Source organism: Malania oleifera, chromosome 10 (genome assembly GCF_029873635.1).
Source record: "Malania oleifera isolate guangnan ecotype guangnan chromosome 10, ASM2987363v1, whole genome shotgun sequence".
In the NCBI taxonomy this organism is placed as follows: Eukaryota; Viridiplantae; Streptophyta; class Magnoliopsida; order Santalales; family Ximeniaceae; genus Malania; species Malania oleifera.
In genome coordinates this window covers 7,619,721-7,691,809 of record NC_080426.1, presented here as the reverse complement: position 1 = coordinate 7,691,809, position 72,089 = coordinate 7,619,721, and the positions used below count along the sequence as shown (strand labels likewise).

Genomic DNA, 72,089 nt, shown 5'->3' with positions numbered 1-72,089 from the left:
AGAGCATATCTCAACTTCTTTCTCCAAAAACAAATCAGGGCAAGTTCGAGCTACTGAGATGGAAAACCAAAAGGCTAGGACAATGACAGGTTCTGGGTCTTCTTCCTGTGGAGCTTGCAAGTTCTTGAGGAGAAAGTGTGCGAATGATTGCGTGTTTGCTCCTTGCTTCTCTTATGAACAAGCTTCCAGCCATTTTGCAGCAGTGCACAAGGTGTTTGGCGCCAGCAATGTGTCAAAACTACTGTTGCGCCTTCCGGTGCAAAGCAGACGCGAAGCTGCAGTTACCATTTCCTATGAAGCACTGGCACGGATCCGGGATCCTATCCGTGGTTGTGTAGCGCATATCTTTGCCCTCCAACAGCAGGTTCCGTTTATATAACCACATCTTAAAGCTCTATTTTTTTTTCTTCTTCTTAAATTAGTGGACTTGAAATTTTATGAGTATTATAACTTTATGAACATAATATTGGACGTTTTAGATTTGAAATTTTGCGGATATAAAATTGTGCTGAAGCTTCCAAATTCAATATCCCTGCTTTATACATTCACAGAAGCAATTCCCAAATCTGAATGCGTTTTTCCCCTTCATTGCAGGTGGCCAATCTGCAAGAAGAGATAGGAATTCTTGGGAACCACATGGCAAATCCTGCACTCAATGTCATCGCAAATGACGTGCCAAACAATGAGTTTCAACAATTTCATATGCAAGATGACTGTATGCACCAACATGACATAATGCATAGCAATAATAATAATAATTTTCGAACAGGAAATAATGCGAGCGTCGACCTGGTTTTCAATAGCCAAACAAATCCACAGCTTCAGTTAGTACCTGGACACTGGGAGAACCTAACCTCTGTTTGGGATTCTGACGCAAACCCATTGGGGGGAGTCCCAGGAGGAATTGGAAATTTGGACCAAGCAGCAGAGATCTTTGCACAATATTAATTGTTCATCGGTTGGACAAACCAGGCAGGGAGTTTTGGTTTGGTTTTCTTTATAGTAAGTAAATTTTTGACTAGGGATTTAATTATTCGGCTCTACATCTGTTGGAAACAATTTTGCATGGCTAGTACACCTGATTTTGCAATTCATGTTGGCCTCTGGTGATAGCTGGGATGGAATTTGGGTTTGGACTTTTGAATTTGATGATTTTGAGACTTGCAATGTATACCCTTAAAAATAATAGTTCATGCATGTATATATATGAGTACGGTTTCTAAGGTCTAAAATACTAGAGGTTTACGTAATGCTTTTATGTTTATTATTATTTTTTTGAAAGTGAGATTTTGAACATGCCTAGTTTGGATATACATGTGTAGATTTGAAAAAAAAAAAAAAATAAACATAATTTTATATTATGTTTTACTCAAATTCAAAATCAAAATCCCAATCCCATAGGTAAGAGACATTTGAGTTGCTATATTTTTCATTAGTCTGAAAAAATATCTCATTCTCATGTTTGTTTAGACTTCCAATAATACAATATTTTATGGCCGAAATCTTTTATATTTTGGAGACGGATCCTAACAAAAGACCATTCCATCCTCTCCCTTTTCATGAGTAAGATTTGTTCAAATTCCCATGAGAATTTTTTGGACTTAATTGCTTTCATTATTTTGACTAGTTTAACCCACCATAATATGGTAATATTACACGTAATAACCATATTTATGATAAGGAATTATTAAAACAATAAAAATGTAAATCATGAAAACTTTTTAAAAAATAATATTTATATATCACAATAATATAACATGATATTTGATATTTCATTTTATATTACCCTCCATTATTTTGGTTGATTAAATTATTATATGTTGAATTTTTTTATTTAAAATGGTTGAAAATTTTAAGACATGAATAAAATTTGATGGATATTTTCAATGGATTTTTGGTGTAGCCTTTGGAATATCACTTAGGATTTTTATATTAAACCAAATATTAGTATAGGCATTTTGTCTACACATTTAGAAACCTTATAATATAAACTAAATAAAAATATTCTCATGCAATTGGCGTACTATTTCAAGAATGAAATTCTCAAAAAATATCATTTCATATAAATATTTTTTATTTTACTAATCCAAAAACAGTCCTCAAGGAAGGGATGGTATCTTAGTGCGAAATTCAAAACCTATACCTACCATACACAAAAGCTCCATTAAAAAATAAGAAAAAAATGTACTGCTTTCATATTAAAACAAATATGTTTAATATTACTTTCTATAAAAAGAAAATGTAATGAAAAATAAATAAATATATATTTTTTATTTCCTTTTTTTTCTAATAAAAAAAGAAGACTAGTACCTAAATTGGTAGCCAAGTAGATTTTATTAGTCTACGTCCCATACTATTTATTCTCTGATTCTATGTTATTACTTTTATGTTATTAAGCTATGAAATACGAAACTTATATAAATATGTTTCATTGTTTCATAATTTCTCAGTTTAGATTGAGTTTTTATTCAATAAAATGGTGATTAGTAACAATTCTCCCATTAGGAACAAAAAACCATTAAAACATTAAACATGTACGTACAGCACGTCACGAGTTTAGCATGTGAGGAATTGATACACTACCTTTGCTATGTAGTTAGCCCAAGCCTACTTAAGATTCAATGAACAAAACAATATTAATAAAATAAAATTTTGATGAAGTATTATAAATATTTTTTTAAATAGGAGAAAATATTTGGTGTTTTTTAGGTACATTAATATCATTATCTCAATTTTTAGTATTTGTTAATGATTACAAAAATATTATGTACCAATGGGCACTACATGCTTTATGATATTGTTGATATCATCTAACTATTGAAAAAAAATTTAAATACTCATTTTGTATCATGTCATTTGTTGACTCTTTGAGTCTAATCTATGTTTTGATGCTGACAAACACAAGTGTTTTTTATGTGTGTTTAAGTGTTGAACATTTATAAGATCAAGATAACGTGGAAGTTAAGACAAGACTTAAAACTCAAATCTGACGTATTCCATGATGTCCAAGAGCAAAGGAGAAAAAAAAAGACATAATATTTATTTTGTAATGACATTTATATTTATAATTTGGTCTATAATAATGCATTATATGTATGATATGGATAAAAACTCAATAATGACCATAGACAAACCATAGGGAGTCATAGGACCTTGGGTTAGCTCAATGACCATAGATTGACCGTAGGTCCCAAAATATCATATTAAAGTCCCCTATAACTTAGAAAAAAGAATTATATGAGAAGGGATGACTTTAAATAGAAATCTAGACTTAAATGCACAAGTTTAGTGTGTCGGTCGACCAAACCCGAACACACATAAACCTTCGATCAACCGAACCTCGCCAAGGTCAATAGTTGACTACTTGGTCGATCGAACCCAAACATACATAGACTTCTGGTCAACTGAACCTTCTCAGGGTAAAAGGTTTAACTATTTGGTCAACCAATTGATAAATAAATTTCAACGCTCTAGTCAACTGAATTGACACATGGGGAATTCTTAATGCCTTGGTCGACCGAATCCATGAATCTGGTCAATTGAACTTGACCTGGTCAACTGAACCTCAGAGGGTTCAGAATCATTTTTAAACGGTCGACCGAACCTGTAGTTCAAAAATACCTCGGTCGACCGAATTTAGTGAGATGGTCGACCGAACCTCTCGGGTTGGTCAATTTTTTACCGCAGGTAAATAAGGTTAATTTTAATTAAGCATCATTAATCTTTTTTCAAAATACCCAATGTGTCCCCAATAGCTATAATTTTTCCTAACTCTATAAATATCCCTTCATTTGTCAAAAATTAGTAACTTTGATTAGCCTAACTTTTCTCTAAAATCTTTTTTATAATCAAAGTTCTCCCACATACTCTTTTACTTGAAAAATCATTTTGGGGTCAAATTTTTCACTCTCCAAACTCTATTTCATTTATTTTTGCAAATAATTTTTAAGAGAGTATTATATTTGGGCATTTGTTTTTGTATTTATAGTACAAATATCTTTGAACTTAACTCTTAGATTTTTCAAATATTTTTCATTTGCATAAATATTTATTGGAGAACATAATACTCATTTTTCCATATAATTTATTTGTGCAAAAATTATTTGAAAACAAAACCCTAGGTCCTCCTACTTAGTACTGAAAATATTTTTTGGAGAAATATTTTATTAGAGTTCAAATCTTTGATGCATTTTATCATATATGTCTTTTGAATGAAATATTTGTTTTACAAACTTTCTTTATTGAACATTATTGCATATCAGATGAGAGTGCATTTGAACTTAAATGCGTAGATTTCTACTTGTATTTTTTAGAAACATTTTCATGCACAAAAATATTCTTATTGTACTAGTTGGATTTAGTTAGGAATTGAACTGAGAAGTCTCAGTCTCGTAAATGAAATCAATTCGGTTCAGTCCGAAAATTGAATTAGGGAGTCTTAGCTCCGTAAGTGAGACCAGTTTGATCTAGTCCGAAAATTGAACTGAGGTTTTCCTTGCCCTGTAAGAAGAGGATGTAAACGGCTTCTACTCTACCAGTTTAAGTAAGCATGGATAGTGTAATCCTTAGGGGATATGTTCAAGGCGAGGACGTAGGCAGTATTGACCGAACCTCGTTAACAAATCTGTGTGTCATTTTTGCTCTCTATCTTATTTAGAGTTCAAATTCAATAATTTGAGTAGATGACAAGAACTATTTGCAAACATGCAAGATTTGATTCCAACGCTTTTATTCAAAAAATCAATGAGCCGTATTGATCTCAATGTAATAAATCAATGGGTTTTAATCCAGCCGGTACCTAGTGAATTACTCGCATTCTCCTTTATTTAATGTAATGAATCAATACGTTATAATCCACGAATTCCCCTCCGATAACCAACGCGCGCCGGAGAGAGATAATCGGCGGAATGAGCAATTGAGTGAAGAGGAAACGGTGGGGCTGACGATATGGAGGCTTCCGGGAGGTGGGTTTGCGGTGGGGAGGTTCTCTGGGGGAAGAAGAGGCAGGGAGAGAGAGTTCCCAATGGTGTACACAGTGGTGGATGGAGTTTCAACAATGGCAGTGTTCCGAGGGAGACAAGAAACGATGGGACCTGGAAGAAGGAGTGGTGGCTTGCTCCAGGCTCTTCGCGGGTTTGGAGGTTCTCGTAACAAATATTATGAGAAGTCGAGATTAGTGTCTTTAAAAATCAGAAATATTTTAATGTATATAGTTACTCTGTATATTTATAAAAGGACCAGTTGGAAAAATTGAAAAGTAGAAAAAGAACTGGTTAGTATGTACTGCTATATATATATTAAAAGACTTCATTGTGCTCTCAAAATCTCCAAAATTCAATTTCAATTTTTTTAGTTTTTTGAATTTTTTTAATTATCTTATTAATTTCTGATTGATTGATTTTCTAATTCCTACACTTTTATTGGAAAATGTAATTACTTATTTAGTAAATATACTAAAGCAAGATGTTATAGCATCATTCCTCTAGAGTTAAAATACTAATTTATATTTACATTAATTAGTATATTAAAGTAAGACATTATTTCCCAATTTTCTTAGATTTTTGAATTTTTTAATTACATTATTAATTTCTATTTGGTTGATTTTCTAACTCCTATGCTTCTATTGGCTAATTCACTTATTCAATTTTGTATAGATCTACATTAATTAATAACATGTAAGATGTTATCACACCATTTCTCTAAAGTCAGAATCCTAACTTATATTTACATTAATTAGTATATTAAAATAAGACATTATTGTATTTTATTGCACTTTTATGATATCATTTAATTCTATGGGTTATTTTGTAATGTTTAGTTCTATGAAAACATTCCAAACTTTCAATCTTAAAACTTTTAAATTTATGATAATTAAAAATCTTAAATTAAAATTTTATTGGATAATTTTTTTTTCTCCCCCATGATATTTGCTATTATTATTAACATGAAATTTGTAGAAAAATAAGTAAATAATTTATTTATAAAAATCTTTGTTGACCCATGAATCTTTCTTTATTCCACTATCTCCATTTGTGGAAAATTTCAATTTCTCTAAATTCTTAAACTTTTTACATTTTAAAATGAAATAAAAATATACAAAATGCTATTAATTATTATTAACATGGATTTTTAAAAATAAACAAATAATTTATATACAAAATTGATCCATAAATCTTACTTTATTTCACTATATCAATTTATGTCATATCCCACTCTTAATAAGAACTTTTTTCTCATTAATCTCTCCCCGGCTCTAATCTCTCTTTCTCTTATCCAAAATCCTCTCAACAATTATAAAATATTCAAATCTTCTCCCAAATTTTTCATCACCATATTTAATATGACAAACCTTCTTCCCTCTCTATTTAATACCGTGTTAACCCTATGGGTCACACTCGGTTTTGATAATGACAAATACTAGTAATTGATGACTATCTAGTTTGTGTGCAAGTTTATATTCGCAAATACTTTGATGACACATGAAGTAGAGCATGAAGACCCTGAAGATCATTTAAGTTGTAATTTGTTATTATTTATTTGGGTCTGTAATAGTAATATAAGAAATGTCTGTAATATTTAATGCATATCATGCATGTAGGAAATATAAGCTCAAAGGCCTTAGAACGACTCTAAGTCCTTACACATCACTTGAAAATCAAATGACCTTAGTCGACCGACGCCGGATTTTTTTGGTGTCCTAAAGAAGACCTATACTAACCTTAGGACTCCCTATACTTCATAAAAATATGCCCTATATTCTTAGCATTAATCATCATATGAATAGAGAAAAATTTATATGAGGAAAATGACCAAAATGCCCAAGGATGGCATGTTCGGTCGATCGAACTCCCACCAGGTCAACAGGTTGACCTCTTGGTCGACCGAGTAGAAGTATATAGGCAAGATCTGGTCGACCGAACCTCCTAGGTCAACAAGTTGACCACTCGATTGACCGATCAAGATTATATGGGCAACGCCCTGGTCGACCGAACTCCCACGTAGGAAATGCCAACCGCCCGATCGACCGAACCTCGTAGTTCAAATTGACCCGGTCAACCGAACCGCGTGGATTTGGAAAATAGCCTTTAAACCCCTTAAGTATGGTCGACCATCTTCATAATTCAAAATTCTCCCAATCGACCGAACCTAGCCACTTAGTCAACCGAACCTTAAGTTCGGCCAACCAGTGCTCTCGAGCTGGCGAGAATTATTGAGGTTAAAACACAGTTAAAAGTTATTAACCTCAGTTAAATTTTTTTCCAAAATGACAAATAGGTCTCTAACGGTTATAATTTTAGGGAATTCTATATATACCTCCTCATTTGTAAGGATTAGCATGAGATTAGGAAAAGTAATTAGGAAACTTTCTCTCAAATATTTTATACCCCTTTTGCTATATACTCAACATTCCAAGCAAATTTTTCACACTCTCTTTGATCTTCTTTGTAAAATCATAGTTGATAAAGAGAGCGTTTATTGTATCCTCTTCATTTGCATTATGGTTGCAACTTGAAGAGTGAATATATTTGTATGTTTTTATACATTATTTTAAAGTTAGTATACTCTCACATTTATTATTGTTGAAATTATATTTTAGAGAGTTAGCTTGAATTGATTTCAGATTATTTCATTGATAAATATTATCTTGGGATAACTCTTTTGAGCTTGTGAATCTTGCATTATTGTTGCAAGTATTCAAAGGCTTGTTCTTATGTTTTGTGACATAATTTTTTCAAACAAATTTGATTTCAAATATCTCGTGTTAAAATCTTGAGAAAATCATCTTAAATATATTTTGATTACATTCTCTGAAAATCTTTGAAACCCTATTTTTGGTTGATATATATTTACATATTGTTTCAAAGATAGATTGCAAATACACTCTCATACTTGAATTGCCTAGTGACATTATCTTGAAAGTTGTAGTATTATTTGCACTGAGCTTATAGTTCCTATATTATTGATGTGCATTGATTGATTAATTATACTGTACTTAGTGGTACATAATCTGCTTAGTGTAAGAAGCATATTTCCGTGTATGTAAAAGTTATATGTCACATTTGTTGTATTTTAGGCACGGTCTTGAAGAGGGAGACTAGCCCTGTTGAATAGACTAGCCATGTTGAATAGTCTCGAATTGGCTTAGATCCGGTTAGGAAAGTTAGGTGCACCATCCTAATAAGGTATAAATTGAGGTCAGCCCCGTCGATTGACTTGATTGTAATCAGTGCCGCTCCACCTGTTAAGTGAGCATTAGTGGAATTCTCGAGCTTGCGAGCTAGAGGCGGGGACCTAAGCACAGTTGGCTGAACCCCGATAACATATCGTGTGTGTACTTTATATTCTCAGCACTTTATTCTCCTGCACGTGTATGTTATAGCGCATGATTTAATTTTCACATATTATTTGCACATTTGGGTTTATGTGTATATAGAAAGACTTTAGGTTGTGAAATACTGCTGTTGAATTAACTAAACTTAGGAATAAATTTTAAATACCTAATTCAAACCTCCTCTTGTGAATACACCAAAGTTTAGCTAAATTTAGGAATAAATTTTAAATACCTAATTCACCCCCTCTTGGGAATACACCAAAGTTAACATACCCTCTCCCACCTCGCACTCATAACCAATCATAAATATCCATAACCATTCCCATTTCCCTTTCAACTCTCTTTCGAACCCTGTCTTTGTGTCGTGTAATCATTTTTAAGTTTGATAGTTGTTTGTCTTATGCATGTTCCTAAGAATAGTTAGAAACTACATAATACTTTAAATTTTTCTAACTTTTTGATTTTCTGTGCTCGCAAATCTTTCCTTAAGCTAGTTACCTTTTTTTTTTTGACAAATTAGTTGTCATAGATAATTTTGTCTACCTTTTATAGAATAATTGGGTAGCAAATAACTTTTTTTTTTTTCCTTTTAAAAGCATATATCATGTAATAGGAATATATTTTGAAATTCTCTCCTATTCTTGAAATTTAACTCAACAAATCTTTCATTCCTTTAATTTTTATAAGATTAAAAGGATTTAAGATGGTCAAAGAAAAAAAGATGATGATGTCAAAATTTTGATAGCTCTAAATAATCACTAATGTTTTTGTTAGTGTATATATTAAATTTAGTGGATGGGACATTTTTGTTTATAAAATTCGAAACATCTGACATTTTATTTTAGTGTATTTTTATTTTAATTTTTTATTTCAATTTACATACTATTTTGTTGGACTAATTGATTGCTTGGAAGTTAAGGTTTGATAAATTTGAATAATCTAATTTATGTATATTTTTAAAAAATTGTTGTAGATGTGAAATGTCCTAAAAAAAATGGGAGATGCTTAAAAATTTTTGATGACTCATGCTTTAGTTTATTATTAAAATCTCTTGGTTTTATTCACAAAACTAAAAATTTTGTATGTTTTTTTTTTTTCAAATAATCAAATTATTACAAAATTATGTTATTAATTTTTATAATATTACAACTGAAACTTAAGGTGTAATTCCAAGAGATGGGTAAATTGGGTATTTTAAAATTTTATTTGCAAAAGCTTTATCGATTTTAAAACTTATTTAACATGCATTCTAAATATTTTAATCACCATGTAAATTTTTTCAGCAAATAACTATACCAATGACAATATTCATAAATATAAAAGAACTTAAATTTATATATTTATATGTAATCAACTACACTCTATCAATAGTACTTGCGGAAAATCAATATTAATAAGAGTTTGCTTGATGACCAAATAATTTATATAATATTTTGATTGAATGATGAACAAACACAATACTATTTCCAGTAGCTAAATCACAATATTTATATTCGTAGCTACAACATATTTTGATCAAGAAGAGTATTCAAATCATTCACGGCATTCACAACATTCACAAATTGAAACAAACCCTTCACGACATACAAAATAGATATACTTTAATATAAATATGCTTAAAACGTAAATGAGATAAGGGAAAGAGTGACATCGGAATTTTTTACAAGGTTCAGCAACCGTGCCTACGTCCTTACCTCGAGCAACTTGTTATGAGGATTTTATTAATCCCTTCATTCAGTAGGTGGAGCACCTCTCTCCTTCAGTAGGCGAAGACACCTTTTTCCTTCAATAGGTAGAGACACCTTTCAAGTAAGAACATCCCTCTTACTTGTCAACGATTCACAACCAGAACCGTCAATTTACCATTTGTGCAAGTTTTGGTAACAATATATTTCAAATTGGAAAGATATTACGCTGTTCACAAAACATATCGCGCGCTTCGTTCGACTGAAGTGAGAGTTCGATCGCTCAAACCAATTAAAATTATGTACGTCCTTACCTCGTGCAACTTGTTATGAGGATTTTACTAATCCCTCCGTTTAGTAGGTGGAGCACCTCTCTCCTTTAGTAGGCGGAGACACCTTTCTCCTTCAATAGGTAGAGACACCTCTCAAGTAAGAACATCCCTCTTACTTGTCAACGATTCACAGCCAGAACCGTCAATTTACTGTTTGTGCAAGTTTTGGTAACAATATATTTCAAAATTGGAAAGATATTACGCTATTCACAAAACATATCGCGCACTTCGTTCGACTGAAGTGAGAGTTTAGTCACCTGAACCAATTAAAATTATGAATTTTGAAATAGGCGGTAGCCTTCGGTCAACTGAACTTTAGGTTCGGTTGCCTGAACCTGTTCGGTCGACTGAACTCTTAGTTCGATCGCCCGAACCAACACTATTTGGACTTTAACCATGACAGTAACCATTCGGTCGACTAAACCCTAGGTTTGGTCGCCCGAACTCTCTAACGCTAGATCAGTTGGTTCAGATTCCTGTATTTGGTCGATTGAGCATAAGCCTCAAGTGCCCGAACACCCTAAAATTCAATGTTCTTTATCTTTTTGATTCCAAAACTTATTTGTATCATTTTGAAATGATATTTGGACTTTGTAAAAATATTTTCTAAGTCATTAAAATAGGTCTCTAAGTCTAATAATTAATCTTAAGAGCTTCATAAACAAACACTAATTTGAGAAGTACTTATATGAAACTTATTTTGCAATACACTTGAAAAGCTATCTAAGTCCTTATGTCTTCAAGCTTGATCTTCATCCAAGCTTTTCTTTAGTAGCCATTCTTCATTTACTTGTATTTCTTATGACTTTGCATTTAAACATCGTTCATTGTGCTTATAAGCTGTTAAAATTGGAGAAGAATGATTTTCTGTATTGATATTGTTAATACAAGGATTACAAGGGTATATATACATAAGAGAATTGGAAAAAAATGGAAAACAAATATTGTGCTAAAATGGAAAGTGTATATATCTCTAATACTCCCCCTTAAGTTGGAGCATGGGGATCCGTAATGCCCAACTTGCGTAATAAAGTTTGGAAATGTTCAAAACCCAAAGCTTTGGTGAAGATATTGGCAAGCTCGTAACTTTTCACGAATAATATGACAATCGACTTTTATATGTTTGGTACGTTCGTGGAAAACAGGATTCTGGGCAATGTGAAGAGCCGCTTGGTTGTCACAATATAAGAACATAGGCTGAGAATGCGGTATGTCAAGATCATGTAGAAGAGTTTTGAGCCATGTAAGTTCACAGGTAGTAGAAGCAAGTGCCCGATACTCAGCTTCGACAGAGGAGTGAGAGACGGTAGTTTGTTTCTTAGTGCGCCAGGAAATGGGACTAGTGCCCAACTGAATTAAAAAACCAGTGGTGGAGCGGCGAGTGAGGGGACAACTAGCCCAATCCGAATCAGAATAAGCTGAGACTTGAAGAGTGTTGGCAGTAGGAAAAAATAAGCCATGACCTAGAGATGCCTTAATGTATCGAAGAACATGTACAGCAACATCATAATGCGGTTGTTTGGGCTGGTGCATAAATTGATTGAGAATGTTGATTGGAAATACAAGGTCAGGATGAGTGATGGTGAGACAAATCAAACGTCCAACGAGTCACCGAAACGAGCTTGGATCGGAGAGGAGAGCACCATCAGTATTATTGAGCTTCAGATTTTTTTCCATGGGAAAGTGGGCAGGACGAGCACCTAGATGACCGCTATCAGTGAGGATGTCAAGAGCATATTTGCGTTGGTTGAGAAAAATGATAGTGGGAGAGCGAGCAACTTCGAGACCAAGGAAATATTTCAATTTGTCAAGATCCTTGAGTTTGAATTTCTGAGCGAGCATGACTTTGAAAGTGCTAATAACGGAGAGATCATTGCCTACCATGAGAATGTCATCAACATAAACAAGTATAAGAGTAAAAGACTAACCCCGAGGGCAGGTGAAAAGAGAGTGATCGGCCTAAGATTGGGTGAAACCCGCAACAAGTAAAACAGAAGATAATTTAGAGAATTAATTGCGAGAAGCTTGCTTGAGGCCATAAAGGGATTTTTGAAGATGATAAACACGAGTCTACCCCTTTTGTAATAACTTGGGGGGGGGGGGGATTATATAAACCTCCTCATTGAGGTCACCATGGAGAAAAGCATTGTTGAAATCCAATTGAAGGAGATGCCAATTCCGAGCGGCCGCCACTACAAGAACACACCTGACAGTAATGAGTTTAGCAACAGGAGCAAAAGTATCATGATAATCCAAACCTTCCACCTGAGTGTAGCCCTTGGCCATCAAGTGAGCTTTGTGTCACTCTATGGATCCACCGACTCGGAGTTTTGTTTTGAACACCCATTTACAGCCAATTGGTTTTCTTTCCAAGGGGAAGGTGTTAAAGAACCCATGTATTATTGGTTTCTAAAGCTTGGATTTCAGAAGTCATGACATCACGCCAATGGGAGTGTAGCACATCCTGAGAATATGAGGTGGGTTCAGGATGTTGGGACATAATAGAAAGAAAGGCCAAATGTGGAGTAGAGAAACGATGGTAAGATAAAAAGGAGGAGAGACAATGAACCGTACCTGAGGGACATCTTGAAACCTGTGCAGCCATGGAGGACTTTGGTAAAGTAGGGCAGATATAATCAGCAAAGTGAGAGGGATGTGTGACAACTTGTTTGGGCCGTGAAGAGGTAGGTGGAGGGGGTGGTGGGGGGGGGGGTGGAAAGGAAGGGGGTGTCGGGGAGGGGACCAAGGGAGAAGGAGAGAGAGAGAGAGAGAGAGAGAGAGAGAGAGAGAGAGAGAGAGAGAGAGAGAGGAGGGGCTAGGGTTAGGTGTGGGTGGTGGAGAAGGTAAAGTGTAGGAAAGATGTATATCAGGAATAGGAAGAGGAAGGACTGGAGAAGATGTGGGAGTTGGAGAGACGAGATGATAGGGAAAAACATTTTCTTCAAAAGTGACATCATGGGAGATGAAAATTTTTTTGTTTTCAAGATTGTAGACACGATAAGCTTTATGATGAGTAGGATAACCTAAGAAAACACATCGAAAAGCACGAGGAGAAAATTTATCGCGATGTTGGCGAGTAGTTTGGGCATAGCACAAGCACCCAAACACTCGCAAGTATGTATACAAATGGGGTTTCTGAAAAAGAAGTTCTTAAGGGGACTTATGATTGAGGCTAGGTGAAGGAGTGTGATTAATTAAATAGGTGGCTGTTAGAATGCATTTGCCCCAAAAAGAAACGAGAAGATTGGCTTGAAAATGTAAACACCGAGCCACATTAAGAAGGTGACGATATTTACGCTTGGCAACACCATTTTGCTGTGGTGTATCCACACATGTGCGTCGTGAAAAATGCCTTGATCATGGAAAAAAGTTTGAAGTGGGGTGGATAGAAATTCTCGACCATTATTAGTGCAATTGAAATGATTTTTGACCATGGTAAAAAAATTTTTAAGGCAAGTGAAAGTATCAAATTTCATGCGCATAAGATAGACCCATGTAGCACGTGAGTAGTCATCCACAATTATTAAAAAATAATGTGCACCAGAGAGTGAAGTGGTAGGATAACCATCCCATATATCACAATAAATCCGATTAAAACAAAATGTGCTCTTATGTGGAGTCCAGGAAAAAGGTAAACGAGTGTGCTTTGCTCTAGCATAAACATCACAAGACAAATGAGGAGAAGAAATATTTAAGGTTTTCAGTATACATGAAATGGAAGGGTGACTGGGACGTTGATGCTAAAGAGTAGTGCCATAAACATGTTGAGAGTGGAAAACAGAAGTGGAGGGGGGTTTATAGTGGTAAAACCCATCACGTACTTCACTCGTTCCAATCAGCCTCCTCGTTGATAGGTCCTAAAAGAAACAAAAGGTGGGAAAAAATATAGTAACACAATTGAAATCAGTGGTAAGTTTGCTGATGGATAATAAGTTAAATTTAAATGAAGGCATATAAAAAACATTTGTAAAAAACCCAAAAAGAGATATAAAAGATTAGTGGAATGATTCCAAAAAAAAAAAAAAATTAATTAATTAATTAATCGAATCTAAAAAAAAAGAAAGAAAGAAAAAATAATAATTAATATTAATTATATATATATATATATATATATATATATATGTTGAAGCACCTGAAGCAAAGAAGATTTAGGTGCCTTTAGGATAATTCGCAGCCCCCCCCCCCCTTTTCCAATCTTCTTCTTCTTCATTTCTTTTCTTTTCTTTTCTTTTCATGCGCACTCTGAACTCTCTCTCTCTCTCTCTCTCTCTCTCTCTCTCTCTCTCTCTCTCCTCATGTTCTCTCTCCCTCTTTCCTCGATTTCGTGACGAATTTTTGTCCGATCGAAAATCCGAAGATACCACTGGACTTCATTCGCCGCTGCCGTCATTTCTACCGGAGCGGATTGGTGATAGGAGCGGCGTAGACATATTCCCTAGGGTAAGCTATTTTCTCATTTTTCTTTAATTTCTTGCAAAATATAAACCCAATTGATGAACGGACACCACCACGAGAATTTAGGGATGATTCTCTACAAGTCTAGCGGGACGGAATTCTCGTGGGGGTGTCAGGCCAAAACCCCATATTTGGGGTATGACGGTTATTAAGGGGCTTATTTTTAATTAATTAGCATTAATTTAGAAATGCTAAAATATTAAGCATTTGAGACTGAAATAAGATTTCTAGAATTTAGGGCTCGAGTGAGCACCGCGGGTGTAATTTTGGAACTCGCAGGCAAAATTTGGAATAATAAGTGGGGATATTAAATAATAGCTTAAATATTAATTTGAGGTATATGGAGCCTACGGAAGGCTAGATGAGTATTATTTTGGAAAAATAGATTAATTAATCTGGGAAAAATATAAATTTCAGGAGTTGAATTTCGGGCGCCAAGAGCGTAGGATTTGGTTCCTAACGAATTTCTCAGTAGTAAGGTAAGAGAATAAACTAAAACAGTTATTTTTCATGCAAATTATTATTAATTATCAGTAAATTTATTTTCAGAAAAAAACATATGCTATATTGTTTATTATGAATGAAATGTGCGATTAGGAAAATACTGCTGTGATGATTAAAATATATATGTATGTATGAGATGCCGGAAAATCACGATTTTATAATATGAAGTATGACTTTTAACAGTATATGTGTGACATGAATATTATTTTATGTGAAATGTATTATGATGTGAAAGATTTTACGAACAAAACATGGTTTTAGGTATTATGAAAAGATGAGTTATGTTGTAATGATTTTGACGATTATATGATAAATGATTTATTTTCAAAATATATATACCTGAAGCGATTTTGGCACGAGACCATGTATTTATGTTATCGACACGAGGCCGTATTTATGCTATCGGCGTGAGGCCGTATTTATGTTATTGGCGTGAGGCCGTATTTATGTTATCGGCACGAGGCCGTACTTATGAAACTATGAAAGATGCTATATTATCATGTACTATATGTTATCAGAACCCGGATGTTAGTTTAGTTTTGTTCAGAAGTTCGGTACCGTAGCTATATTGTAGATCATATATCTACGTCATATTAGTGCTAACCATCCCACGAGGGGATGGGAGATGGATAGTCGATGTGGCTTTTAGTAGAGTGTGGACGTCCACCTGGCAGTCCGGACCAGGGTGTGGCAAGCTCATCATACTTACAAACATATTTGACTCGGCAGTGGTTGACTAGCCATTGTCGAGTCCCGCCTTCGGGCTGCACAACCCGTCATGGGGGGTAATACATGACACCAACTAGCTATTAATCCTGAGTATATGTTTTCAGTATTATCAGTATAACAGATGTTTTATGTATGATATGACTTACTAGAAAATACGAAAGCATGTGATTTTTCAGTATGGTATGATGAACGTTTATGACTAATGAAATGTACTGTATACATATAATTGCATTAAATATTCATGTTGCCACACAGCTGTATTTAGTTTACTTTCCCTTACTGAGAAGTGTCTCACCCCCAAACTTATTTAACTTTTTAGGAAACCCAGAGAAACCGGTGGGTCAAGGCCGCCGTTAAGTGAGTGGAGCTTCCCTACTAGAAGGGTAAGCGTTGAACTAGGACTAGGAGATTTTTTTGTTGTATGGTCCTAGTGTTGTTTTGACTTTTTGGTAGTTGTGTATAAATACAGTATTTTGATGATGTAATAAACTCTGGTATTATATATGATGGATGGATGATTTCAATTTTATACTTACTGCTGCTTAGGTTTCCGCTGTAAATAACAGCTGTCCCTGTTACCCATGGGTTTGGGTTAACCATTTTATCTATTATGTGACATTTTATGTTAAGAAATTGAGGGACGTTACAACATTAGAAAGAGAGAAATTAGGAGAAAATCACATAGTGCCCATATGAGTTACAGGAACAATGTCACCATTTGAAAGCTTAATGAGGCATGGCTGATTAAGAAGCTGAATATTATCAAGAGAAAACAAATTGAAAGTCATGTGATCGGAGGCACCTGAATCAACAATCCATTCAGTGTTAGAAAGAGAAGGAGAACTAGAAGAGGCAAGGTTACCAGAAAAATTGGTAGAGTTGGTGTTCAAGGGTGATAAAGGATCCAAGAGTCGACGACATTGTTTGTTGGTGAGACCAGGGATAGCAGTCTCAGAAGAGGTTGAAAAATTGGTGACAGTATGTGCCGCCATTGAAAAACCAGATGCTTCCATGATGTCAGATCAGTTCAGTTCAGAGGAATCAAACTGTTGAATTGGGTCGAATCCGAGTTTTTCAACGACCAAAAATATAAACCTTCAATTTAATAGTCTTCGAGTGTAGAGAAGCCAAAGGTGCCGTCAGAGTGTTAAGACCATAAAGGCGAGCCGAAACTGAAGATGGTCAATTGAAAAAACTACCGAAGAAGATGGGCATCGGAGAAGAAAACACGACTGAGATAATGCCAAAGATGGGAAAGAACCGCTAGATAACTGAGGAATGATGGAGATGAGACTTTACCGGACTGAGAACAACCAACAGACTAAGAGATGATGAACCAACGAATACCGGAGATACTGGAAATTCACTGGAGCTCCACTGGAGAGTATGGGGAGCGACGGCGGATGCTGCAGTGTCTGGCCGCTGGGGACAAGGGTAGGGAGATAGCCTTGGACGAGGAGGTCTTGCCGGGAAGAGATGAGATACTGCGGCTACTGCTGAAATTAGAAGAAGAACCCGAGAGGGCTTCCGTTGTGGCTTTCGCCGAAAAAGATGGAGGTAATGGGGATGACATCGGAGAAGACGAGAGACTCGAGAGATGACAGAAAATCGATGAGGGTATAGCTGCTGTTGAAGTTCTTGAGCGGACAACAGTGGCGGAAAAGGATCCGAGAGTCGGAGCTACAAGCAGAGATGTTGCCAAATAAGGCAACCCAAGACTACTGCAAGTGCCGAAGACGACGACGGTTGAAACAAGAGACGAGCGGAGACGCTGAGATGAGCCGGAGATACTGAAGAGACGAGAGCCAGAGAATAGAGATCCACAGTGGAATGCTGAAAATCTGAGAGATGAGGATAACTGGAGAAGAACCAGAGAGCGCTGAAGAAGCACCAGCAGGGACTGAGAGTGGACACTGAACCGAATGCGAACGTCGAAGATGCACCAACCGAAGACGACTGTCAGAGAAGACGAGAGAACCTGAACAGAGAGACGTGAGGACGAACTGAGACGCGGGGAGCTGCCGGAGAATGATGAACAGAGGCGAGCCGCGATCGGGTTCAGAGAGAGAGGAGAGCATACGCCGGTGACTATGACGAGCCGAAAACTAGAGGAAACGTGAGAACAATGGAGCGGCGGCGCCCAAAAAAAGTTAAGAAACCCTATACTCTGATACCATGCTAAAATTGGAGAAGAATGATTTTCTGTATTGATATTGTTAATACAAGGATTACAAGGGTATATCTACATAAGAGACATGGAAAAAAATGGAAAGTAAATATTGTGTTAAAATGGAAATGTATATATCTCTAATATAAACTATAATACTTGTAAAGTACACTTGATAGCACAATTAGATTCCTTAGTTTGTCATTATTAAAATAAGATTAAATCTTGTTAGGTCAACAACAGTTATATTGTGTGTAGTATGAGATAGAGATGTATAATGTCAATTATTAACATTCAAGAATTTTTTTTCTACCTATCTAACTTTTTTTTCCAAATTAACATGACTTTATATTTATTTTAAGGGTGTGCAACATAAAGTTGGTTGGAGACATATTAGAGGAAAAGAAGAGCCACTTCGATTAAAATTTTGAATTTGTTTGATCGTTTGTTTGTTTATTTATTTTTATTTTAAATATTATGTATATATGTATATATATTTTAGGTTAAAGAGTTTAATTTGTTAATATGAAATTTATACTTTATAATTGTATTATTGTTACTATTAATTTGTATCAATATTGGAATGAAAGTTTTTATATCATTTAGTATACAAATTTGAATTCTAAAATTTAAAAATTTAATAAATTAAGAAATGCCTCATCAATAATGAAGATGTTGAAAATTTTGGTGCTAAAATTACACATTATTAAAGTGAGACTTGACGTACATAAATTGACTAAGATATATATATATATATATATATATATATATATATTAAATAGTCATACTATTGAATTAACTTATCTATGCTTTAGAATGACACTTGATTGACTAAATTAAATTAATTTTTTTTACTATATTAAAAAAATTGAGTTTTAAAAATAAAGGAAATATTAACACTCCGATAGCCCCCTAACTAACCCGAAATATTTTTTTATTATATATTTGTTGAGTTTAGTAGATGAAAAGTTTTTATTTATAAAATCCAATGATGTGAAATTTAATTTTAATTTATATTTTATTTTTTTTAATTAGACCCTATTATTATTGATGAAAAATTATAATGTTTACAAACGTTGTAAAATAAATTAAATTTAATTGAGAATCGATTCTTAAAGTAAATGAGTATCACACAAAAACTATAACCGTCAAAATTATAACGTAATATTTTTTTCTTATAATAATATTCCCAAAAATAGTATAGAAGGCTCATATTATGCTTTATATTTAAAATTTTCGAATTAGTTTAACTATACTAAAAATTTGAATATTAAATAAAGTCATACAAAGAAATTCATAAAATATGTTCAAGGAAATATTATCCTGTGCATAGCATGGGTTCTCTACTCGTGTGTATGTATATATATTCCTTCATTTTCTATTTTTTCTTAGGCTTTATTTGGAACTCAATTTATACTAAAGGAAAATATATAAAAAATTCACATTTTTATGTTTAATTACCAAGAAAAATAAAAAAGAAAACAAAAAAAAAATACACCATATCTATGATTAATATTTTGATTCTACACATCATTAATATTTGACCTTTTCATATTTTTAATTATATTAAAATAAATTTTAATTTTTAATACTACTCAATATTAAAGAAAAATAGAATGAAAAATAAGTTTTCTACTCTATTTTTTTTCCCCAAGGAAAATCCTTGATCAAAACACACCCTTAGAGTTTGTTTGGATTAAGGATTTTGTTTGAGAAAATGAAAGAAAAGGAACATAAGGAGAAAATTTATTTTCTCTTGTATTTTCCTTCTATATAAAATTGATGAAAGTTTGTTTTACCATAACTAAAAATTATAAGAAAAAAAAAACTAAATATTAAAGACGCATAAAATCAATTTTTTATTCATAAATTTAGTATATTTTTTATTTTCTTATAATTAAATATGAAAATGCAGATTTCTAAAAACAAAAATATAGATTCCTTAATATTTTCTTTTCCTTTCTCTAATATTTTTTAAATTCCAGACTGAACTTAAAAATCTTCCTTGTTTAAGGACAGCAAGAACAAGGATTTTGTGCATGATGATCAAATTCCTCAAGGCATTTTTTTTTTTCGGATTCTACATTAGTGATATTACTAGCATTACCGATGAATAGAAATTTCACTGTATTTTTCGGATGCTGGGAGTCTAAATCATCTCTTACTTTGGGATAAATAAAACCTGGCTCAAGTTTTAGTGGGTTTTACTATTTGGAAAGCATGTTAAAATGTTAAATAATGATATGCTACCATCCTGCATATGTACAAACCGATACAAGATGACATGGGCTAGGGTTTCAATTTGGAAGACTCCTCTGAGCTTGCAGGGTCAGGAAACAAAATAAAACAAAACTGAGATAATTAAATATGTTGAGCTAATTAAAGAACACAAAACACTGGAACGAACACATTATATAAGAATCACCAATAACTCGATTAAAGATTGAAGAAACATTCATACTAATTGTTGATGAAATGCTTAGAGAGACGATCACCCCCTTTTCCCTCTAAATTTGATTTCATTTTTACCAGGACTGAATACTGTAGTACTTGAGTTTAAAACATGTGAAGGAAGAATATAATTCATGCCAAATCAAGCTACAAGCCAGGGTGTTACAGTACCTGTTATTGTTCTCTCCAAATGCATATTCTTCTGCTTGCAAACACGACCTAGAGAAAAGGGCAAACTCATCCGGGCACGGATCATCCCCTTCCCAACCTTCCCAAGGTTATTCAGTCTATCTGCCAGCACGTCCCTAACTAGGAAATGGAGTGATCTATTTCTAATTGGCCCTCGAGCAAAATTTTTAATCCGTGACAAATGGTTAAAAACTTCCAAACTTGTCCTTCATGTTACATAATGACCTGTGACCAAAGAGACGAAAGGAAGGGAAAGAGAAGTACAACTGCTGATTAAATAAACAATGGAGTGACCGAGATTTGGCAATATGACATCAAATGAAATAAGCGAACAAGTCATGTGTAGAACTAGATTCATCAATATCACAACCTGTGAACATAATATTTTCACACGGACATGCATTTTACCATAGTGCAAATCTCAAATTTCCATGCTAAGGCAATAGACTCCAAAGACCTTTCAGATCATAATCAAGTAATGCTATTCTCACTCACTTGTTAATACAAATTTTTTTTTTTCACTCACTAATGTTGCTTTTTTAGTAGGTTGTCAATTTAAAGAAGTTAAAAAAATTAAAATAAGCAGGAACTTGTTCTAAAATAAATACTACACATGGCCCCAATAAATGTAAAGCTGATAATCAATATGCAATGAAATCATCTAGGGATGTATTTATTGATAGATCCATACTCAGATTAACGTAGGAATTAAGGTGAACATTATTCAAGAGCGGTTTCTCTTCAGTTACTTAGCTGCGGGTGGTTCTCTACAAAATCAGAAGATAAATTGAAAAGTGATTGTAGAAATATTCAATTGTGATTGTGGGAGTTTTCTTGAGTAGTTAATATTCCTTGGTGTATAAATAGATGTATGTGTTGTGAATGTAATGTACATAAAAAAAATAGAGTTGAGAGAAGAGAGTAGGAAGTCGGAGAGAGCTGTGAGAGTTGAGAGAGTTTTGAGTGAGTATTCTATCTCCTCCTCCTCCTCCTTTGTGTTTTTTAGAAAATACTAGCTATATCTCTCTAGTGGATATAGGCAGAATTTGGCCGAACCACGTATATCTTGGTGTTGGTTTTGTGTGTGTTTTATCTTCGTTTTGTCCAGATTTCTCAACATTTATACACATCTTTTTTTTTTTGGAAAAAGAGGGCAGCACCTCCTAACTTTATTATAAAACCCCTCACTTATACACATCTTAGAAGTATGTATCAAAGATAGTAATCAGCATAAAGCAATTACAAGGTATAAACATTAACTTGAAGGAGCATGGAGGCATTAATTGGGGAGCGGGGAGTTAGAAAGTAAACTTGATCTAAAGTGTATGAGGTTAAGATCAATAATGTGCTAAGTATATATAATGAAGGTGCAAAATGATGTGCATATGAAAGAGAAATTAATACTGAATGAAGAAAGGGTAACAAAGCCCTATAATTTGTGCATTAGCTATTGAGAGGGGGTGCTGAGTAAGGTTCAAAGTAAATACTTAATCAAATTGACTACGTGAGACATTGTGCATCTCCTCCCTATATTTTCACTCTTGCCTTGTGAACAAAACAACAACAAAAACAAATCAAGCCTTAAGTTCTACTAGGTGAGATTGGTTACATGAATCATTTTCTGCCAATTTGTGCAATCATGGACAATTTCCTTTGACAAATTCAGGTATTTTAAATTCTTACTCTCTCATTCTAAGTTATTTTACATCTATCTCAACTTCTTCTATTGCTCCTTACATTAACTAACTCACTCTTCTTCACTAGAGCACTATGTGGCCTACATTGCAAGTGTCGAAACCATTTGAGTCGTCCCTCCATTATCTTATCTTCTACAAGAATTATGCCTAACTTACCATAAATATGTTCATTCCATAATTTATCTTTTAACTTTATACCACTCGTTCATCTTAGCATTATTATCTCGACAACTTTTACTTTTTGGATATGTTGTTTTTTAGTCACCTAGCATTATGATTTGTATAGCATAACCGATCTTACAGCCATTCTCTAAAACTTCCCTTTAAGAGAATTATACAATCACACAACACACTCAAAGCACTTCTCTATTTTACTCAACATGTTTTAACTCTATGCATTACATCTTCAATTTCTCCTTCAACTTACATAACATATCCAAAGTATCAAAATCTACTAGTGCTATTGATTTCTTCATCATCATGTTTAACTTTATCTCCAATATTCGTTCTACTGTAATTGAAATTACGTTTTATATATTTTGTCTAATTTTTACTTATCCTAAAGCCTCTAAATTCTAAAACTTCTCTCTATAATTATAAATTATATTCTACTCCACCTATCAATTAATAATGAACAACAATTATCATATTTTGCTTTTGTGACATTCTTCCAACAAAGTGTCATTAGAGTTTAAAAACACTCTACCCAGGGGATCAAACAAGCTAATTACCCACGACTGTAGCTTAGATCCATGGGCAAACTAAAAAGGAAAAAAGAAAAAGAAAAAGAAAAGAGCAATACATTTGTTTTATAACTTGGGAATTCTAGTTAACATCGCACCACTTTGGACACTATGGGTTGTACCAAACCTGAGAGGGTGAAAGCCCCACGTCCATTGATGCACCTCTGGCAATTTACCAAGATAAACTCTCAAATGGGAATTGACCCTTATCACCAAAGTCACAAGTTGCCCTTACCACTTGAGCCAATCCGGCTGGACTAGGAAAAGAGCAGTACATAATAACCACACATAATAACCACAACTAGTTAATTTATGTACTTGGACTGAAGTGAACTATTTTTGTAACATTGAGTCACATATGGATGAATTAAAATTCAAATAAGGCATTCAGCTGTCTTTTCTTTCCTACAGCTAGTTTTCTACTTCATTCATTGCACCATGCATATTAACACACATACACACTTAGTAAAGCAAGGAGCCAATACTCTATAAATAATTCATCAAAATAAGAGAGGAAGCATGCATCCGGGCAGTATATATAAAACATACCTTTCGTTGTGCTTATCATGCATCAAATACATGAGTTCATCCAATCCAATACATCCCCCTCCCATATATATATATTTATAAACAATCCCAGCAGCTTCAATATTTCTTGACATGTATATATATATATATATAATATGGGATCACCTTCTTCGCCTCTATCGATCAACAGAACTAACAAGGAAAATAAAAGAAACAGAAAAGGGCAGTACATAATAACCACAGCTAGTTAATTTATGTACTTGGACTGAAGTGATCTATTTTTGTAACATTAATAGTCACCTATGGATGAATTAAAATTCAAATAAGGCATTCAGCTGTCTTTTCTTTCCTACAGCGAGTCTTCTTGGAGGAAAAAATGCTCACTTCATTCATTGCACCATGTATATTAACACACATACACACTTAGTAAAGCAAGGAGCCAATACTCTATAAATAGTTCATCAAAATAAAAGAGGAAGCATGCATCTGGGCTGTATGTATAAAACATACCTTTCGTTGTGCTTATCATGCATCAAGTACATGAGTTCATCCAAGCCAATACATCCTCCTATGATATATATATAAACACTTCCTGCAACTTCAATACCCTCTTCGTCTCCATCAACAGAACTAACATAAACACTCAACAAATTTTACTCAGAAAGTGATATAATTATAATAATAATAATGAGAATAATAACATAATACAATAAATAAAGATCAAGTTCAACCACGCTCGCTAGCTTGTCATATATTCAGCAAAGAAAGTCATGATTGATCAGGTTATATAGTCCAGGCCAGGGTGGATTCTTTTAGCCTAATTAACAAGATGGAAAAATTAATTTCACGGAGATCATTAATTCACCAGAAGATAAAATGATTAAACAAAAGATGGAAGTCGTAGTTTGCTTGCTATAAATATATATGCTTACAAGTGGTAGTTCACATATTTTAAACAGGGTCAGTCCCATATTTGTGTATAACCAAAACTAGCTACCTATCAGTACCTTCTTCCTCTTCCTCTTCCTCTTCCTCTTCTTCTTCTTCTTCTTCTTCTTCTTCTACTTCTCCTCCTCCTCCTCCTCCTCCTCTCAGATTTCATTCCCTCCTAGAGTTGTACCTCAATTTTTAGTTCTGATATGATAAAGATAAGGTGGGCTGCGATTATTAGAAAGAGGGAGGGGGACGCGGTGGAGGAGGAGATGCCCAAAATACTTCATGTGGTACCTGATGACTACCATTGTGCACCAAATTGTAAACCATTCCCATTGAACCCCCACCGTTAGCTCCTACTCCCTGCTGCTCATCATTTCTACCCGAAACATTACCATTCTCAATCACTCTCGACGATGCCGTTTGCTCCCCTTCAATTCCCTCGCCTCTGCCGCCGCCGCCGCCACTTCCTGCCACAATCGCCAGCGCCTCGTCCTCTAGTGGCAACCTTTCGTACATTGTGTTCGTAAACGTAGCCGCAATCACCATAACCGGCCCCGACGCCACAATCGCGCCCGCCACTACTCCTCCCACCAACTGCCCATCCAACCCTGCCATCAACACCGTCATCGTTGACGCCCGCGGAGGCGACGGCGCCGGCAGGAACGCCCCAGACATCGACAATATCTCGTACCTCCCATGAAGCGGCATCAACTCCCCCGGCGCAGACCCCCGCCGGAGGGTGACATCGGTGACCGTTCCGCTACCGCCGAGGACCGAAACCCCACGCTGGCGGCGCCGCGCAAATGTCGCGATGCTCTCGGCGACGTCCGTGCCATTGCCGATCTCCAACACGAGGCTCCGGAGGGCGGTTGGGTCTTCCTTAGTGATGATAATGGGGGGTTTGGGCCTGTTTTTGGAGCCCGGCGGCCGACCACGGGGGCGCCGACCACTTCCTCCGCTGGGTTCGGCGATTTCGAGTGCTCCGCCGCCGCCAGCGGCAGCGCCTTGGTCTTCGTAGTCGGGACCGTGGTTATCGTTGTCGTGATCTTCGGTTGTGGCCGGAGCATTAGAGTTACGGTTGTCCATGAAATCCTGCTCACACCTGACAGGCGGTCCAAGCCGGTTCAAAATCAGGGGGTGGTTGTCGACGTCTGGATTGCCGAGGTGGAGTGACGGAGCCGACGACATTTGGTCAACGTTAACCCCTCTCATTGCCAAATCTCCAGCCCACCAGGGGTTCGCCATCTCTTCGATTCTACCGTTGAGATCCGGGGAATAAATAAAAAGGCCAAAAGAAAATAAGAAAGAACAGATTAATGCAAGTCAGCCTTCTGTGATTGATCTGCAGACATCGATATGTGTGTGTGTGTGTGTTTTTTTTTGGGCGGTTGCCGTCGTCAATCCATCTTAGCGCTAATCGTTGGTCCTATGGAACAAGGGATCAGATCTATCACAGCCCCACAGAAGAGAAACAACACAAAACTCAGTACTTGTGGAAATTTATAGAGAACATGGTGATGGCGAAGAGATCTAATACCAAACCGCTTCCAAATTTCATCGAACACATATACAATCAAAATTAGCTCACAGGCGCTTTTCGTTTACCACGAATTCCATTGAATTGAATCCAACCGTACCCCACATACATGCACCATCCACTAGTACTCCTAGAAGCTTCTCATCATCAGTACTTCCTATTATGCTCAAAATTAAGAAAAGTAGACATACGGAAGAAGAAACTTCAGCTTTTCTACCTCTCTTTCTATCTCTCTCTCTCCCTGCACACGTAGATATATGATACAGATTGATTAACTTGTTTCTGCTGCTTCAGGCAGTCTCGCTCGTCTTCTTCTTCCTCAGGCACTCCACTCGCTGTAAATCTCAGGGTGTGGGTGTACGTTAGCGGCCGTAGCACCCCGCTGGCGTACGATAGGAATCCAGGTGGGGTACAATATATTATATATAGGCATAGTATGATTAATTTAGTATGTACCCATTTTCCGGTCGGCGGGGTTTGCTTTGCACTTTGCAGGGCCTTCATTTATTTATTTATTTAAAATATGAGTTTATTATTGCTCGTCCCCCTCCTCGCTGGCGGTCGGCATGTGCTTTGAGCGATAGACTAAAAGAAGCTAATCTCCTGTGCGACAACGTTTACGTAGGAACAGCCGAGTTCCTTTGATTTATGCTGGTTTGATTACGTGGCCCAATTTGATTGGTAAGGTCTACGGCAATGTCTTGGACTGTAGAATAGAGGGAAAGAGCGCTAATTGGAATGCGGAGCACCCAGACAGGTCTTGGCATTTCTTAATGCGTAAGAGTTGTACTGTCAGCGTCAGCGTCAGCCTCGCACGTGTAAGGTTAAAGAGAGAGAGAGAGAGGAACCTGGGATAACGTGCGCATGAGGGGAATACGCGTCCCTTAGACGGGCGAGTCCCGACAGGGGATCGAATGCCAAGGCTGGCTGTGGCAGCGGCGGAGGCATGCGGACCGCCTGCGGCTGCTGGTGGCGGCTGCATCCTCCCCCTGGTCCAACCTCCTCCTCTGCCCGCCATTGACTTACCGCATGCTATCGTGCGCCTCAGGTGCTCCTCCCCAATCCCATCCTCTTCAGTCTTCTCCTTCTCAATTTCTAGGGTTAGTCATACACGTTGGGGCGATGCGCATCTTAGCCCACAAGTCGATGCTCGACAGGGCCTGAAGCAGTTCGGACCCCCTCACATTCTCGTCTTCTCCCTCGGAGATTCCATTGCCAAGGCAAGCTTGCTCGTTGCTTTTTCTCACTCTGTTTTCTTCGTCGACCGCGCCCTCGCATTTAAGATACAGTGAACCAGTCCAGTGGAATCGTCTGGTTAGGGCTTTTTGTTGGAATAATTTTCTTGCTTTTGAAATGAAAATTTGCGTTGATTTTCAGATTGTGTAGGAAGGGAATTGTATATTTTTGGAATGAATGCTAATCGAAGGGTTTAATTTTCAATCCAATGTTGGTGTTGATTGATTTGAGAATGTGAGAACGGAGGAGGTCCGTACGGTGCCGACTTGACGAGGGGAAGGATTCTAGAGGGAAGAGGTTGAACCAGCAAGATTTCAAAATGGTATGATTTATGGGAGTATGCTCTTCTTATATTCATTAGAATATTTACTAGAACTACCTGTAGTGTGCATTGTTGGCATTTGTCTGATTTGGGACTCTTTTGAAATCCGTGTTCTTTCTTTCAGTCAATATTGCGGTGAGCAAATTTTAAGGGTGCAAAGTTGCTTGATGCAAGCTTTTCTGATGCCGATTTTGCAGTGCATTCCATCTTGAATTAAAACATTTTGTTTGTAAAAGTAGAATCATTATATTAAAATTGGAAGTCTTAATTTTTTAGTGCCTCATGTCATGTTTGCTCTTTGAATTCTACATTGAGCCCAATGCAGAAAAATGTTCATATTTGAATTTTTGGCTCACTTTGAACATATTTGCTGCTATAACACTGGCTTATGCCTTTTATTTTACCATGCCGTAACTACAGCATTTTATATGTACACTTTTATGATAATGAAGCTTTATTTATTAATGTAGTATTGCTTTTTGGTAGAGTCCAAGCTAGTTTTGTGGTAACAACATGCAGCACTTGCTACTGGGAGGCAATTCCTTCAATGTTCGTTGTAGAAAAATGGAACATTAACATATGAATAGCAACTTGACACTTGAAAATTTTAGCAAACAATCCCTCAAGTCTAGACAAATTCTGCAGTTACTGAGTAACAATTGTTACAGGGAAAAAGAATCACGCAGGAAGCCATTAACTACTTAAGTAGCAAAATGGGACTCTTATAAGTGGGGGACTTGAACTTAGTTTCAGAACCTTGCTTAAAGTTTACATTTGGTTCATTGAATGTTTATTCTTAGGAACAGATGGTCATATTATAAGGATATGTTATCATCGTAAACTAAATGACAATGCAAAAAGGTTTACTGATTGATACATGAAAAAGATAAGGAATTAGATGTGTGTCTATTCTATCTTGATCCATGTTGTATTGAATAATGCAAATTTTTGCAATAGTGACTGCGTCTTGATACAATTTTTTAATGTTCTCATTTATTTCACCCTATTCCAAGGACATTTTCCCGGACACAAATGTAATTATAATGTTTTAATTGAGTTATTAATCTACTGTCTGTGGTTCTGTGACAACATCGCATTATGAAAGTCTGTATGGGTCCTAGAAACACCCATGGGGAGATTTGACAAACAAATAGCTTCGACATACTGATGCATTGGCACCATCTCATATTTCACCTTACCAAAAAAGGGTTTTTTCACACAAGTGCATCTTGATGGAAGTATACTACCCTACCTTGCAACTGGGATTGGCAGTCCATAGGTAGAATTCTTAGGCCAATCTGGCTGCACAAAACAGCCTGTAGGAGGTCTTTCTGATTTTTTAATGTTTATCCATGACTATTGGTCTGATCTTTCTGATGTTGATCTCAAGGGAGCAGATTTTTTCTTTGCAAATGTAACAAAGGTTATATATAATCTTACATTTTGTGTCTTATATTTTCTGAATAGCAGCTTTTTTTTTTGGTTTGTTTTGCGGGGAGAGCAAGTTCCCAATGCGGATGATGATGACATTCTTAATATTCATGGATGGTAGACACTAATTGGAGAGGGAGAGCGAGAGCGCGCAATACCGTGGAGTAAGTGGATGCCTTTTATCAGTTAAAATCTCATAGTACTGATCTAATGTAATTAGAAGGGTAAAAAATCTGAATCTTCTGATTTTTGAGTGGCAATAGTATTTATACATTTGTCCTCTTTCTTAGATATTAAGATCAAAGGAAGTTGATGTGTTAAAAGGTATCAATATTTCAATGTTATGATGATTCAGTTTATAAGATCAATCATCAAAGAGAATATTAGTACATACAAGCAGAAAGAGGGATCACAAGTGCCTCCCTTGACCTTTGATATCATACATACACTTCCTTCATCAACGTACTGTTAAGTAACTATGCAAAATTTAAAAATTTGACAAAATTTTCCCTTTTCCATTTAGCCCTCATAAATTGACATAATTCTTCTTTGTTACCTTTGTTTTTTGAAAATCTGTTGAGGTGGACATTGGGCTGATATTGATTCTAAAAAACACAAACATATAGCCCCAATACATGATATAGAAACAGGTAGACCATTATTGTGATACCCTATGGATGAAAGACTTAAAAAGATTAGATGTTATTACTCATATCAACAAGGTACACCTTTCTTTTCGGGAGCTTTCCTATAAGAATTCCACGGTTAAGTGTGCTTGACTTGGAGTAATATTGGGATGAGTGACCTCCTGACAAGTTTTCTCAGGAAGTATGTGAGTGAGGACAAAACACATTGAAAAGGACATGTGTTGATCTGTGGGGCTAGTTATTAGTCCGATAAGGCCTGCCCCCCTGTTGTCTGGTCCAGGTAGAAGAGGAGAGACGCAGTGCTCCCTGGCAGACCCAAGTTGGGGTGTTACAAGATGGTATCAGAGCCAACATCTAGCCGGAAGTGTGATGTGTCACGCCCCAAACCCCATAATGGGACCCAAGGGTGAAAATGTAATCTAACCTGTCCCTTTATCCAATAAGAACATCCAAAAATACAGTATAATGGATGAGGGTCTAACCCCGTCGGGTTCCCAGGCACCCTATACACATCCAAATACAATCATATATGTAGCGGAAAAGTCATTCTATATATATGCATATGCAGTACCATACCAGAGTTTATACAAGAGCAGAACATAGTTTTATCAAAAACGTACAAATGGGTGCCCAATTACATCCCAAAATGGCAACCCACCAAAATACAGTCCTAGCACTTATCCCAGCGCTAACCGCAGTACACCGCCCACTACGCTCCCTACACCAGGAAGTTAGTTTCGGTTACTCGAAGGACCTGTAAAAATGTACGTATAGCAGGGGTGAGACACCTCTCAGTAAGGAAGAACACAGGTTATATTGGTGTGTGACATTTGAGTGTTATCATGATACACTAACATGCATGGATCAATAGTCAACACAATCAAAACAGTTCCAGTATTTTCACAACCCAAACAATACAATCTGGTATCATCACACCCTTCGGCTCGAAGCAGGACTGTCTGGTGGTATTTCACACCATTCGGTAAAAACAGGTGAGAGTATTGTTGCTTGATGCTATCAAAGCCAACAACTTTCACCTGAAGAGTTTGTATGGTGGCTACAACTCGGCTCAAAGCATCAGCAGCCTTGTTGTCAATCGGTGTTTGAGTACAAAGGTTTACTACTGTATGTGCTCGTCCCATTTCGTATGTCTATACCCTAGCTTCTTCTTCTGAGTATGTAAATACCTAACGGCCTGGTGGTCTGAGTACAAGACAAACTCCTGAGGAAGGAGGTAGTGTCTCCTATAGTAACCCGACTTGAAAATAAAAATAATAAATAAATAAATAAATAAATAAATAAAGAGAGATTTTGGAGAAGATATTTTCAAAGGAGATATTTTGAGATATTTATATATAAATTTCTTGGAGGAGATATTTATTTAGATTACTTAAAGGTTAAGTTAGGTTTTATTTTATAAACTCTCTCATTCTCTCTTGCTCTCTAGGATTTCGCGCCATCCGTTACCGGAATCCACGATCTGTTATTACCATGTGGGTCAGGAGGAGAATCTCTACATTTATTGTGGAACGGATCTTTGTTTGTGGAATTTCGGGATTTTCCTTAAAATCGAGGTAAGGGTCTGAATTCAGTTTCGGTTTGGTAGATCGGTAGTATAGGAAATTATATTGAAGTATTGTTCTTCAGTTTTTAGGTTTTGAGGACCCCGAGTCGTTGTTTTCGATCGGTTCATTCATGTTTCGGTTTCAGGTTTAAGATAAGGGAAAATTGATTACAACAATTATTTCGTAAAACTAAACCGCTAAAAAGATAGTTTACATTCATATGATTGATTTGACTGCTATTTTACTAAATTTCACTGGGTTGAAATGCCGGGTTTCGTGATTTTACGGTTTTGGTAAAAATACGGGTTTTGGCGTATGGTCTCCAAATGTTTCAAAACTTTTTTATTTTTATTATTATGTATGTAGGAGATGCCCGAATCCCTTATTTTTATTTAAATGGTGTTTATTGTATTATATACTATATAACGGATTTTTGTTTAAATTAGTGTTACATGTAGATGAAAATAAACATTTGCACATTTGATATTATTGATATGGATTATAGGAATGGAGTTTCAAATTGTTATACTGGAAAATGTTGAAAAATAGGTGCCGATTATATATTGTGCTAATTATGCAAAAAAGGGTAAACCGAGAGGGTGTGTGCCGGTTTATACCAGATATGGATATATGAGTTTGTGAAAATACTGAAATTGCACAGGTTATCATGTTTTGTTATAAATTGTATATATGATAAGTGGAACCACAACTTGCGACTATTGGAGTTGAAAGATACTACTACCTAAGGGGTTGAAAGATACTACTGACTAAGGAGTTGAAAGATACTATCGAACTGGGGTTAAAATACTTCAGGGTAAATGGGTTTACAGTCCCGATAACAAAAGGCTCGGATTCCGTTGTCAGTGAGTACATTGCAACCACACACGCTAAGCGGTGTGGGTACAGAGATGGTTGGCTTGCAGGAGTTTGTAGTCACTGGTGAATAATGGACCAGGGGAGGCAGTCGGACTATATATGAGATAGTCTTGAAGACCATACTACCTATATTGCTATACATAACTATGTACCATCAGAAAATAACTGTGGGTACTTCTAGCGTATCTCTTATTCTTAACTCCCATGAAACTTCCTCCACTGCATGGTTACGCCATAATACATTCACTAGCGAGATTTCCCTAGTCCGCAACTGCTGAATTTTTCGATCTAATATCAATATTGGTACCTCCTCATATGATAAAGTATCACTGATCTCTAGAGGTTCGTAACTCAGCACGTGCGAAGGATTCGACATGTACTTCCTCAGCACCAAGACGTGAAACACGTCGTGGACTCTAGAAAGTGTTGGAGGTAAAGCCACTCGATAAGCAACCGAACATATCCTTTCCAGGATTTCAAAAGGCCCGATATATCAAGGACTTAGCTTCCCCCTTTTTTTCCGAACCTCATCACCCCTTTCATCGGAGCAATCCTTAGAAACACCATATCTCCTACCTCAAATTCCAGATCCTGTCGACGAGTATCAGCATAACTCTTTTGCTGACTCTGAGCTGCCTTAATTCTCTCCTGATCAACTCAACTTTTGCAGAGGCCTGCTGAACCTGTTCCGGACCCAGTATCTGCCGCTCTCCAACCTGATCCCAGAATAACGGAGATCGACACCGGCGACCATACAATGCCTCATAAGGTGTCATCTCAATGCTAGCCTGGTAATTGTTGTTATATGCAAACTTGACAAGCGGTAGATACTGTATCCAATTATCACCAAAGTCCAGTACACAAGCCCGCAACATATCCTCTAACGTCTTAATAGTCCTCTCAGACTGTCCATCCGTCTGCGGGTGGAAAGATGTACTGAACGTCAGTTGTGATCCTAAGGCATCCTGTAGACTCTTCCAGAATTGAGACGTAAAATGCAGATCTCGATCTGAAACTATAGAAACAGGAACACCGTGGAGTCGTACAATCTCCTACACGTATAACTCTATCAGCCTATTCAGAGAATGACCGACTCTGATTGGAATGAAATGTGCAGTCTTCGTCAGCCGATCTATCACAACTCATATAGCATTCTGCTCATGCACCGCCGTAGATAATCTCGTCACAAAATTCATCGAAATGTTCTCCCACTTCCACTTGGGGATCGCAAGTGGCTGAAGTGGTACTGTTGGCCTCTAGTGCTCTGCTTTGACCCGCTGACAAGTCAGACACTGCTTTACAAAACGGGCGATCTCTATTTTCATGTTGGACCACCAAAAGGACTCCCTCAAATTTCGGTACATCTTCGTACTACTAGGATGTACGCTGTAGAGCGAACGGTGTGCCTCTTCAAGAATGACCCGTTTAATTACGGAATTTTTCAATACACAAACCCTGTGGCGAAATCTCAATATCCCATCACCAGAGATACTGAAATCCAGCTTCAACCCACTCTGAACTCCTTCCATAAGCTCAACTAATTCCGGATCCTCCTTTTGCGCCGCACGAATCCTCTCCTGTAAGGTCGGCTGCACCACCAAGCTGGCAAGAACAGCCTTATGATTTCCTTCCACCACTTCCAAACACAACCTTTCCAGGTCCATACAGATTTGATGTTGAAACTCCACTGCTGAGACTGACGCATCAACAGACTTCCGACTCAGAGCAATAGCTATCACGTTAGCCTTTCCTGGGTGATAGCTAATAGTGCAGTCATAGTCTTTTATCAACTCAAGCCACCTACATTGTCTCATGTTTAGTTCTTTTTCGGTGAAGAAGTACTTCAGAATTTTATGATTGGTAAAAATCTCGCACCTTTCACCATACAAGTAATGCCTGCAGATTTTTAATGCAAACACCACCGTTGCTAATTCCATATCATGTGTGTCGGGTAGTTCTTCTCATACTCTTTAAGTTGACGAGAAGCATAAGCAATTACTCTGCCCTGCTGTATAGAACACAGCCAAGATCCTTTTTAGAGGTGTCACTGTAGATAACAAATCCGCCATCCCCAGATGGAATAGTCAGGACTGGAGCAGTAACCAGTTGCCGTTTCAGCTCCTGGAAACTTAGCTCGCACTCGTCAGTCCAATCATACCTCACGTTCTTCCTCGTGAGTCGCGTCAAAGGACCTGCTAACTAGAGGACCCTTCTACAAAATATCGGTAGTAACCTGTAAGACTCAGAAAACTTCTAATCTCCTGAACATTCTTCGGTCTTACCCAGTCCACTACAACCTCAATCTTACTTGGGTCCACTGATACACCTTCTTTGGACACGACGTGCCGTAGAAATGGAATCTGTTCCATCCAGAACTCGCACTTCTTTAGTTTAGCATACAACCTCTTATCCCTAAGCATTTGCAATACCAATCTCAAATGAACTTCATGCTCCGCAGCGCTCCTAGAATACACTAGGATGTCATCTATAAATACCACGACGAACTGGTCTAACTATTCGTGAAAGACCCTATTCATCAGATCCATAAATGCTGCAGGAGCATTTAATCAAACCAAAAGGCATAACCATAAATTCGTAATGGCCATACCGGGTTTGAAATGCTGTCTTCGAAATGTCCTCCGCTTTCACCTTTAGCTGGTGATACCCAGATCGTAGATCAATTTTGGAGAAGATCTGTGTGCCTTGAAGCTGGTCAAACAGATCATTAATCCTAGGTAGTGGATATTTATTTTTTATCGTTACCTTGTTAAGTTTTCTGTAATCGATGCACATTTTCGTCGACCCATCCTTCTTCTTCCCAAATAACACCGGTGCTCCCCAGGGAGAAACTCTAGGTCGAATGTACCCCTTGTCTAGTAGTTCTTGTAGTTGTTCTTTCAACTCTCTTAATTTAGCTGGAGCCATGCGATACGGAGCTTTCGAAATTGGCGCCATATCTGTAGCTAACTCTATAGCGAATTCTACTTCACGATTCGGAGGTAATCTTGACAAGTCCTCTGGGAACACGTCTGGGAAGTAGCGCACTACTGCAATCGTCTCCAGCTTACGTTCTTCAGTCGACACGTCTTTCACAAACGCCAGATACCCTTGGCAACCCTCCAGGAGTAACCTCCTAGCTTGCAAAGCTGAAAAGATCCGTGGTGCAGAACGCACACATGATCCTAGGAACTTAAATTCCTGCTGCCCTGGCGGTCTAAATATCACCTCCCTCCTGCGGCAATCGATACTGGCATAACTGGCGGATAGCCAATCCATCCCTATGATGATATCAAAACCATACATATCAAACGCCACAAGGTCAACTGGTAGTACCCTTCCTTGAATTTCAACCGGAAAGTCATAGACTAGCTTGCTACACCCGACTACTGATCCTGACGGTGTAGCCACTACCAGTTCATTATCTAACAGTTGAACCTCTAATCCACACAGTTTAACAAATTCTCGGGAAATAAAAGAATGCGTTGCCTCAAAATCAAATAATACGACAGTTTTATGAGAAAACATGTAAATGATACCTGTGACTGATGTCAGCATTCTCTGCGTCGCCAAGTGTCAGAGAATACACTCTAGCCTGGGCTGTACCCCCTTGCTGACCACCACGCCGCGCCTGAGTATTTCCTATGTATGACTGTTGCGAGGTTCCACTATTTCTTAGCAGGTGACAATCTCTCGCCTTATGTCCCTACCTACCACACCGCATACAAGCCCTCGTAGTCAGCCAACACTGACCAGGGTGCTTCCTACCACAAAGAGAGCAACCATGGGAAGCTGTGGTGTTCTGAAACGACCCACCACTATTCCTATTCCAGTTACCCTGCCTCGCCCCATACAAAGAACTAGGAGGCACTGGCCTCTTCCTCGGGACCTGAACCTCCACGTCCTCCAACAGGCTCTCCTTTGCCACAGTGGCTTTGTCAACCAATGTAGCAAAGTCTTGCAACTGCAAGATCGCTGTTTGTCTACGGATCTTCTTCCTCAAACTCCTCTGAAACTTCCAGGCCTTCCTCGCTTCATTCGGTATCATGAATGGAGCAAATCGGTATAGCTCCTAGAATTTGGCAGTGTACTGCTGCACTGACAACGACTCCTGAGACAGGTTCATAAATTCCTCCATCTTCGCGTTTCTGACCGTGGCCGGAAAGTACCGTTCAAAGAATAGATCTATGAAACGGGACCACGTCATCGCTACTGGTATCGGTCGATGTTCCTCCATCTTCTTAACCGACACTCACCATCTCTCTGCCTCCCCTGACAACTTGAACGTTGCAAATGTTACTTTCTGCTTCTCCGTGTAGTTCAAAACATCCAGGATTTTTTCGATCTCCTGTATTCAATTCTCAGCATGAACTGGATCTGTACTTCCTAGGAACACCGAAGGCTTCAACCTGGTGAACTGATCAATGGAGCATCCCATCTTAGATGTGAGACGGTCCTGCCCCCTATTTGTTCGCACCACCTCAGCCATAAGCTGCTGTGCGAAATCCCGTAATACACTCGTAGAGTCACTGCCAGCCTTATGGCCAGCACCCTCACTACTACTGCCTCCTATGTTGGCAGTAATGTCCTTGTATTCCATCCTGAAAGGCAAAAATGAAAATCCATTAGAAGGGTAAAAGCCTAAATATCGGCTAATACTATTTTACTATAGACTCAGTCCCCTAAAATCATATTTTCAATATTGACGTACTCCATTAATTTAACATCATCATTATAACTCAAATCCTGTCATTCTGCTTAGAAACAACATAATCAATAGATTGCTGTGATTTTCTGAACCCTTCGAATGATCCAGAAAAACATAGAAGTCTGCCAAGGGAATTCAGTCTCCAGGCATACAAAACAAAACTCGAGGTCTTATCCATGTCCTATACTTTGGTATATTGTAGACTACAGAACTAGAAAATTCTTAATTTTGAACATATCCCTAACCAGGCAGCATGATTTAAATCATACTTTCGACTGGTTAAGGGCTCTGATACCAACTGTAACGATCCGACCCTTTAAACGGACCTAGGTTGCCAACCTACATACATAATAACCTGTACCTGATAGACATACATGAACAACCCGCCCTAAACAGGGACATATGGGTGTAAATCATACAAAACTGAGATATAAATGTCGCGGAAAAACATAAATATCCATCGGGATTTATATTAGGTATATACTAGTCTACCAATTGTATTTTTAAATTCTCAAACATCCAACTTAATACATAAATAAATGTTTACAACCTCAAAAAAGATGCTTCTAACTAAGTTTATTACATAACCAAATACTTACACAACTAAACCAAAAACCACCCTCCCAGTCGCTCTAGCAACTAGGACTGACGTCCTGAAGGACCTGAAAATAGAGGTTGTATAACGGGGTGAGACACTTCTCAGTAAGGAAGAAAGTATTACAATCAGTGTGTGACTACATGTGAGTATTTCAATTTAAAACATATATCCATATATATAAAACAAAGGTTTTCAATATTGAAGCACAACACATATATCAATATAAATAATACCGTTTTTCCATATCAGCTTTTAAATAATGTATATGAATATAGAACAACCTACAGTTTGATATCACAAATAATGCCTATTTTACTCCGTGGCACGGGTTGTGCACTGATATCTCTAACAATGCCCTGTTAGTGCAGGCACTGTCATGTATCTCATATATAGTCCGACTGCCCGACTGCCTCCTTTGGTCCATTATTCACCAGTGATTACAAACTCCTGCAAGCCGATCATCTCTGTACCCACACCGCTTAGTGTGTGTGGTTGCACTGTACTCACTGGCAACGGAATTCGAGCCTTTTGGTATCTGTACTAAAAACCCCTTTACCCTGAAGTATTTCAACTCCAGTTAGGTAGTATTTTCAACTCTTTAGTCGGTAGCATCTTTCAATCCCTTAGGTGGTAGTATCTTTCAATCCCAATAGTCGCAAACTGTGGTTTCACTTATCATATATACAATTTATAACAAAACATGATAACCTGTGCAATTTCAGTATTTTCACAAACTCATATATCCATATCTGGTATAAACCGGCACACACCCTCTCGGTTTACCCTTTTTGCATGATTAGCACGGTATATAACCGGTACCTGTTTTCAATATTTTCCAGTATAACAATTTGGAACTCCGTTCCCATAACCCATATCAATAATATCAAATGTTCACAAGTTCATTTTCATCCACATGTCACACTAATTTAACAAAAATCCGCTATATAGTATATAATACAATAAACACCATTTAAATAAAAGTAAGGGATTTAGACATCTTCTACATACATAATAATACAAATAAAGAAGTTTTGAAACATTTGGAGACCATACGCCAAAATCCGTATTTTTAACAAAACCGTAAAATTTAGTAAAATAGCAGTCAAATCAATCATATGAATGTAAATTATCTTTTTAGCGGTTTAGTTTTATGAAATAACTGTTGTAATCAATTTTCTCTTACCTTAAACCTGAAACCGAAACACGAACGAACCGATCGAAAACAACGACTTGGGGTCCTCAAAACCTAAAAACCGAAGAACAATACTTCATTATAATTTCCTATACTACCGATCTACCGAGCCGAAATCGAATTTAAACCCTTACCTCGATTTTAGCAAAAATCCCGAAATTCCACAAATGAAGATCAGTTCCACAATAAACGTAGAGATTTTCCTCCTGACCCACTTGGTAACGACGAATCGTGGATTCCGGCAACGGATGGCATGAAATCCAGGAGAGAGAGAATGAGAGAGTTTATAGAATAAAACCTAACTTAGCATTTAAGTAATCTAAATAAATATCTCCTCCAAGATATTTATATATAAATATTTCAAAATATCTTCTCCAAAATATCTCTTTATTTATTTATTTATTTGGGTCGGGTTACTACAGTACTAGCTGGTGTTGATATGTATATTTGGGTCGTTGGAGAAAGGTTCGTGTTACTTGGTTTTATTGGTAGGAATGGTGACTGTTAAAACTGGAACAAGCAGAGATTTGCTGCTTTTTTTTTTAAAAGAGGTAAAGGATGCTTTATTCATCAAAGCTCCTTGCAAGCAAGGAGCTTGTAGGAAAAAAAAGAGTCCTTACAAATAAATATGTTACGATCCAATGGATGAGCAAAGTTAAGGAAATTCCTCCAAATCAAGTAAGTAAAAGTTTGAACAAGTTCTGCTGTAGAGGGATAGATTTGCAAGAGCTCTTCCATCAGCTAATGGGGCTGTTACTGCCTGTTTGTTTGTTGAGAATTTTCCTACCAGTGTTCATTTCTGCAATTGCATCATAATTTTCAACAAACCCCCTCTCTAGGTTTAAAGATTTCATGCTGGTGTTCCTATTTGGAGTTCACACAACGGTTATAGTAGGTGAACTGTAAGTCTGATATCCTGAATTCTCTAAGCCCTATTTCTAATTGTTGTTCTTGGTTTTTCTTTTTGGTTTTCCTGATTGTTCTTTGATTTGCTCATCAATCTAGCTCCCATGGTAGCTTGAATTGTTGCCTATAGAAAAATATTAGCTTTGGTTATTTCAGTTGTCGACTTATAATACACATCAGAATTCAATTACTGTAGTTCTTTTTCCCCCTATTTTGATGGATAAAGAATGAAATGTTTGTGTTAATATATCTCCATCTCTAAACTATTCTTACCCATCTTTGAATGATTCTCTCCATTTCTATTTTTGCCATTTACACAACATCAACAAAAGCAGTCTGCTCTCGATTTAAGCTTTTCTTGAGAGAATCTTTTATTCGTCAATATGAAAGAATGTCATATCTTCTTCAGTTATTGTTTTCATTGATATTTTGGATCATGCATATTAGGAAGTAGGATATTATTTATTTGTTGTAATATTTTTGTGAGGTATAAGAGATTCTATGTGTAGACTGTGTGTGAACACACATTTTTTTAATGCCTAAGCACTTTAGGTACAATATCTTTATATTTCTTCTTATGTATCTTTTCCTTGACTTCCTCGTAAGTTAAAACTACTCATTGTTCTGCATGTGTGACAAGTTATTGATGCTCTTCCACTGTTGAATAGAAAATTGTAACCAAAGAAGAGGAGCCTTCTCTTCATCAATAACAGCTTCTCTCAAAATAATCATTTCTTTATTAATATGAACAAAATTGCTTATCTTAGTCATAGATGTTGTCATCATTGATATTTTTGATCCTACAAATAGGGGAGTGGGATATTGTTTATTCCCATGATGTTTTATTGGAAAAAGTATTTGAGATTCTGTATGTATACACACACACACACACACACATTTTTTTAATGTCTATAATGAAGTTCAATGTCTATAATGAAGTTCTTAAGTTACAATATCATATTTAAAAGCCAGTATTACAATAAAAAGAGTCCCACAAAATATGGAAAATTTTATTTCCATCCTCACAGTGGGTAGGTTTTATGGGAATCCCATTCTCATGGTTGAAATTGTGAGTCTGTATTGCCTCAAATTATTTCAGTTAATTGGATTGTTAAGTATTGAATTTTCTTAATTTATGATGGTTGAAATATTTAGGACATTTATTTAGTGAAATACATTATCTTAGTTGGTTTGGTACTGAAAAAACAAATTTTCTCCATATATTATTTGTATACAGATCATGAGTATAGTAGTGAGACTGAATAGGATACATGAGCACAAGTGATAAGGAAGAGGAAAGAAAGTTTATATATGATAAAAACGAATGAAATTGTTGTAGAAAAGGTAATTACATAGATAATTGTATTTTAATGCTAGAAGTGTTTGAAATACTATATTTTATTAATTTTTGAAATATGCATCCTATGCTCTTTGCATGCTTGATTTGGAATACATAAAACTATCTCTTTTTTAAACACAGTTGATATACTATTGTTTTATCATTTTGTTAAACAAGAATTTCATGGCCTGCCTTTGTAGTTTGTATACTTCATTTGGAACGTGTTAGTTAGGATGCTTAAGGAATATATTACTGGCTTATTGCCATGAATATTTGGTAATAGAAATGCTACAAGAAAAAAAGAACTTCAAAATATCAAGCAAAGGTTTCCCTCTATTCATTTTTCAGATATACCTTTGAACATATTAGATCTGCCAAATTTTATATTTGTTGTTTGTCATGGAGTGTCTATAAACTAATTTCATGACTATTTTTCCTAGCTATTATTACTTGAAATGACATGGAAACAGAAATACATATGAATTAGCAGTTTTTCATTTGTTTTAATACCTTCTAATTATTATTATTATGACTTTTTCTTTGTATAATTGACAGCTCATGTAAGGGGACGTTTGTAAATCCTCGAGCTTATGTTCATATTATAATGTTTCAACAGTTCAACCTAACCAACCATTTATCTTAACATAGAGATTCTTCAGATCATCTATACTCGAATTCTTTTTTCAAGGGCCTTCAAATTCTATAAGCAAAAGATGATGATGCGAATATGGTTGTGATCATGAAACCTTTTTGAGAGATTGAATTTCAGTATTCTCGTTGTGTTAATTAAAATTGAATATATTAGTGCTCTTGCTGTAGTATTCTTATGAATCTTTATAAAAGCCTACGATGATGAAGCTTGGCAGAGTACCTGTTCTTGCAAATGTGTGTGTGTGTGTGTGTGTGTAATTATGGAGATTCTAAGTTGTAGAATTTCTATTGCCCCTGACTTATCAGATAAATCTCATGTTGAACTTATTGTTTCGAATGCTTTGAGTGTGTGTATGTATGTGTGTGTGTGTGTATGTTGTATATATATATATATATATAAAGCAATATCATTGTTTACATTGTCCCTTTCCAGTTGTCTTTCACAAACTATTAGTAAAATCCCATGTTTTATCTCATCTGTGTGTAGAATTCTGCAAGTAATGTCTTTGTTCATTTAGAATTTGGGAAAGTAGACGTGGGTAACAATAAGATGGGACATAGTTGTGGGAGGTTGGGACTTGCAATACAGGGCTGAGTTTATGCTGACTGAAGAAAGAAAGGAGCGACACCATTGTGAGAATTGTTCATGCATCAGTTGGAGTTTGCCTATTAGATATTTGAGGATGTCATCGAGCTTCTCATGTCTGAAGTATTTGGTGTAGAGCAATGTTATTTATATTCAATTTTGTACTATATAATATAATTTGAATTCAATAAAATCTATTTTTTTTATTTAGTTATATTTTTATGACATACGATTATTGCATATTGTGGTTGGTTTGTAGTGGTTGTGTGATTTCAAGATGTGCGCGTGTGTGTGTGTGTGTGTGTGTGTGCACGCGCGTGTGCCTATCTGTGTTTTAAGGTGAGGCATTTTTATTTGTGATCTTAAGACTTTCAGCAGCAATTTCTCTTGTTAAATTTCTCAAAACTTATTTTTAAATCTTCTTCTATACTTATAGTCTGCTGCGACGAATGAACTACTATATCGGTTTTAAAAATTACTGCTGAAGGGTATTATTAGCTATTGCTCTTTTGAGAAAACCATTGCTAAAGGGTATTAGGCTATTAGCTGCGGAGCTAAGGTGGTGGTTTTTAGGCTACAAACGGTTATTCATACAAGCGGTGTTGATTGCTGCTTGAAACTCGTTTTTTTTCTTTTTAGTGAGTTGTCCAAGTACTTTAATTGATTAATGTTGGATTCTTAATTATTGCTACTTGAAACCCCCCCTTTTTTTTTTAGTGAGTTGTCCAACTACTTTAATTGATTAATGTTGGATTCTTAATTATTCATTAATATTTTTAGTTCTTTATCATGTCGGTTAATGTTAAATTAAAATTTTTTTTACAATTTATAATTTGCAGTATTATATATATATTGGATTGGAATGTGAAAATTTGCGGTCGTGTTATTTTATGAAAAATGAAAAATTTCTTCCCCAAATAAATGTCTTTAATTTTTTATTATGTTTTTTTCATGAATATTTTATCTATTTATAAATTTCAGCATTTTTTTTAATTGTGAGAAAAATTATGCATACATTGTTATATGTCGATTTGAAATTAAATTGCATGTCTAAGTTCATATCTTATACTTTAGTTGATTCAAACAACAAATTTAAATTCCATTTTCATTTTACTTTTAGTCAAATTATGCAATTTAGAATTTTATAAAATTTTAATACAAATTCATGCATTTTTAATTCTAATTCAATTCCAAATCTATGCATCTTGTCAAATTACATATGATTTGAGAAAAACACATCTCAATTGAAAAATTATAAAGTACTTGACTATATTTATACAAGACAAGAAAGTTTAACTAACTATGATAACTAACTATAACTATAATAACTAACTTATCTTCTCCTCTTCCAATTTAACATGTGTAGCCTTAGATTTTAACTTCATTTGTTCAATGTGTGAGGCAATATTCCAACAGCCCCCCTCAAGATGAACATGGATATTGAGAATGTTCATCTTGCGGAGATTATGATGAAATGGAAGAGAGTCACGAGGATTTGTGAAAATATTTGTCAATTGTAATCGTGAAGGAACATGGAAGAGTTTGATGATGTGGTGTTGCAGCTTTTCTCTAAGAAGATGACGGTCTATTTGTATGTGCTTTGTTCTCTTGAGTTGGACTGGATTGGTTGCAATAGACAAGGCTGATTTATTGTCTGTGTAAACCAAAGTTGGTCGCTGATGGTTGATGTTGAGGTCCTGTAATGCATAAAGGAGCCATTGAATTTCACAAGTTGTTGAAGCAAGGACCTTATATTCTGCCTCGGCAAAAGATCTATTGACAGTAGTTTGCTTTTTACTCTTCCTAGAAATTAATGAATCACCCAAGAAGATGACAAATTCAGTTACACTCCTTCGAGTGTCTATACACCCAACCACGGTCTGAGAAAGCCTTGAGTTGCAAATTTGATGAAATTAGAAAGAATAAGCCTTGGCCAGGGGTTGCTTTTAGATACCAAAGAACTCGAATGGCTGCTTGGTAATGACTAACAGCTGGTTTGGCTAAAAACTAACTGAGAACTTGGACTGAATAAGTAAGATCGGGACGAGTTAATGTTAAATATAACAACCTCCCAACTAATCTTCTATAGGCCGAAGGATCTTCATACAAATCAAAATCTGAAGCAGTGAGCTTTAAATTCGAATCCATTGGAAAAGCTACAGGTCTTGCACCATGAACTCCAGCTTGTTCAAGTGTATATAGAACAAACTTCCATTGACAAATTGATATACCAGTTTTAGATCTTGCTACCTCCAAACCGAGAAAATATTTGAGTTCCCTAGATCTTTAATTGTAAACTTATCATGTAAAAAAGTTTTAAGCAATTGTATTTCAAGCAAGCTATCACTAGCTAAAAGAATGTCATCTACGTAGACTAATAAAGCTTTGAAGGATGATTCAAATTTCTTGATAAACAAAGAACAATCGGAGCTACCTTGAGTAAAACTATAAGCAAGCAATGTGGTGGATAGTTTAGCAAACCATTGCCTATATGCTTGTTTCAAAGCATATAGACTTTTCAAAAGTTTACAAACTTTATTTTCTCCTTTGACAACCAAACCAAGGGGCAACTGCATATAAACTTCTTCATGTAAGTCACCATGCAAAAAATGCATTATTGACATCCAATTGGTGAAGATGCCAATTTTTAATAGCAGCTACAACAAGCAGTAACCGAATGGAAGTAATCTTTGCTACCGGAGAAAAAGTGGCAAGGAAATCCAATCCTTCTTGTTGAGTGTAGCCTTTAGCTACTAATCTAGCTTTGTGTCTTTCTATAGTTCCATCTGCCTTATACTTGATTCGAAATACCCACTTACGACCCATGGTCTGTTTATTAGGAGGAAGAGTAACAAGTTCCCAAGTCTTATTTAACTCCGAGGCATTTATTTCATTTTGCACTGCAGCTTGCCATTTAGGAATTTTAGCAGCCAATTTGTAACTTTTGGGTTTAGTGAAAGCTGAAAGGAAAACTAAAAAAGCTTTATGAGAAGTAGACAATCGATTTGCAGAAAGAAAATCAGATATGGGATATGAAATACCTTTATTAGGAGAGCAATCAACAATAGCAGATAAGTGAGTTGCATATGGAACCTGTTAAGCAGTACCATAATAATAATCCTGCAAGTAATTTGGCATTCGTTTAATTCTTGAAGATTTTTTAAGTTGTGGTGAGGCAATATTTGGAACATGGTCATTGTTCAAAGGTGGTTGATCGTTTATGAGATTCTGATCTAAGACAAGGTGTTGGTTTGATGGTGAATGTTTATCAGAAAAAATATCAGAAGAATGAAAATAGAAATATGAATTAGAATTCGTTGGAGGAAATAAGAAGGTATGTGTTTCAGGATTGGATGGAAAAGCCTTGAAAGGAAAGACATTTTCAAGAAAGACTACATTTCTTGAGATGAATACCTTATTTGTATTAAGGTCCATTAATTTGTAGCCTTTTATGTCAGAAGGGTAACCCAAGAATAGACATTTAGTAGCTCTTGGGTCAAATTTATGTCTATGATTAGTGAGTGTTGATGCAAAACAAAGATAGCCAAACACTTTGAAGTGAGAAAGATTAGGTGGTTTTTCAAATAGCATTTCGAATGGTGTTTTGTTGTTGAGAAGAGGAGTAGGAATTCTGTTTATAATGCATGCTGCAGTTAACGCACAGTCACTCCAAAAAACTAAAAGCAAGTTTGCTTGAAACATTAAGGCCTTGGCAGTGTTTAATAAATGTTGATGTTTCCTTTCCACAACTCCATTTTGTTGTGGAGTTTCCACACAACTTCTTTGATGTATAATGCCATTGTCATTATAAAATTGAGTCAAAAGGAATTCAGGGTCATTATCTGACCTTATTGTTTTGATAGGAACACTAAATTGAGTTCCTACCATTGTGCAAAAAATTTTAAGGATAGAAGGAACTTCGGATTTCATCTTGAGCATGTATACCCAAGTACACCATGTATAGTCATCAACTATAGTAAGGAAGTATTTGAAATCAAAATAGGAAACAACATTGAAGGGAACCCATATATCATAATGGATCAAGTCAAACTTTTTATTTGAACTGGTTTGAGATACAGGAAATGAAATCCTTTTTTGCTTTTCTAAATGACATACATCATAAACATTTGTAGAATTGAAAGATATAGATGACTCTAGCTGTCTAAGAAAAGGTAATCTTGAGTTAGAAACATGACCTAATATGTAATGCCAAGTATCTAATTGATTTTAGTAATAGCTAAAGCCAAGGAGGAAGAATGAAACTTGGGTTGGTTGCAAGTAGCAGCTTTTGAAGTAGCTTGAGATGGGTGGTATAACCCATGTTTCTCAAATGCAATCCCAATCATCTTTTTTGTTAATTGGTCCTGTAAAAGGCAATAGGAGTCCAAGAAAGAAGCACAAATATTAGATTGCTTTGTTAGTTTAGAAACAGATAGTAAATTGAATGAGAAACTAGGAACACATAACACATCATTCAAAAATAGTGTGTTTAAGAGACAAATATTGCCAATATGTGAGGCAGGAACAGAGTTCCCATTTGGCAAATTAATATAAGTATTGATTGATTTAGGTGGAGAGGAATATAATAGTGGTGAACAGATCATATAATCTGTTGCACATGTATCGAGAATCCATGAGGATACATCTTGTAAAGATGAAGAAACAGAATAGCAAAGGTTTGAAGGTTTACCAGAAAATTGAAAAGTAACAATGTTTACAACTGGTGAAGTTGTTTGGGTGGATATTGGAGACGAAGTAGAATTTGTAAGTGCTAGCAATTTATTGAATTCCTTAGAAAATGAAAGAAAACTTTTGATCCTTGTTACTGTGTTGAATGGAGACCTCAAAGGTTGACATAGCCGCATAAGTAGTGGGTGGTTTGCGTTTCCCTTTTGGTCCAGTCCCGCCAGGAGGGTAACCATGAAGGTGAAAACATTTCTTTATTGTATGTCCATTGTATCCATAATGAGTGCAATGTAGAGAAGATATCTTCTGTTTGTCTTTGGAAAACTTTGATGGAACAGATGAAACATATGTCTGAATATTCTATTTGGCAATCAAGGCATGAGTTTCATTGCTAACAGAATTATTTAGTTGTTTTTACTCTCCTCTTGAAGTAGTAAAGAGAATACTTTTGCCATACTTGATAATGGTGAAATCATAAGCAATTGGCTTCAAATTGAGGCGTAGGAGTCATTTAAGCCAACCAAAAATTTCAACACATAATCAGACTATTGTCTAACCAGTAAAAAATCAAACAGGTTGCAGGTACATGTTGCCATCTTTCCACAACTACAGGTTGGGAATGGTCTGTAATTAACATACTCATCCCATAATGTCATGAAAGAATTAAAATACTTCGTAAGTATCTTGTTTGCAATTCTTTCCAAAAATCAACAACAGATGTAACATAAAGAAAACTATTCCTTATTTCCTTGGAAATAGAATTCATTAACCACGAGAGAACCAGATTATTGGCACAGCTAAGTGGTATAAAGAGTACACTGATTAGCAGGAGGAATAAGAATCGAACCATCAATGAATGCTGCTTTATTCTTGACTATTAGTGCAATGGTGATTGATCGACTCCATGCAATATAGTTATCACCAGTAAAGATTTCAGAAACAAGTAATGCATCGGGATTCTCACTTGGATGCAAGTAGTATGGACCAGATGGATCGTCTGAAGGATTGATCATGTGATAAGAAGTATGAGAACTGCTGGAATTTTCGTCAGTAAAGTCATTTCTGGAATTTCTCCAAGAAATGCAAGAAATATGTATAAGAAAAATACAAGAAAGATTTCAGATCAAAATCTTTCCTTACAAAAACAAGTTGAATTTACACTTGGAAACAATGCTTGTAGCTCAAGACAAGGCCAATGCCAAGCCACAGTATCTTTTCACTTGCGGAAAAACTTGACCTGCGAAATCATCATCATCTTCTCTGCTTCTCTTCAGATTTTTGTGAGTATTTGCATTGACAGAATCTAGAGCTACAGTGGGAAGAGATTCGAACCCTATGAGAGAGGAAGGCAAGCAGAACTCTTCAAGTTTTCTTGAAACAGAAAGAGAGAGCATAAGGCAGTTGCTCTGATATCATATCAAATTACAGATGATTTGAGAAAAAATACATCTCAACTGAAAAATACGAAGTACTTGACTATATTTATACAAGACAATAAAACTTAACTAACTATGATAACTAACTATAACTATAATAACTAACTTATCTTCTCCTCTTCCAATTTAACATGTGTAGCCTTAGATTTTAGCTCCATTTGTTCAATGTGTGAGGCAATATTTGAACACATCTAAATACGACCAAAGTATTTGCCCCTCTCCTTTTAGCCCTAATATTGATGGAATCCACATAAGTGCATTAACTTGTGTTGCAGTAAAGGATAGAATTATTAGAACATGTTGATTCTACCTCCACCCAGCTTTCCATCTTACTTCCTAAACTTTTTCCCTCATGTAATTCATAAGAATGTGTATGTTGAATCTTTAACCATTTTGGTCATAAAGGATGGTTCAAAATTGAATTTTCTACGATTGTAGTACTTTATAGTTTCATATGCTATCGTGAAGTTTTTTTTTTTTTTTTATATTGAAATGATATTTAGTAGATTTATTTTATGTTTGGATAATCTTTCAATTTAGATTTGTGTTGGACTCGGATAAGATGTAATACAAATTTGTATTGAAATTTGAGTTAATTTATCCAAATTTAGATTCAAGCTCTAAAATTCATACTACCAAACCTAATATTAGGGGTTTTTTTTTTTAAACTCTTATGACTTTTATCTTGGACAGTTTGTGGTATAAATTTTAAAAAATAAAAAATAAAAAATTATGAATATATTTGAAGCACTTATCATGTTAAAATCTCTTACAAATGTTGAAACTAATAAATACTTGATGCACAACCAAGCTTGTATGTACTTAATACAATTTAAAGTAAATTTTGCCTATTTTTAATTCAACTTTGGGTCACAGTTACTTTACATTAGTTGGTTTTAATGAAAATATTTGATTTCATTATTTCAATAAATGTTGGTAACTTTGCTATATGTCTGATCACTGATAAACTACAGAGAACAATTGTTCCAAAATAAATTCATGGCATAGCTTATAATTAAAGTCCTGTGAAGGTATGATAATACGTCCTCTAAAAATGTTCAAATGTGTAATTGCATAAAATTACATGACATTTATACATATAATCTTGGAATACCAATTAATTTTTTAATTTTTTAATAAAAATAATTATATAATTTTGGACTATCAATTATTATTATTATTTTTTAAAATATTGATTTTTTTTTCAATCTCTTTCAACCAATTTTCAAACATTTTTTCAAAAAAAAAAAAAATATGGGAGCACACACATCAGTCGTGGTTTATACTAGTATTAATAAAAAGGGAACATCTTATAATATTATGATAAAGTTTCATTGAGTTTACCTTGTGTAAATTAGTCAAAATCTTCATCATTTTTTGAAACTAAGTGATTTTTTTATTTATTTATAAAATTTATCCTTAAATGCCTACAAGCAGTGTTTTATCAATATCAACGCTATTAATATCCCTAAAAAACTATGGTTCTTCTTTATCAATTTGAAATCTTCAAAGTAAGTTCTTGATACATTGATGATTTACCTTTCGATGATGTATCAAGGAAACATTCTTGAATTTTATTCTAGATGGTCTGTTTTTATTGTAGAAGCACACCAAACATTTTTTACATCCTTTTTTGGAAGGTTGGAAATTATTCTATTGGTACCATTTGTTCCCATAATGAGATATTGGATTGCAGTGATTGAATTGATAAAAGGTGAGTAATTTCTGAAAGGATTATCATAATCGAAATTATGAAAGGCGACCATGATTGTTCTTAGTTCAACCCTTCTAATTTTCTCACAAAATGATAATAAATTGTTACCATTAAATATTAATCTAATTAAACAAATCGATTATGATCTCAACCACTTGCGAAGAATGAAAAAAATGCTTAAAGGACCAAAGTGTAATATGGAGGATTAATTTAATGACTAAGTTATGAAAATTAGAAAGATTTGAGATTACAATTATATGAAAATAGATTATTTAAAATATCTTACTTTTTTTTTCTTTTTGAAAAACTCCTTTTATAGTTGTTAGGACATTCCTTTCATTAATTGTCTAATTAAGGAGAGATTATATGGAAATTATGGACTTTTATACAGAGTTGTATTTAAGTTATGAGCTTTACGAGCTTTACTAAAAAATTATAAAGGTTTTAGTATTTCCTTTACTTGTATTTTAAGTTTATATTTTAATTGGTCTATTTAATTTGTGTAATAACTTCATCACTGCCTTAAATGTAGGTATATCTTTTATCCTATATATATATATATATATATATATATGAAAAACAAATATATAAGGATATCCTGTCTTATCACAATTTCATATTTTTCATTGCCAGCGAAAAGATGGCTCTTCTCAACGTTACCTTTTCTTCCCAACTCCCTCCACAAACACTTGTCTCCTTCGCCATTCCTAAGCCTCGCTTCTCTTCTTCCTCTTCCGCATGCTATCGTGCGCCCCAGGTACACTGCTCGTCACCATTCCCATCCTCTTCGCTCTTCCCCTTCCAATTTTTCTAAGGTTAGTCATGCACACTCGGTCGGTGCGCATCTTAGCCCACCAGTGCTGATGCTTGACAGGGCCTGAAGCAGCTCGAAGCCCCTCGCAATCTTGTGTTCTCTCTCGTAGATTCCTTTGCCAAGGCAAGCCTGCTTGTTGCTCTCTCTTCCGATCTCTTCTTCGTTGACCCCGCCCTCGCATTTAAGGTACAATGAAACAATCCAGTGTAATCGTCTGGTTAGGGTTTTGTCTGGAAGTAATTTTCTTGCTTTTGAAATGAAAATTTGCTTTGATTTTCAGATCGTGTAAAGGAAGGAAATATTATATACTTTTGGAATGAATGTTAATCGAAGGGTTTAATTTCCAATTCGATGTTGGTGTTGATTGATTTGAGTATATGTGAGAAGGGAGGAGGTCCGTACGGAACCGAAGTGACGAGGGGTCAGGATCTGTCGGGGAAGGATTTTAGCGGGAAGAGTTTGATCCAACAAGACTTTAAAACGGTATAATTTATAAGACTATGCTCTTCTTATATCAGTTAGAATATCAGATATGGACTAGAACTACTTTTAGATTGTTGCAATTCGTCTGATTTGAGACTCATTTGAAATCCGTGTTTTTTCTTTCAGTCAATATTGCGGCAAGCAAGTTTTAAGGGTGCGAAGTTGTTAGGTGCAAGCTTTTTTGACGCTGATTTAACAGGTTTTTTGTTTCCTTTTGTGGACTTGCTCCTATACAGTGCATCCTATCCTGAATTAATACATTTACTGTGTAAAAATAGAATGATTATATTAAAATAGGAAGCCCTGTGTAATGTTTGTTCTTTGAATTTTACAGTGATCCCAATGTATAAAACTGTTCATATATGAATTTTTGGCCTTGAACACATTGGCTGCTAGAACACTGGCCTATTCCTTTTATTTTACCAGGCTGTACCTACAGATTTTGATCTTTGCATTATTAGGGTAATGACGCTTTCATTTACCAATTGTATTGCACTTTGGTAGAGTCCAAGCTAATTTTGTGGTAACAACATGCAATACCTGCTAGTAGGGAGGCTATTTATACAATGCTCCTTGTAGAAATGGAACATAACATATGAATATCAACTTGACACTTGACAATTTAAGCAAATGATCCCTTAAAGTCCAGATAACTTCTGCAGTTATTGAGTAACAGTGGTTACAAGGAAAAAGAAATCATGTGGGAAGCAATTAACTACTTAACTAGCAAAATGTGACTCCATGAGTGAGGGACTTGAACTTAGTTTCAGAGCCTTTCCTTAAGGTTACATTTGGTTCATGAATGCTTATTCTTAGGAATAGAAAAGTCTTAATATAAGGATATGTTATCGTAAACCGAATGACAATGGAAAAAAGTTTACTAATTGATGACATGGAAAAGATAAGCAATGTCTTTTGTCTGTCTCTTCTACTTTAATCTATGTTGGATTGAATAATACAAATTTTTGCAGGAGTGACTGTCTCTCGATAAAACTTTTTTTAATGTTCTCACTTCTCATCTTATTTCATCCAATTCCAAGGAATAACCATTCCAATTTCTGTGAACCAAATGTGACCCTAAAGGTTTAATTGAATTATTAATATACTGTCTGTGACAACATCACATTATGAAAATATGTATGGGTCCTAGGACATTCATGGGGAGATTTTACGAGCAATTAGCTTCCGTATACTGATACATTGGCACCATCTTGTATTTCACATTACCAAAAAAGGGGTCATATTTCATACAAGTGCATCTTGACTGAGGTATGCTACACTACCTTGCAAGTCGGATGAGCCAGGGCTAGGCCTAAATCTTTATGGTATGGTTCCCCAATCTGACCAATCAAATGGCTCAAATTATATTGGCAGACTGGCAGTCCATCAGTAGAACTGTTAGGCCAATCTGGCTGCACAAAACAGCCTGTAAGAGATCTTTCTGATTTTTTAAATGTTTTTCCATGGCTCAGGGGCTGATCTTTCTGATGCTGATCTCAGGGGAGCAGATTTTTCCTTGGCAAATGTGACAAAGGTTATTTATAATTGAACATTTTGACTCTATTATATTTTATGAATAGCAGCATTTTTATTTTTTGGTTTGCTTTTGACTAGTTTGTTTGATGTGAGTTAAGTTTAAAATGAACTACATGATATACGTACCCTTACCTCGCTGTGTAGTTAAGAAGCTGACAGTAGTAGTTTTTCCGTGCCAAATTGGGTTAGTTTTGGTTTGTCCTCACCCTGCCTAATCCACCACCTTAGCCCAACCTATCCATCACGGAAAAACTCTGGAGGAGGGAGGGAGGGAAGCTGATAGTACGAGGACTCAAAAGAATTTCTACCATTTAAAAATTGACTATGTATATAATGAGAGAGAGAGAGAGAGAGAGAGAGAGGGCAAACCAAAACTAACCCAATCTAGCACGGAAAAACTCCGGACTCGTGAACCCCTCCCGATGTCCCCACCCTGCCTAACCCACCACCTTAGCCCAACCGATCCATCACGAAAAAACTCTGGAGGAGGGAGGGAAGGGGGGCAAACCAAAACTAACCCAATCTGGCATGGAAAAACTTCAGACTCATGAACCCGTCCCAACGCCCCCACCCTGCCTAACCCACCGCCTTAGCCAAACCGATCCATCACGGAAAAACTTCGGACTTGTGAACTCATCCCAACGCCCCACCCTGCCTAACCCACCACCTTAGCCCAACCGATCCATCCTAACCCAATCTAGCACGTAAAAACTCCGGACTCGTGAACCCGTCCCAACGCCCCCACCTTAGCCCAATCGATCCATCATAATTCAGGGAGGGTGGGAGCAATTATGGAGGGACTGAGATATGAGAGAGAAAGAGCATAAAGGGAGGGAGGAAGGGAACCATTAGAGAAAAAGGAAGGGGAGAAGAAGATACAACAGAAGGATAATGGTTACCCTTTTAAGGCATCAATCTGCCCACTAGCTCATATAACTCCAACAAACTTAATTTTTAGTTCAGCCCGATTGAAAACAAATTACAACTATATATTTATAGATTTTCATGGCTTGGGACACCAACAAAAAGCCCTAGACATTGTTGGCCAAATGACAACATAGGTAATCTATAAATATTCTTTAAATGTTGCCTAAAGAAATTCCTTGAAGAAAAATTTAGAAAAGAAATAAAATTACAGGATTAATAATGTTATGTTCTCCATTGGGGAAGCTTTGCCACCTATATTTGTCTATGGAGTCTGTGACAGGACTACCACAAACACTCCATGGGCAAAATGTCATTTGAGTAGCTGTTGATCGTTTAACAAAAACTGCTCATTGTATTCTAATCAGTTAATTTTGCAGAGTTGTATGTTCAGGACATAGTTAGGCTACATGGCATACCAGTGTCTATCGTATTGGACCGAGATCCATGATTCACATTTCGATTTTTGGAGGAGTTTGCAAGGAGCTTTGGGATCCCGACTTACCTTTAGCATGACATTTCATCCTCAAACTGATGGACAAACGGAAAGAACAATTCAAATATTAGAGGATATGCTAAGAACGTGTGTGCTTTGTTACAAAGGAAGTTGGATTTAGTATTTGCCTTTGGTTGAGTTTGCCTATAACAACAACTATCAATCAAGCATAGAAATGACACCTAATGAAGCATTATATGGTCGAAGGTGTCAATCCCTATTGTATTGGGATGAGATTGGTGAATGACGAATTATAGGTCCAAAGATTATACAAAGAACCTCTGATAAAATTAAGCTTATTAGGGATAAAATAAAAATAGTTCAGAGTCGACAAAAGAGTTATGTTGATACTCGTTGACGAGAGTTAGAGTTTGAAGTGGGGGACAATATATTTCTAAAGGTAGCTCCCATAAAAGGGATCATGAGATTTAGAAAGAAGGCTAAGTTAAGCCATAGGTATATTAGGTCATTCAAGATATTGGAAATGATTGGTCCAGTTGCTTATAGAGTAGTCCTAGCTCTTGCATTATCAAAAATTCATGATGTGTTTCACATTTTCATGCTGAAGAAGTACATTTCAGATCCTTCTCATGTGATAAGTTATGAGTCGTTGGAAGGCAACGATACTCTATTGTATGAAGAAATACCAGTCCAAATTTTAGACAGCAAGGATCATGAATTGCGTACCAAAAAGATTCCATTAGTACAAGTTCTTTGGTGCAACCATGCAATTGAGGAAGCATCGTGGGAACTTGAAGAGGAAAATATGCTAGAAGTATGCTCCTCTATTTGACGATGTGAGGCTGGACTAAAAGCCTGACACTAGACAAGGTTCTCATTTAAGTAATTCAATTGATTTCAATTAGAGTTATATTTAGTAAATTTCGAGAACGAAATTTGTATAAGGATGGGAGGATGTAATCATTCAAATATATATAGTATGAGTAGGAGCAGGATAATATAATAAATGTATATATATAATATATGTAGATGTGAGCCGGTCTCTCATTTCCATGCACCACCATAATATAATAACAAAATAATATTTTTATTGAAAGCCCACTTCCACTCCTAGTCTTTCACGCACTTTCTTTATATATATAAAAGAGATATTGTGGGGACACATCAATTAGTTCAAAATATTTTATTTAGGCTTGCAGAAACACGCATACATGCATATAGGTGGCCATGCAATAATACCATGCTTGCATCAATTGTATCAAGTGTCAGAACAATAAATCAACAGACAGTCCTTTATGTAGGTAATGATATAGAGCACCCATGCTCTTGCGCCCATCATACACATACATGAAGAAAAAAATATAATAAAGAAAATATTTTAGTTCTTATATATATATATATACCTGCTGACAGTTCTCTCTCTCTCTCTCTCTCTCAATTTGTTTCTCCCCATCCCTTAATTATTATATCCCATCACCATCATATATAACATATATTCTCCTGAACCCCATGTCAACCATCATTATATATATACTTGCCGACATGATGCTCCCTCTTTCTCTCTAAGCCGCTTAATTTGACTTTTTACATATTCATATAATGTAAGTTGACCACCATGTCTTGCATTATATATATATATATATAAAATATAATATGAGTATAATATGTGAGCTGCCCATGTTTCCTCCTGTATACATGAATAATATGTACATATATGTAAATCATACATGTGTACACATGGGTTTCCAGGCTATAAATAGGAGACACTCCCTCTGAAGCTCACAACCTCACTTACGTGAAAATTTCAAAAGGGAGAAGAAAAAGTGAGAGATTTGAGTGGTGGAAGGATAATTTCTTTATATACTTGAAATTCTCACTCTACTACACTTTCCAACCTCTTTTTTAAGAGATAAATTTTCTAAAAAAGGCGTGATCCCTTCACAAGGTTAAATCAAGGTAAGTGGGTGTGATTATGTCACCTTTTTATAAAATATTCCCAAGTTTATTTTTTAAAAAATATTTTTATTTCTCTCGGATTATTTACAGCATTATGATGTACTATTAAGAATAAATATTTTTAGCACAAAAATCGTATGACATGAACTTATTTTTTTATTAAAGTTCGTTATATGTTTTATGAAACAATTAGTAATGATGAGATTTCTATGATGATATTTTTATTTGCATAATTTATATATTAGTATATTTTTAAAAACCTTTATGGCTCAGAGATTACAGAGTTACAGATGCACGACATCTTAGTTTACAGAGATCAAAGTGCACCCACATTGTTCTATAAAGTGGTTTACAGAGCAATGGATTTTTCCCAAGTGTGCACCTGATTTCGGATAAGGACTTAATAGGGAAAATCTCACTTATAGTTTAAAGTAAAAGCTTGATTTAGTTTGTTTGGCCTCCGGCTAAGTCCAGTCTTTAGACCGCAAAATCCAGCCATGGGGGTAAACAATACCATCATTATTCGGTCCACAACCTGCAAGGAGTACCTCCACCTTGCCCGTCTCTACCACTACAACTACTTGAACCACTGCGATAACTTTTGCGGTTGTTTGGTAGAGAATTAGAATCACTCCGTGTAGCAAAGGCTATCCTCTCAGAGCCAAATGCAAGAACAAAAGAATGTGTGCTAAAGGAAGCACGAAGGATAGGAGAATAAATATAAGCAAATGATGGCAGCTCAACACTACTGAGTATTGGTACCAAATTGCCTCAAACTTAGGTCTCAAGCTTGCTAGAACACGAAGAACTGTCATATTCTCCTTCTGCTTTTGCATCTCATGAACGTCGGCAGTTATAGGTTGCACGATGTTAAGCTCCTTATGAATATGCTTTCTCTCCAAAATAATCTGCAATGCTCCTATTTCCTTGTTGTAACTAAAATTACTCCTGGGATAAATCATACATATGTTTAATGTTACTGGAGTAAAGAAGTTTGACATAATCCCAAATCTCATTGCACGTATCTAGATGCTTACACATTCGTGGAATCTATGGCTCCATCGAATTCCATAAAAGGAAAACAATCAAGGCATCTTCCTAAACCCACGTCTTTTATCTTCTTATCAGATTGGAGCAAGTGGTCAAATTTCCCTAATCTTGCTAAATAAATCCGAACAGCTGTAGACCATTGAACATAGTTCTTTCCATCCAACTTTTGAGCCCTTATTTGCGGCAGCAATGTAGGAAACAAAATTTTGGGATTCATAGATTCCATCCCAACACTCGCAAATCAGCAATCACACCAAAAACAAGAAGAATAATCAAAACTAATCGAGACAATCACAAACTATGTGAAGCACTGACACAATGATGAACGAGGTGAACAACTCATTGATGGATGTAGCACTACCACAGCACTCACAAACAGCAACCACACCAAAAACAAGGACATACAATAATCGGAACAATCACAAGCCATGTGAAACACTGACGCAACCACAGACAAGGTGAACAATCCACCGACGGATATAGCACTGCCACAGCCTCACAACTGAACATACGAACAATGCCACAGCTCCAAAAAACTCACAAGGAAGTCTTCACAAATCCTGAACAGAAATTAACAGAATACCGGGAGTGCATGGTCTAAAAAGGTTGAATTTTTTAGCAAAAAACTGGTCTAACAGCTTGATAATATAGTCTAAAGAAGGAATCGGAGCGTGGCAGAAGAAAAAAGAAAAAAGAAAAAAGTGGCCAGAGCTTCTCTCACGCACCAGCGCGTGAGGGGCCCTCCGGCGATAGGGTTTTGTGGAATGGGTTGTTGGGGGGGGGGGGGGGTTCTGATTATGGGTATATGGTTGGTTTTGTGATTTAGTATGGGATGGAGGTGGATTAGGGAAAAACAGCCAGGGGAATAGTGGTTTCTGACGACGGCTGAGGGAAATAGGGTTTAGATAGGATCATGCTCTGATACCATGTTAATATTTGATTAAAAATGAATGACCTAACTTGAAGATAGGTCGCTCCCTCTATTTATAATACAAATTTCAATACATTCTAATGACAATAATACCCTTACTAACTCTCACCAATTAACATACTAACACATTCAATAATAATGATACTGAATGACATATATAACCTCTAACATAATACATCCATCTAAGGTATACATGTTTATTTGCATGTGTACCTATTTATACCCCAACCTCTTTTGGTAAAGGCCATTCCATTCCTAGTACCACCAATAAAGGGTTTCTAGGAGGGTGATCTTCATATGACCCTAGCTTTCAGCGTTTTTACATTTGCTGGTTGCTCAATGGGTGCTGAAGTCATGAACTATTGATACTACACACTCATGCCTGACAAATTAATACATTTTTGTGCCAAGGGGTGCAAGGGGTGGATTCTTTCAGTGAAATACCAAATCCCTCAAATCTGTGTTTAGTGGCCATCTTGCCCCAAAGGCCCAAACCCACCATATTTGCATTTCCTAATCTTATCTGGGTATTTACTAAATTGTTTTATTGATATAAGTAGGGAGCCATGCTTTTAAAGACATTGCTTCTTCAACATTAATTACTGCTTTATCACAATACAAATTAAGGTTGTACATGAACATATAATGATGATAAGGTAATTAGAGTTGTGGCCAACCAGCTTTTAATTCCTTATTTGGCATACCAAAACAATCCGCACTGTAGAAATAAGAACCCAATTAATACATTATTGTGCCAGGGGGTGCAAGGGCTGGATTCTTTGGATGAAATAACAAATCCCTCAAATCTTTGTTTAGAGGTGGTCTTGCCCCAAACCCACCATATTTTCATTTCTTAATCTTATTTGGGTATTTACCAAATTGTTTTTATTGATATAAGTAGGAAACCGTGCTTTTAAAGACTTTGCTTCTTCTGCACTAATTACTGCTTTATCACATTCCAACTCAAGGATGTACTATGTACATGAACATATCATGGTGTTAAAACAATTAGAGTTGTGGCCTACCAGCTTTTTATTCCATATTTGGCATACCAAAACAATCCACACCATAGATATAAGAACCCAATTAGTTGCTGCCACTTTCTGCTTTCCTATCTGCTTGGCTTTCGATACAAATGCATCTTTTGTGTATAATGCCTATATAGTCTGCAAGATCAGTGCGGACCTCAAGTTTTATAATAATTAATGTAAAAATTAGTATATCTGAATCTGAAGCCATTCATGATACTGGTGCCCATTGTAGTTTTTAACTATTTGCCCTGTCCTAATGGCCGTAATTAAGGTTTCCTTGATGTTCTTATGCATGCATGTAACTTTTTATGCAGGCAAATTTGAGCAATGCTAACTTAGAAGGTGCATTTGCTACAGGCAATACATCTTTCCGGGGATCAAAAATTGTGGGTGCTGGTATGTTGAAACAATACTTGATCATAGTTCTTAATGATTCAGAATGTATGCAAGAATGGCCAATCGGCCATGTTGTCAAACAGCGAGCATTCTATTGTCATAGAAATCAATATTCCTAAGCCGTCAGTTATGACATAGCAACGTGTTCATACTTAAAACAACTAGACACTTGAAAGCCTAAAATTATACTAAGGAGAAACTTGTAGTTCTTTGAGAATACCTAATTCATACTCGGGGTCATAAATTGGAGGCAAATGCATGAATTTTGCAATGCATTTATTCAGAACCTTGGAACTTGCAATCTGAATTTGTGCATTTCTGGATAAGCTAAATGTTTCATATTAATTTTCAAAAGTTTAAGTGGAAAAAGTGAGTTGGGTTTGAACCTGTAACATCAAATACTAATTAAGCATTCCCACTACTAAGCTACAAATGTTTTTATGCTTCTTATAGGATGTATATCATATACTTAACTGTGATGCACTGTGTAATAGTTATTTATCGTTGCCCTTGGAGATGCCTCTTAGCACCTCCTGCAACAAAAACAAACTTGGGAAGCCTGGGGGTTAGTTAAGGGGGATCCCTCCAATGCTCAAGTCAAAATGAAACCAGGAAGTGAATATGAATGAATAGGCAATAGAGATCCTTACCTTCCTGGAATCTTCATGTTGACTTTTCTGAATCCGGGAGAGACCTCTATGTGTTGTAATTTACAAGCTTATCATTCTTTTTTGGAGTTTACTTAGGGATTTTCCAGGGAGTTGATAAGCCCTTTGGAGAGGCAGAAGGCACATAAGGAGATCATGCACTAGGAGAGTGGAGAAAAATGAAGCACAGATAATGATCATCACACCACCTCACCCTGGTTGATTAAATGATCCGAGAAAAGAATGGAAGACCCAAAGCAATTTTATAACTACGATCTAATATTCTACAATCTGAAAATTCTTGCAAATTCAGAACTTAGATGGCTAGGAAAATGAAGGTGGAAGCTGCAAAGTTGCATTCAAACAAGTATTGTCGTTTTCATTGCGACTGTTAAGACTTGATATGCATTGTTGACTCACAGCTTAATAACTTAACCTTTTAGGTAAAATGGTAGTCTAAGATGGTATTAGAGCCATGGTTGCCAAAAGGTTCTAGGTTTTACTCTTGTTGCCTGCATTTATTGTGTGCAAAATTATTGTATTCCTTGTAATGGGTGTTTTTTTTCATTTGTTTATCTCTCCAGTGCTGTTGGGCTGCACGTGCGAGGTAGTATTAAAGCTTGATGTGCATTTTTTGGCCTACTACATAATAACTTAAGCTTTTAGGTATAGTAATCTAACAGTGACCATGATCATGATATAAATGAGGGTAGGAATCTCAACATATCAGGTGATATGTTGCCAAGTGTAGAGAACTTGAGAACCTCATGGGAGGGAATCAGATGACAACTGACCTAAAGCAGGGATCATTTATGTTTTTTGGTTTCCCTGCTCCTGTTGGGAAGGCAATTGGGTCTCCTCAAAGTAGTTGATCAGAAGGAGTTGCCCAAAAAGACCCAGGGATACAAATAGGGAGCAAGTTTATTTACATCTCAACTTCATATCTGAGGGATTTCTGTCTGACAATGATGCACTCACCTAGTCATGGCTGTGAATTTTGATTGCCTTCATAGGGTGAAATTGATGTTGGTGGATGATGGTCGTTTTGATGTACTTTTTAATCTTATCCTTCAACAAATGAAGTTTTCTGAGCGATTAGGGTGCCCAATACTCCTCTTATAGAATTTGCTGGCAGTCCGTACAATCTCATGGATTAATCACATTGCCAATCACTCTGGCTGCAGAGCCTCAACAAATCATAATGGTGGACTTCTTAGTTGTGAAAGGAAACTCGGAATACAACATTATCCATTTATCCTTGGAAGGCCAAACCTAAAACAATTGCAAGCTATTATTTCAGCATGCCACCTCCTAATGAAAATTTTGACAATTGTGCCGGAGAAGTACATGGTGATCAAATAACAACTCAGCTCTGCTACTTGGCTACATTGAAGGAAAAGCTGAAACCTCTACAATTGATAATTTGGATGAAGAGGAAGATTGACCTGTCCAGACAGTGATGAAGGACTGACACCCACTAGAGCTGGTGTCCAGTGAGGCACATTGGATTGTTTTCGGTGATTTTGAGCTTCACGGCCTGAGATCAAAACTGATCCAGTTTGTAAGAGCAAACACTGACTTGTTTGGCAGGCCAGTTAAGGATTTGATACATTGACCTGGAGGTTATGGTGGACAGGTTCACCAAAGATTTAGAATTTTGATTTATCCATAAGAAGAAAAAGAAGCATGCACATAATAGAATTGAAGCTATTACCAAGAAATTGGATGTATTTATTAAAACAGGTTCATCACTAGGATTGGCTAGCAAAAATGGTCATGGATATGTAGGATAACAAAAGCGGAGGATTTGAATGCTGTGAAACAGTTTTGACTCGTTGAAAATGATCACTCCAACTCACAGTACCACTTCCTACTCCCACTTAGGTGTTTAGGGTACACCAATCTTGTCATGCAACTCTCTGTTAGAGGAGTTTTGGTTCAACAGGATGCCCTGGTCACGGTTTTCTTAGGGATAAACTTCCACAGTTTGAAATTTTAAATATGGTTGTTGCATGAAGATTTAGTTCATAATATAACATTGGGTGCTTTATAGACCTTCAATAGAGTAGAAATCTCTATGATGTCTTGTACATGGAATTTGCAACAGCTCTGTTTCTCATGCCATTTACGTCACGCTGCTGCTTTTGCCATAGGTTTGTTTTGTGTCTTGTGGCATTCCTGTCTAAAGAGAACAATGCAAGGGTAAATTTGCTATAGGAAACAGGACGGAATGCTTCAATTTTCATTGGACATCCAAATGTACCAATGTTTTTCTTTCAAATCCAAATATTTTTCTTTTGTTGAAGATTGATTAGCTATATAAAGTGTTGGCTGACTTGTGGTCATTGTATGGGGTTAGACTTCACAGATGTGCCTTTAAGAGAGGATCAACGGGATTACCTTTGTAAAGTAGCAGATGGGTAAGATCATTTTCCCTAGCGCAAAGACCCCATGCTTCATATATAATTATTTTATTCCATATTCATAACAAAGCAAAAATCCCATTTGTTATTAGGGTGAATCCTACCACCGGTAATGCAACAAGAGACACCTTGCTCTGTAATTAGTCCTAAGCAGGAGGGGAAACAGGATCTCGCATGCATTAGTTTCTAGTTGATTATGACATCGACTGTTTGCATTATATATGCATTTAAATGATGTAATTGAGTTAATGGTGGCATTTGGTTTTTTGAGTTCAATCTCCGCAGTTTGCGCTTATTCTAAATTGTGCTATTATTTTATAAGATGAAGTAAAATAATGTTGCTTTTGAGCAATTTTAGTAACCACTTCTTGCCGTCAGTTCTTTTATAGATTGCGAAGGCAATCAAAGTTGATGTTATTTAAATTGCGTTTAAAGCATACCATGCCATACTATCTAAAAAATTATCACTGAACAAAATAAAATAAAATATGACAAATGAATTAGCAAAAAATTAATTTTATACACCATTAATATTTGTTTTCTTAATTTTATCTAAAATTTAATGTACTTTCTTATTTCTAATAATATTTGATTTTAAAAAAAAAATAATAAATAATAATTTATATTTTTCTTTCTTTCAAATAAAATCTTGAATCCACAAATGATTATGAATGAGTTTATACACTATTTGTGTGAACTATTATTTATTTTTATTTTTTTTTAAAAGACAATTTTCTATAAAACAAAGATTTTTTATCTTGTGTTTTACGATTTGGGAGATTAGCAGCCAGGTAAGGTATATTGGCAGGGCCTTTCCAACTCGTTAAGAGAATAGTTATTTTTTATATTTTTTTAATTATTTTATTTAACATGGAATAGATATTTTTATGATAAAATTTTAAAATAATTATTTATTTTTGAGAATAGACATTTTGTTAGTCAAATATAATCTTCCATTGGCATCTGGAATATAAATTTCAGACAATAAAACTGAATGTGTAAATTTAGGTAAATTTTAATAAAATTTTATATTTTATCTTATCAAATCTAAGACCTCCCCAAACCCAAACATTGGGTCATTCCGTATGTTTGATTTTAAATTGCTACGTGCGGCAAAATAACTGAAATTTGGTGTGCAGCCCAGTTGCGCCACCCCGGGCCTTGCACGGGTGAAGGCAATTCTAGAAAGAGTTGAGAGAGAGAGAATACGTCGATCTATTTTCTAATTCTAAAATTCTCTTATTATAAGTAAACGATGAATATTTACAGAGGATAAGGCATTAATAGTACTAAATTAGGGAGCAGTGATAGTTTCCCAGGATTTGCAGCCTCGTATCCTTACCCGCAGAGCACTGCTCTTCATGCCCCTCTCCATCATCTCACAGCACTGTCTCCGGGGCGCCTGCACACAAACAACAACATCAACATCAACATCATCATCATCATCATCATCATCATATTAATTCCTTCTTTTATATCTCTAATAGACCGAAAATGTTACATTATGATAATTAGCCTCTATTTTATTTATTTATTTATTTGTTTCTGTTTTTATGGGAGTGAATGTCCACTTATCCCTAGACTAGACAAGGCAAAATAACCCTTTCTACACCCTCCTCATATCTGTTTTGGATCACAAAATTAATCAGTACTTGAAATATTATTCAACATCGACATAACATACAATTAGAATGCGCAATGTAGGCACAACTGGGTTCTTCCATATTTTAAAAACTTGCACGCAAAGGAAGGAAACATCATGCCATATGGAGAAAGATAGACCAATACCAATTAGTCAATTGAGTTAAATCATGCATGACCCGCCCACTTTGCATAACCAGCAAGCTACTTGCTACTCACCAGGAAGGAAAACCCACTTCAAATAATCTTATCCAACCACAGATAGGTGCATGCATGCATATATGTCAATTCATTAATCCAGAGTCATTTGCACGTTGGATTTAATTGCATGGGTGCTCATTTGGGAGAGGCTCTTACCTTCTTCCAGAACTCAGGATCCATCTTCTCTGCAGAGACCACGACTCTGTTCACAGCAAGTGCATGCGCATGCTCTGCTCGCCCACATTCCTTCCCCACCCCAACCCTTTTGTAACTGCTCAGGCTCTTCCCTCCCTTCTTCCCTGCCTCCACCACCCTCTCCAGCAAATATACAACAGGTTGTTCACACGGGTCGGCCTTCACGGGTCGGGTATTAAACAAGAACGGGCCGCTGTCCCAGCTCCGCCACGTCTGGAACGTCTGCAGTGGCCTCTCCAAGTCGATGGCCGTCACCAGCGACGGGTATATCTGGGCGGTGTAACCCCACGACACGGACACCGTCCAGTTATGCCTCCGGTCGTAGCAGAAACTCTGTTGTACTATTCGGGGCGGGTCGACCCGGTACGCATGGACCAGCCTGCTGACCGACTCCAACTGGGTTTGGTTGGGAAACAACGGCCACACGTAGTCAAGGTGGTGGAGGGACACCAGCGGCGCCACCGGGTGTGCTGCCAGAAATCCGTAAGGATCTCCCCTTATATCAATCTGCAAATTAAACCAAATAACATTATTATTTAAATTTTAAATTTAATATTTTTATTAAATTATATTAAAATTTTAATTCATAGGAGCTGAATAATAAAATTTAGTAAATTTTGGTTTCCACGGAATAATAATAATAATAATAATAATAACAAAATTCACCAGCAAACATGAAGCATACAAATATACAACCATTCATGTTCACCGTTCAAATTTCAAATTAATTTATTATTATTTTTGAAAAGATGGCGGTGAAGCTACCATTAATACCGTACCACATGGGGGAAAAGCAACAGCTCAAAAGGAGAAAAAGAGGACAACATAATAAGGTGATTTTCTTGGAACACCACCACCATATGTATGTGTGTCGTGTGTGTGGGGTCCTTCCAAATTTGAATTCAAATCCATCCATCAATCCCAAAAATATATAGTGGTGTAACACTATAAAAAAATATAGAGTAGGGAGGACAACATAAATAATCAGGGCGGTGACCACCGCGAGATATATGAATTAATAATTAATAAATTAAATTCTCAATCCATCCGATGGCATATACCCTACTCTGTTATGGGGTGAGATCTCGTGAGACGGTAAGTGAAAAGGCCACCCACCCTGACCTACGCCCTACACCAACACATTCACCTTCCTCTTCCTCAAATTAATGCAGGGACTAGACAAGGTTAGGGTTTTTTCTTCTGCGTACGACCCACGCTTCTTTCTTTTTTTTTCATCCTTTTCTGAGGTGAAAGAACGACACGACAACAGAGGCCTACAATCCCCACTGACAACAGCGACAAGTGTCGTCCGTTGGGAGACTTTACAAAAAACAAAAAATATATGCGACCAATACCAAATTTCATTATCTAGCTCCCCCCCAACACCTACACGTCTATCCCTCGTCCTCAGCAACTCACCGTGCGCTCGCCAGGTGTACGTACCAGAATTTATAATTTTGAAATTAAGCTCATCCATCCATCACGCATTTATACATACCTATCTACAAATGTAGTTCACCTATATTAAACCCACCCTTTTTTCTCTGCAGGGTCACATGTTTGCTTTCAAAGGGCAGCCCACCCAAGTCATTGACCTTCAGCACCCTGTATCTCCTCCCATCTTAACGTACCAGTCAACCTTTCCCACCCTACTTATTACGTGACAGTCGGTCCATTCTATTTTTCTATTTTCATTTTTCACATCTCCCCCCACGACCCCAGTCCTTACCATAAATTACGAACCACCTTTTAAGCTTTGAAATTTTGTTTTATATTTCCTTCCCCTCGTTTTCAAAGTGTGGGCCCACCCGAGACGTACGACACGTACACTTTGGGCGGAGCTTTTCGACGGCGTGGCCTCGTGTCGCCCGTCCGATTTGTTTTCACCATTTCACTTTCTTTTTCTCAAGATTTTTGACCGTCCAAAGCACTTTGATTTCGCTGGGGCCCAATTCCAAGCACCCTTTCAACGCCCCATTCCTTAATTAATTGGGAAAAGTAACGGGCGATCAGGAGTCGCAACGGACTAGGGGTCGCCCGCTAATCGATTATCCATCTCTCCCCGCATGACTCTGCCACGTGTAAATACGGTCGAAAGCAAAACCCAATCAAGACCATCCACGACACCCACCGTCACGTGGGCGAGGAACGTACGTACCTGATGGAAGCCGCGTTCCCGTGTGAGCGGCACACCGATCTCGCTCATGCACGCCCAGACCCTCTGATCAGAGCCGTAGAATTTGTAGTACCGGTCAATGCAACCGTCCAGTACCATCGCGAGCCGGGCCGCCAGAGGGTAACTGATGGCGAACCCCCCGCCGCCGAAAGCCATGCCGTACGAGTGCATCACGTCTTGCTCTACGCTCTCCGAGCTACCGCCGACGTAGTACATCTCACGGTGATCGTACTTCGCTAGCACCGAAACCAAGTTCTCGGTGAAGAACACCGTGTCGTCGTCCCCCATCACGAACCATCTCACGTCGGGTAACCCGAGCCGGAAGCTCTCCAGTACGATCCGGGCGATCCGAACCGATGACCGCGAGCTGGAGTACTTGAACCCGCTCCAGTCCTCCGAGACCCGGTACGGAGGCGTGTTATCGGACCGTGAGAGGTTGGGTCCGGGATCGCCGTCGAGCCACACGAACCCACGGGTCGTGTCGGGCCGCCACCAGAGCTCGCTGTAGCGGCGGCGGTCCGGCCACGTGTTGACGGACCCTCCGATGCCGAAAAGAATGTGGGAAATGTTGGTGGGAGCGAAATCTCCGGCGAGGGTTTCACAGGATAACTCGGAATCTACGGGAGAACGGCCGCATTGCGGGCAGCTGAACAACCGCGTTTGGCCGGAGAAAGCGAAGAAGACAAGCGAGAGGGTGGTGACGAGGAGAATCAGTACGGCCGCCCTGATCAACAGCGCCGGAATACCTGCTGGTTTCTCCGACGAAAACACCAGAATCTTGCAGGCTTTGAAGGGGTCCTGACTCGTTTCTCGAATCTGAGACATCTCCGAACTTGACCGCCGCAACCCCAGAAGTTTTCAGAATCAGAAACGCCGTAAGATTCCCGGAAAAGTTTCAAATGATGAAGAAATACCCAAAAATTCTTGTTTTAGCTAAAAAATCGTTAGACCCGACGTCTGTAATCTCCGTTTCTTCGTAAAGTTTCAGGGGAAATCTATGTTTCCCGGAGGAGGAACAGGGAGGGCAACGGTGAGACAATGCCTATTTTCCCATAAGCAAAACCAAAGGAGGAGAAGGAAGCAAAAAGGTTTGGGTGTCAGGGTGTGGAGTGGTGAACGGATTCGGCAGGGGATTTCTGTTCTTTGTTTTCACATATATATATATATATATATAAAAGGGAGTCAGGCAGCCATGGCGGGGTTTTACTTACCAGTACAATCTTTTTGTTGTGTTATTAGTTACGTAACGGGCTTTGGGATTTTTTGGGAATTTTATGTGTTACGTAGCGGCTTGGGATTTGGGAAGGGGAAAGGGTTGAGGATTTTATGGCGCACCACTATGTAAAAAATAATGAAAGATGTGTTGTAACTTTTTTATGTAAAGTTAAAAAATTTAAAAATAAGGTTGCATATTTATAATTATTTTAAAAATGAAACTATTTTCTTTAAAAAAATAATGCCAAAATTATTTATCATTGATTATTTATTTCATACAAATATTATAAAAATAAAAAATTTTCTAATTTTATTGTAATATTTAAAAATTTTAAAATAAAATTTAAAATTATTTTTCATAACTAAATGAATTGTAAAGTTTGTCAATGCACAACCTATGAATAATACCAATAACTAAATTGACACTTCAACTCATTTCTTTTCTTGGATAATTATTTTAACCATGATTTTTTTAATAATTTTTTTATATAAAAAAAGGAAGTTAATCATGATTTTTTTCAACTGTCTTAAAAAGAAAGTTTATCATACTTTACTAATGGTGTTTAGTGTATGAGTTGTCTCTCTATTGAGTTAATTTATATATGACATGGTAAATTGAGTTATAAGTATATTCGAGTTGATTCGAGTCAATACAGTGAAATACTTGAACTTAATTTGATTAAAAAATATTAAGCTCGAAACTCAATTTGAATTCAATCAATCTCGAAATTGTTACACTTGAACTCGACTTGATTCGACTACAAATCCTTAAAACTCAAGATTGATTCGATTATAAATTAATATTAAATACATCTATAAATATATATATAATATGCATATAATATTAAATATATATAATATATATTATATGACTTATATAATATAAAATAATAAAATTAAGAAGTTCGATTAGGCTCTCAACAGAAGTATTATTATCGAGTTTGAACTTGACTTATTAGAATACTCAAGTGAATCGAACTTGAGATGAGTTGAGTTAGAATGCTTAACTCAATCTACTTAATAATTTCTCCACCTAAGTCTAGTTAAGAATGCTTTTATTTTCAAAACTGCCGGGCTTCTAATCAAAGACACTGGAAAGGCCTCCTAAGCCCCGGTACTCGCTGGCCCACAAACGAGCCCACGCTTTACTTTCAAATCAAGTTAGTGGGCTCTGATGGGCCCAACTAAATCACTTAAACAGACGGGCTATGGGCTCGTTAAAGCAGATCCAAAGCCACTACCCAGCGCGTTACAATTTGGATGTCGGCCACTAGCCCACATACGAGCCCAGGCTTTAATTTCAATCAATTTAGTGGGCTCCAATGGGCCCAACTCTTTCACTTAAACAGACGGGCCATGGGCTCGTTACGCAGATCCAAAGCCACTACCCAGCGTTATATACCTATTTGGTAAAAAAACAATTTTGATGTCGGCCCAAATTTTATTTGAATGCAGCCTGGCCATTACGGGCCCACAATGGAGGGTGAGCCATGTGCAATGCCCTTATAAAGGATCATGTGCACTGTGCATGCCCAATGCTACCCTACGATACCCTACTACTGTACCGAATTCCTTTTTATTATTATTATTTTTTGGAATAAACGAGAGTATCCTTACCTAAAATTTGATAAAAAGACAATTACTTTCTCTAAAAAGACAAGTTTTTTTAGAGGAGATCTGCGTCATTTTGACAAATTTTAGGGGAAATTTTAAATTTTCAAAAATTTTTCATAAAATTTTTAACTTTTTTGAGACCTCATCTCAGATTTGTAAAAAAGACACAAACTTCCCCTTATATTTTTCAAAAAGATAAATTTTTTTAGGGGAGATCTACCTCTTTTTGACAAATTTTAAGGAGTTTTATGACATTTTTGAAACCCTAGGGAATGTTTGTGGTATTTTTGAAATTTTAGGGAAAATCATTGTATTTTTATCAGAATTCAGGAGAGGTAAGTGTCTTTTGTTCTTTTTTATTTTGATAAACTTAAGTTACAACTTCAAATTTTAAAATTGATTCAAAATAACTACAAATAGCTATTAATTAAGAATAAACTTTATGCTTCTTTCATGCAAAGTTCTTTTATTAATTTACTCATCTAAATGCATATTCTTTCCTATAATTGTAACATAACATGTGTTGAACATTGGAAATTAGTTTATTTTTGGTCCAAATATACTCTTCAATATATTGGTACCTTCTCAACCTCACAACCTAACAAACATGTGTCACACAACAATTTGCCTTCATGAAAAAACTCCATGCTTACCTTGTTCATCATCATCATCTTCTTCTCATTCTTCTTCTTTTAGTTTAGAAAATAATATATTTTGTCACTTGTTTTTTTAACTTTATAAGCTAAGTGTTTAGGTGATAGACATTTTTCTGCAAAATTATAAATATTTATAGTATAAAATTTTTTATGACATGTGTTTGCTTATTGATTCATTCCATCAATGGAATTACTCATAATGTATTGCATTTTTATTTTTCTTTTGCACCTAAATAGCTAGATTGTGTAATGTGTAAACTTAATTTCATGTGTAACTTGCATATTAAGTTGCCTTTTTGGTATAATTATTAAATAAAAATTAAAAATTAGAAACTAACAATCTGTTTAGTTAATATTGACAAAATTAAAATAAAATATAAATTAATTAAAATGCTCATTTTTGTATTTAAATAAAATAATATAACAAACTATTATTTAAATAATAAAAATTCAAAATAATACAACTGTATATCATATGAGGGTATGGTACAATATGTTAGAGTCATAATTCAATACAAATGTATAACATATGAAGATATTTTGAGGTTTCATATGGAGCTATATACGCACATTGTAGCCGAGGCTTGAAACCTAGGTCCAAGGAAGTTGTTCATTGATAGTGAAAAGTGTATAGGAGTTCGGTAGAAGTATGCATATTGTTAAACCACATAAATTCGTGTTCCTATTTTCCCTTTGATCTTGCCCCCTTGTCATATTTGCTCTGTGCGTGTGTGTGTGTGTGTGTGTGCATGCATAATTTTAGGACATAATTTCTCAACACTCATAAACAAAATAATGTTTTCCTTTCCTTCTATTGTTTGCATCGGTTAATATATATTACAAGGTTTACGATTAGTATAAAATGAAAATATTGACAAAATTAATTCTATGTCAATTTGATGTGCAAAACGTAAAGTGTCACATTACAACTAACATATACGATTGCTTGTTTAATTAACTAAGCTAAACTAAATAAATAAGTTTTCCAATGAAATTGATTTACTATGTGCTATGATCTCATATTGGCTGCGTTTCAAGAAAATTTTGTCTTTAGAAGGATGAATTTAGGTTCAATCGCACAAGCAACCTAATTAATGCAAAAAATATATATATTTTATCTGAAACAACATTTTTGTTGGTGTTAGAGTCACCCTATAACCCTCTCTCTACTGCCATATAGATAGATCCTACTAGTTCCATCCAAGTGTGTACATACACGCACACACACTAGTGGTGGTGCATGAGCATTGCACGTGCTCCTACTCATACTCATTTAAACACAAATCTTAATGATGTAAAAAAAAAAAAAAACACGAGCAATAAATGTTTAGAAGAGTTAAGACTTACTATGAGTACAAGCTATTATGTATAGTTGAACTGTATAGTATTATTTATGAAACAAGGAAGTCAACAATATTTTATTTCAAAAGCAAATTATCTTATTTCAAATGAGTTTTTCGGAGTTTCAATTAAAATTCCAATATAACTCTTCTTCTTGAACATGCATCTATTCTTTACTTAAAATATTTTTTTTATTAGATATTCTAAATATCTTTTGCTTTCACTTA

The 72,089-nt window shown here is 36.2% G+C and overlaps 5 protein-coding genes and 1 long non-coding RNA gene across 9 annotated transcripts; 4 read left to right on the top strand and 2 right to left on the bottom strand.

Annotated features, from left to right (window-relative positions):
• The first annotated feature begins 82 nt into the window (after positions 1–82).
• Positions 83–948, top strand: LOC131165994 (LOB domain-containing protein 33-like). The gene is made up of 2 exons (XM_058124201.1): positions 83–364; positions 595–948. Exons 1-2 carry the CDS (start codon positions 83–85, stop codon positions 946–948), a joined length of 636 nt encoding a protein of 211 aa, XP_057980184.1.
• A 23,744-nt stretch (positions 949–24,692) lies between these two features.
• LOC131165846 (AT-hook motif nuclear-localized protein 15-like) lies at positions 24,693–27,724 on the bottom strand. Its single transcript, XM_058123967.1, has one exon. The coding sequence runs from the start codon at positions 25,991–25,993 to the stop codon at positions 24,980–24,982; it is 1,014 nt and encodes a 337-aa protein (XP_057979950.1). The 5' UTR covers positions 25,994–27,724; the 3' UTR covers positions 24,693–24,979.
• On the top strand, positions 27,100–27,730 carry LOC131165847 (uncharacterized). The gene is made up of 2 exons (XM_058123968.1): positions 27,100–27,505; positions 27,663–27,730. Exons 1-2 carry the CDS (start codon positions 27,200–27,202, stop codon positions 27,669–27,671), a joined length of 315 nt encoding a protein of 104 aa, XP_057979951.1. The 5' UTR covers positions 27,100–27,199; the 3' UTR covers positions 27,672–27,730.
• Positions 27,731–29,337: 1,607 nt separating this feature from the next.
• Positions 29,338–42,554, top strand: LOC131165848 (uncharacterized). Its single transcript, XR_009139662.1, has 2 exons — positions 29,338–29,438; positions 42,241–42,554. It is a non-coding gene; the product is annotated as an uncharacterized LOC131165848 (long non-coding RNA).
• Positions 42,555–50,770: 8,216 nt separating this feature from the next.
• Positions 50,771–63,184, top strand: LOC131165845 (thylakoid lumenal 15 kDa protein 1, chloroplastic). Of its 4 annotated transcripts, XM_058123963.1 has the most exons (8): positions 50,771–50,932; positions 51,050–51,175; positions 51,377–51,472; positions 51,599–51,671; positions 52,945–53,006; positions 59,672–59,753; positions 62,760–62,820; positions 62,916–63,184. In XM_058123963.1, exons 1-8 carry the CDS (start codon positions 50,816–50,818, stop codon positions 62,965–62,967), a joined length of 669 nt encoding a protein of 222 aa, XP_057979946.1. In that variant the 5' UTR covers positions 50,771–50,815; the 3' UTR covers positions 62,968–63,184. The 4 variants fall into 4 exon arrangements, with proteins under 4 accessions (XP_057979946.1, XP_057979945.1, XP_057979948.1 ...); XM_058123965.1 differs by lacking the exons at positions 62,760–62,820; positions 62,916–63,184 and adding an exon at positions 60,511–60,963 and having other exon boundaries at positions 50,789–50,932; XM_058123964.1 differs by lacking the exons at positions 62,760–62,820; positions 62,916–63,184 and adding an exon at positions 60,500–60,963 and having other exon boundaries at positions 50,789–50,932.
• Positions 63,185–64,039: 855 nt separating this feature from the next.
• LOC131165844 (uncharacterized) lies at positions 64,040–68,197 on the bottom strand. The gene is made up of 3 exons (XM_058123961.1): positions 67,019–68,197; positions 64,822–65,367; positions 64,040–64,225 (listed from the first exon to the last, which is right to left on the bottom strand). Exons 1-3 carry the CDS (start codon positions 67,859–67,861, stop codon positions 64,118–64,120), a joined length of 1,497 nt encoding a protein of 498 aa, XP_057979944.1. The 5' UTR covers positions 67,862–68,197; the 3' UTR covers positions 64,040–64,117.
• Positions 68,198–72,089: the final 3,892 nt, after the last annotated feature.

What these genes read in the sequence shown, in the direction of transcription:
- LOC131165994 (XM_058124201.1), top strand. Translation starts at nt 83, where the DNA reads ATGACAGGTTCTGGGTCTTCTTCCTGTGGAGCTTGCAAGTTCTTGAGG. An exon ending in TCTTTGCCCTCCAACAGCAG is followed by an intron (nt 365 to 594) that starts GTTCCGTTTATA and finishes CCTTCATTGCAG; the next exon opens with GTGGCCAATCTGCAAGAAGA.
- LOC131165846 (XM_058123967.1), bottom strand. Translation starts at nt 25,993, where the DNA reads ATGGCGAACCCCTGGTGGGCTGGAGATTTGGCAATGAGAGGGGTTAAC.
- LOC131165847 (XM_058123968.1), top strand. Translation starts at nt 27,200, where the DNA reads ATGCCAAGGCTGGCTGTGGCAGCGGCGGAGGCATGCGGACCGCCTGCG.
- LOC131165845 (XM_058123962.1), top strand. Translation starts at nt 50,816, where the DNA reads ATGGCTCTTCTCAACGTTACCTTTTCTTCCCAACTCCCTCCACAAACA. An exon ending in TCCAACAAGACTTTAAAACG is followed by an intron (nt 51,473 to 51,598) that starts GTATAATTTATA and finishes TTTTTCTTTCAG; the next exon opens with TCAATATTGCGGCAAGCAAG. An exon ending in CCTTGGCAAATGTGACAAAG is followed by an intron (nt 53,007 to 59,671) that starts GTTATTTATAAT and finishes CTTTTTATGCAG; the next exon opens with GCAAATTTGAGCAATGCTAA.
- LOC131165844 (XM_058123961.1), bottom strand. Translation starts at nt 67,861, where the DNA reads ATGTCTCAGATTCGAGAAACGAGTCAGGACCCCTTCAAAGCCTGCAAG. An exon ending in GGGAACGCGGCTTCCATCAG is followed by an intron (nt 65,368 to 67,018) that starts GTACGTACGTTC and finishes TTTAATTTGCAG; the next exon opens with ATTGATATAAGGGGAGATCC. An exon ending in ATCCTGAGTTCTGGAAGAAG is followed by an intron (nt 64,226 to 64,821) that starts GTAAGAGCCTCT and finishes GTTTGTGTGCAG; the next exon opens with GCGCCCCGGAGACAGTGCTG.